At 37.9% G+C, this 72,089-nt stretch overlaps 2 protein-coding genes across 2 annotated transcripts; one reads left to right on the top strand and one right to left on the bottom strand.

The window, feature by feature from the left end:
• Positions 1-20,433: 20,433 nt before the first annotated feature.
• On the top strand, positions 20,434-56,021 carry vcana (versican a). The gene is made up of 15 exons (XM_059549270.1): positions 20,434-20,608; positions 21,952-22,023; positions 22,720-23,091; positions 23,877-24,051; positions 24,303-24,430; positions 27,272-27,565; positions 33,812-35,059; positions 38,389-48,096; positions 48,211-48,324; positions 48,791-48,904; positions 50,716-50,874; positions 51,258-51,340; positions 52,516-52,660; positions 52,918-53,100; positions 54,468-56,021. Exons 2-15 carry the CDS (start codon positions 21,960-21,962, stop codon positions 54,608-54,610), a joined length of 12,930 nt encoding a protein of 4,309 aa, XP_059405253.1. The 5' UTR covers positions 20,434-20,608; positions 21,952-21,959; the 3' UTR covers positions 54,611-56,021.
• A 2,648-nt stretch (positions 56,022-58,669) lies between these two features.
• On the bottom strand, positions 58,670-67,050 carry hapln1a (hyaluronan and proteoglycan link protein 1a). The gene is made up of 4 exons (XM_059550181.1): positions 66,786-67,050; positions 61,320-61,649; positions 60,288-60,590; positions 58,670-60,199 (listed from the first exon to the last, which is right to left on the bottom strand). The coding sequence occupies exons 1-4, from the start codon at positions 66,847-66,849 to the stop codon at positions 59,910-59,912; spliced, it is 987 nt and encodes a 328-aa protein (XP_059406164.1). The 5' UTR covers positions 66,850-67,050; the 3' UTR covers positions 58,670-59,909.
• Between the last annotated feature and the right edge of the window lie 5,039 nt (positions 67,051-72,089).

Genomic DNA, 72,089 nt, shown 5'->3' with positions numbered 1-72,089 from the left:
AAATGAGACAGGCTATTTCTTGAATAAGGTTTTAATGGTCATGTTATGAACTGTAGGATACTTGATATCTCAAGGATTAAGGAGTCCCATTTAAAACAAATTATGAACTGTATTAGCACTTCATGTCAACGATTGGTAAATTTTCTGGATGATGTTAACAACTAAGCTAGAAGCAATATTGTAGACTTTTAATCATCCAAATCTGCCACCAAGCCCAGGTCCAGCCCAAGTATTAAGATCAGAAAGTGGAAGATGTTTCCATTTGGGAAATCATTACTGACTCTGCATTGTGGGAAAATTTAAAGAGGGACTTTTTGAGGAATATTCACACAGACAGAGAGAGGAATAGTCACTTTCCATAATAACAAGAGTATTTATCATCCATCATGGAAAGCAATAAAGATGGTCAGGCTTGCTTAGTAACCAGTGATTTTCTTCAGCCTTTTATCAGTCTGTGCAGGTTAACATTAGGTTTGTAAGACAATTGACTAGCTCTCTGTGTTAAAACGGTGTTTCTTTTGAATAAAAAAAATTGCTAGTGGTCCAAACCCTTTATAGATGAGATGTTTCTTTGGTCATGATGCATTGATAAAGTGATATTTGAAGCTGTCATGAAACAGAGGTTGTGTCAATCTTTTCTTCCCTATTGTGACTTACAGCAAAGTGAAAAAGTATAAAAATGTAAGGCGATAAAAAAAGAAAGAAAAATTATAATAAATACTGCAACATCACATAAAAAATAAGGGTCACACTTTATATTGTCCCTAATACCTGTATACTTACATAGGGACTAGATGTGTATGAAGTATGTAACCACAGTGTAAGTACAGTCGTGGCCAAAAGTTTTGAGAATTACATAAATATTAGTTTTCAAAAGGTTTGTTGCTAAACTGCTTTTAGATCTTTGTTTCAGTTGTTTCTGTGATGTACTGAAATATAATTACAAGCACTTCATACGTTTCAAAGGCTTTTATCAACAATTACATGACATTTATGCAAAGAGTCAGTATTTGCAGTGTTGGCCCTTCTTTTTCAGGACCTCTGCAATTCGACTGGGCATGCTCTCAATCAACTTCTGGGCCAAATCCTGACTGATAGCAACCCATTCTTTCATAATCACTTCTTGGAGATTGTCAGAATTAGTGGGTTTTTGTTTGTCCACCCGCCTCAAAATTTCAACATTCTGGTCCCTGAGCCACTTAGTTCACTTGTATCACTTTTGCCTTATGGCACGGTGCTCCATCGTGCTGGAAAATGCATTGTTCTTCATCAAACTGTTGTTGGATTGTTGGAAGAAGTTGCTGTTGGAGGGTGTTTTGGTACCATTCTTTATTCATGGCTGTGTTTTTGGGCAGAATTGTGAGTGAGCCCACTCCCTTGGATGAGAAGCAACCCCACACATGAATGGTGTCAGGACACATTACTGTTGGCATGACACAGGACTGATGGTAGCGCTCACCTTTTCTTCTCCGGACAAGCCTTTTTCCAGATGCCCCAAACAATCAGAAAGGGGCTTCATCGGAGAATATGACTTTGCCCCAGTCCTCAGCAGTCCATTCACTATACTTTCTGCAGAAGATCAATCTGTCCCTGATGTTTTTTTGGAGAGAAGTGGCTTCTTTGCTGCCCTTCTTGACACCAGGCCATCTTCCAAAAGTCTTCGCCTCACTGTGCGTGCAGATGCGCTCACACCTGCCTGCTGCCATTCCTGAGCAAGCTCTGCACTGGTGGCACTCCGATCCCACAGCTGAATCCTCTTTAGGAGACGATCCTGGCACTTGCTGGATTTTCTTGGACGCCCTGAAGCCTTCTTTACAAGAATTAAACCTCTTTCCTTGAAGTTCTTGATGACCAGGTCACCATGGTTAACAATGGAAGAACAATGATTTCAAGCATCACCCTCCTTTTAACATGTCAAGTCTGCCATTCTAACCCAATCAGCCTGACATAATGATCTCCAGCCTTGTGCTCGTCAACATTCTCACCTGAGTTAACAAGACGATTACTGATATGTTCTCAGCAGGTCCTTTAATGACAGCAATGAAATGCAGTGGAAAGGTTTTTTTGGGATTAAGTTAATTTTCATGGCAAAGAAGGACTATGCATGTGTGTAGTTACAGATATATTACAGCTGTAGATACAATGTGTACGTACACTGTGGTTACATGCTACGTACACATTTAGTTACTATGTGAGTACACAGATATTAGGGACGTTTAAAATAAAGTGGGACCAAAATAAGAATTTTAAATATTGATATTATCGGGACTTTAGTAACTTTTTTTTGTGCATATCTAATTGGAATCAGATCATTTTTAGCAAATATGAGTGGTAAAAATCTATTCAAGTTACATTCACATGTTGTTTGAAACCATACTCAAATCACATTTCTGTAAGTTAATTTCAGTAAGACTGCTGTGATACATTTTTTTGTAGCTTTTCTCATGAAATGCCATTTTCTCACAACGCTTAGAATGTAAACATGTCAGGTGTTGTTGCAGGACACAAGATGAAAGTCATTGCAGAAACAAGTTTGTGATATTGTGAAGTTCAGGTCGAGCAGGAAATTGCAATAAACTGCTAACTGGGCTTGTCTACATGGCTCTTTGGATTTTGAGACTGGTCGAGATGACAGTATGAAATAAAGCCACATATGTCCATCACCTATGTTTCTGCCACTGCCAAACAAAATGTATTAGTCCAGAGCCATGGATATCTATTGCCATGTAAGATAACATCTGTACTGCAAACCTATCCATATTGCTGGCATAGGCTACTATTGCAATACTAATACAATGCAGCCCCCCCCCCCCAAAAAAACAACAAAAAAACAAAACAAAAACAAAAACAAAAAAACAACAACAACAAAAAAACAAAAAACAACAGGATGCACAAATTTGATAAATAGTTGTGATACACAGTGTGAACATTCAGTCATTTAGATCAGATTCCAAATGAACACACAAATATTCAGATTTGGATTGACAGCGTGAACATAGTTGGTAAGACCTCCTGATCTTAAGCACTATGGCTGCTAATTACTTCCATAAATCAGCAATGACAATGGCATTTAAGGCAACTCGTAAATGTCTTTTTTGGAAGATCTACTTTTAAATTAATACTCGTTATGCAATTTGTATTGTGGAGGCTGCTTTAAAAATGCATGGGCTTCCCCTAAAAATTCATCAAAATGCAGCAGTGTCATTTATCTTAGAGAGTACTGTGGTTTGTGTCAACATGTTGAGCAATGGTCATACAGGACTTTATTAACATGGTGATCAAGGCAAATTTCAAAGCAGTGCATCTGTTTTGAATAAGTCAGTTCAAAAGTTTCATGTGGTTTAGTATGGAAGAGCTTGAGATGGCTTATGGTCTAATTCAACACTGAAAACACAGGCTTGTCAGATATTACAATGCATACTGATTTGCAGAAGGAAGTGGGTTGTGCTATGAAATGTGTTTATTGGCTCACAGCTTTGAAACAGGGCTCGATGGAGACCCTTGAAACACGAGGGAAGGGTTTGGTGTCCAAGCAGGGAACTCAGATATTGCCAGCCCTACTTACAAACACATTGAACTTGATTGTGGTTTTCTTATGGCATGAATTCTTGCTGACGGTGTGACACTGGTTTTAACCATTCATTGTTAGCATAATCTTATAGCATTTCATCTTCATATGTTGACAGTTTTATTTATGTCACGATCTCAGGCATCCTTGTAACTCCATTAGTAAAGCATGACTCCTAGCAATACTAAAGTAATGGGTTTGAGCAAATGACCTGTTCAAATATTTACTGTTGTTGCATTTTAAAGGCACTCCAGACAAAGGCACAGACAGTTATGTTGCATCTTGACAACACATTACAATCATATATTTTGCATTAACATACTGTATATTTAAGAGAATTTGTGCATGTCAACATGCGTATGTGTTGGTGCTAGTTATTCTCTTGAGAAGCAATGTTAGGTCAGTGCATCCTCCCAGGACGGCCTTGTTTGAGGAGAGTAGGCAGGGAGTCATAAACACATCTCACTTTGTTTAAACACAGATGACTTAGAGTCTCCTATTACTCGGATGAGTGTTCTCTCTCTTTCTTTCACTCGCCTGTTATTTCTATTTTGCAGAAAAAAAAGTTCAGGAATAAAGAAAGTGCAGCTTTTGGAAAAATTTAAGCAAAGTATATAATTGATAACAATGTCTGTCATAGTCTATAGGGGGTGGGTGAGTTATCATAAAACTTGAAATGTAAGTGTCACACACCTGGACTCATTTTGTGTGTTTTTGCCCCTGTGACCCAGTTTCTGTCTTCCGTGTGTGGTTTGATTAGTTCCCAGGTGTGTCTAGTCATTTCCGCGTGTTCCATGTCCCTGTTAATTTAGTCATGCCATCCACCTGTGTTTCCCCATTATCCCTTGTATAAATGCCTTGTCCTTTCAGTTCTGTTTTGTCGGGTCTACTCGTTACTAGTCACTTGTCAACTTGTCTACTTGTCCACCCGTTTACCTGTTACTTGCCACTTGCCACTTGCCACCTGTTATTTACTACTTACCTTGCCTATGTTTAATTTAATAAATCCTTGTTTCGTTTATCCCTCGGCTCCGTGTTCCTTTCAGCAGCGTAAGCCGTGACAGAAGACCCGACCTAAAAAGTTTAAGAACTGCGTGTTTTCCCTCCGTTTTGTTTTCCGTTTTTTCACAGTCTTTTTGTTTCCGTAGTGTGTCATGGATCCCCTCTATCGCCCCGAATACCTCCTCCTCCTGCTGGAGCAGGAGGGACTGTCTCTCGAGGACCATACCAGACGGTTTCTCTGGATAGCTAATGCCACCAGCTACCCGGACCACGCGCTCTGCACCTTTTATCACGCCAGCCTGAACTCCAGGTGCAGAGCGTTGTCGCCCGAAGATGGTCCTCGGGAGGATTTAGCCGCTTTCATAGAGTGGAATCTGGTGAGAAATGGGTCACCTCTCACGGTCGGCCCAATGGAGGATCTCGCCAGGCCCACTCTGGACCCAGAGCCCAGCCTACAATCTCCCCACGGTACGAGGCATCAGCCCGAGCCCACCGATGACGGAGAGCCAGAGAGCTACCCGTCAGACCAGGTGCGAGAGCCGGCGACACTGCCCACCACGAGGGAGCAAAATGTGGAGCGCCAAATGGGTCAAAATGAGGGGGTTTCCAACACCCCTATGCCAGATCTTCCGTTAAGCCCAGGAAGGGCTCCTGATCTTCCGTTAAGCCCAGGAAGGGCTCCTGATCTTCCATTAAGCCCAGGACGGGCTCCTGATCCTCCTGTAAGCCCAGGACGGGCTCCTGATCCTCTGTTAAGCCCAGGACGGGCTCCTGTTCCCCCGTTAAGCCCAGGACGGGCTCCTGTTCCCCCGTTAAGCCCAGGACGGGCTCCTGTTCCCCCGTTAAGCCCAGGACGGGCTCCTGTTCCCCCGTTAAGCCCAGGACGGGCTCCTGTTCCCCCGTTAAGCCCAGGACGGGCTCCTGATCCTCTGTTAAGCCCAGGACGGGCTCCTGTTCCCCCGTTAAGCCCAGGACGGGCTCCTGATCCTCTGTTAAGCCCAGGACGGGCTCCTGTTCCCCCGTTAAGCCCAGGACGGGCTCCTGACCCTCTGTTAAGCCCAGGACGGGCTCCTGATCTTCCGTTAAGCCCAGGACGGGCTCCTGATCTTCCGTTAAGCCCAGGACGGGCTCCTGATCCTCCTTTAAGCCCAGGACGGGCTCCTGATCCTCCGTTAAGCCCAGGGCGGGCTCCTGTTCCCCCGTTAAGCCCAGGACGGGCTCCTGATCCTCCTGTAAGCCCAGGACGGGCTCCTGATCCTCTGTTAAGCCCAGGAAGGGCTCCTGATTCCCCGTTAAGCCCAGGACGGGCTCCTGTTCCCCCGTTAAGCCCAGGACGGGCTCCTGATCCTCCTTTAAGCCCAGGACGGGCTCCTGATCCTCCGTTAAGCCCAGGACGGGCTCCTGATCCTCCGTTAAGCCCAGGAAGGGCTCCAGCCCCAGAGCTTACTCCAATGCCTGCTCCTCCAAAATTCCCACCCTCCCACCCACTCCTGCCTCCTCCTCCGCTGTCGTCTGGCTGCCCCTCTGCTCGCCCTCAGCCTACCATCATTGTGGTGCGAGCTCAGCGGGACCGCCATCCTCCAGCGACGCCTTGGTCGGCGTCTCCCTCACCTCCGCCTCCAGCCTCTGAGGCCTGGACTCCGCCTCGGCCCGTTGACCCGTCGGCTCCACCATGGCTCCTAGCTCCTTCCTCTCCGCCGTGGCCCGGCAGTCCGCAGGCTCTGCCTGGCTCCCTCGTCCCTCCGGCTCCGCCTTGGTCTGGCGTCGTCCATCCTATGCCTCGGGACTCCACTCCTCCGGCTTCGCCTCATCCCTCCGTCCCTCCGGCTCCGTCAGGCTCCTTCATCCCCTCGGCTACACCTCAGTCCTCGGTCACTCTGGCCTCACCGCGGCCTTCCGGATCCACATCGCCGCGTCAGTCACCAGAGCCATCAGTTCCGCCTAGGACCTCCGGCTCCTCCCCGTCACCCTGGCTCTTCGGCTCTCCGTCTCCGCCTCGGGCTCCTCCTCCACTTGCTCCGTTGCCGTGGGTCGAGTCCCTGGAGTCGGTGACCATTCCTCCTCCATGGCTTCTTCCACCGTCGGCCCCACCTTGGGCCGTTATGGCTGTGGCCTGGGTCCTGCTGGGTACCTCCTGCTTCAGATCCTTCCTGTCTCCTCCCTGGCTCCTCCCTCCGTCATCTCCTCCCTGGCTCCTTCCTCTGTGGTCCCTGTCTGCTGGCCCCCTCCTGGGAGGCTGTCCTCCACCGGAACCTCCTCCCAAGTTCCCACCCACGCCTCCCTTTGTTGTTTCTACGGTGCGAGGACGCACCTACCGGGAGGGGGGAGTACTGTCACACACCTGGACTCATTTTGTGTGTTTTTGCCCCTGTGACCCAGTTTCTGTCTTCCGTGTGTGGTTTGATTAGTTCCCAGGTGTGTCTAGTCATTTCCGCGTGTTCCATGTCCCTGTTAATTTAGTCATGCCATCCACCTGTGTTTCCCCATTATCCCTTGTATAAATGCCTTGTCCTTTCAGTTCTGTTTTGTCGGGTCTACTCGTTACTAGTCACTTGTCAACTTGTCTACTTGTCCACCCGTTTACCTGTTACTTGCCACTTGCCACTTGCCACCTGTTATTTACTACTTACCTTGCCTATGTTTAATTTAATAAATCCTTGTTTCGTTTATCCCTCGGCTCCGTGTTCCTTTCAGCAGCGTAAGCCGTGACAGTAAGAACTTTAGTTCCTCTGATGTTCTGTAGTGGATAACTTGGTGATATCTTAATACATCCTCTTTTATGTGGGCCTGCATGTGTTATTGAGGGAACAGCTGAGAACAGGGTCCTGGACTGAACTGACAACTCACTGTATAGCTGGGAGATCACCCCTTCCTGGAGAAGATTGTTAACATAGTGGTTTATTGTACCTTGATGTATTTGTATTGAACACACTGTAGTGCTTGTGTTTTTCTTCTGTTGCTAACAAACTTCATTGTCTAATGGAGGCTCTTTTCATTTCTCTGATTGTGTTTATTGGGAGGATTTTAGCATGATTTCCCATTTCCAGTTGCTTACACCAGTGGTTCTCAATGATTTTGAAATTAACAGTTATTTAAAAATAACAGCCTTTATTTTTTTTTACTTTAAAATATTTTCCAAATATCACTGAGCTCTCACTCTTTTACTCGACTGTACCCTAGCTGCTAATGTACTGTAGTCAGTATATCAGGCTTATGTCATAGCACACGGTCATCACACAGCTGTGGATGAAAGGAGAGCAGAGGAGAAATCCGCTGTCAAGTCTGTTTGGCCATTGAGAATGTGGGCCAAAAATTAGAAGTATTTAATGATGATGTGAAGCATTGAAGTGTTTATAATAATTATAATGGACCTACATACTGTACATGTAGAAGATTTATAATTTCACTATCTCAGTCGTTAAAATTAAAAGTGTTCTAGAGGAATATTGGATTGGCATTCCAAAAAAAAAAAAAAAAAAAAAAAAAGTTATATTATGGGCCTTTTTCCCGTTTCTATTAGTTCTGGTGGCATTCCTTGAATATGCTAAAGTCAATTTTTTTTTCTTCCTTTTTTCTTGTCTTTTTAATTTTTATAACTATATAACTTGAATAAATCAGTATTCTCAGTATGTCTTGAGTTAACAAGTTCTTACTGGAGTGAAACTCTTATGTGCAGAAATGAGACAGTGAAGTGACTAAGAAACGTATCCAACCCTGTGGTTACAAACTGACTTAATTTCCCTATAAGCAGCTTTAGACTAGGAGGTATTTTTGAGAGGCCCTGGTTACCTTGCCTAAAGTCATTTGCCCATCACACATGACATGGCAGGTTGGTCTGTATGACAACCAACGCCAAAAAATGTCTATTTTATGTTTTTTGATCAACTGTACCAAACCTATTTAAAATCTGGCTTGAGTATGGTGTTTATGTATGTGTCTGAGGCAGCATGGGGTCTTCTGTTTACATGGCAAGGGAATGGAAATATGTTTTTAAGCTGTCAAAGTTTAAAGGACAGGATTACATGGATCAGCGAGAGAGACAAAGAGACTAAATTAAGCTTAATTTAATGGAGTCAGTCATGTCAGAACAAGCTTCATTTGTCACTTGTGGATGTGTGAGGGAGGGAGGAATAAAACATGATATTAGCTTATTTTCCCACCAATTCAATGAAAAGTTACTCAGAGCCCATCCCGAAAAGTCACTCTGATGATTAGATGAACACAAACCTTTCATGGAAGAGTTAAAAAAAGTCCCTCCTTGTGCTGTTCTTATGACTTCTTGGAAATAACGCAGTATATAGACCATTGAGTATTTTAATAAATCAGCACTGAGGGCAAATTACATCCACAAGGCAACTTACAAGCATTTCTTATTTTGGAAGGGGTTGCTGTTAAATGATCATTGTCTAATTATAATAATGATAGGTAAATATTGATAACCTGAATGCACTGTAAGTCGCTTTGGATAAAAGCATCTGCTAAATGCATAAATTTTAATTTGATTTGTATTTCTTAATTCCACAGTGGTGGTTGTTTTAAAACCGCATGGGCTTCCCCTACAATGTAAAAATATAACAAAAATATGTAATTTAATTTATGAATATATAATGTCACTGAAAACCTCTTGAGAGCTTTATGCAATGTTGACAGCACTTGTAATTTAAAAGCACCACTATACATGGAAGGCTTGGAGATAGATCACACAATTAATGGAAGTCTGTTGTGGATTATAAGGCATTTAAGTCAATTTGTAAAAGTATGCCTTATTGGTCAGTTTAAAAAGACACTTTTAGGTACAGTACTGCAGATACACACAGAAACATAAAATAGATCTTAATTCCAGTTTTACCACGATAAAATCTGTGCTTCCTACCTCTTGAAAATCACTTTTTTTTCTATATTCACATACTATTTAACTTTTTTTATTATTATATTATTTATATATATATATATATATATATATATATATATATATATATATATATATATATATATATATATACTGTATTTATACTGTGAAGTGTTCTGTTTGAAAAGCTAAATAAGACAACGTATTTGATATTTTAATCATTTTAGGAATCTGGGAGGAACTTTATGCTTCTCTGCTGTGTTTCAGTGTCTTGGAAATTAGCTCCATGAGCTCAGTGACACATCTTCATGTGAAATACTTGATGTAATGCTCAAAGTACATTCACATAGCCCTGACAAAATACAACAATTCAATCTTTGTGCAGGTTAGGAAAAGAAAATGCGTTTATCATATACTCACACCTACAAAATCATTCATGCATACAGATTTCAGAGTATTGACTGAAAGGAAAACAGAAAAAATGTTTTCCCCAAATTACTGGTCTCTTATGAACACATGACCTTCGAAAAGGTTCTCCTGACCTATAGTATCATCACTCGTCAGTTACACTGTATTTTGATCTTAATTAACTGAATGGTGTGGTTCCCATAGACACACTTGCATACATTGGATTCAAAACCAGTGAGCAATTGTTGTCCTTAGCCAGATTTAAATTAATGTTGGTGAATTGGTTGTTAACCCTGCATTTGTGGAATGTTAGATATACTGTGTCAAAGCCTGAACTGGAGGTCAAAGAAGCAGGAAGCATGGTGTCAGTGGAGTCACATAATGGTTATCTCTGGTCACCCTCCCCTAAATCTCAAAACGATATCCTTCACAGTAAAAAGCTGCTGTAATTTAGCTGAGGACACTAATTTGACTGACCTTTGCTTCACCCCTTAGTTCTTAAAAGGGATACTTCATATACACACACACACATATATATATATATATATATATATATATATATATATATATATATATATATATATATATATATATGAAAGTATATTCTTCTGCGGTCTTTTTTTTGTGTATACAGTTATTAGAAATAATAATAATAAAAAGATTACAACACATGACTAGAGTCATACATTATTTATTTAAATGACACATTTATTATATACAGAAAATGCAATGTTTATTTTGGGCTAGAATGCAGATTTATATCTTGCCAATGGGTTTGTTCTTTTCTATAGCTCTGGGCCTTATTCTCCTGAGTCCACCCTAAAAAAAAACCCTCTTAATTACCCTTAATTGCTTTACAGCCACACTGACAGAAGCAAGCAGGACATTCCTGCAAGTGTGAGTTGTAAGACCAGAGAGAGACAATGAACACAGCTTCACAAGTACTTGTCAACGTCAGGACAAAGTTACTGTAGAAACACTGTATGTACAGTACTGTTGATTTGTAAAGGTCACTGTGGACTATTAATACTTTTTATAATATTAAAACAGTGTTAATTTATCACAGTATAAATATAATAAAACTTCATCTACTGTATGAGATTTAAACTATTTTATTGTATTAGACAACAGCTCCAATTGCTAAAGGCTTGGTTGGTGTAACTCTGCATTTCTGGTTTTCAGTGTATGGCTTTCTTTTTCTTTAATTACGTAATATACTTTATGACCTTTTTTTCACTAGCAAAATTCAGAATGTGAGCTTTCTTTAGAGTGGGTCCAGCAAAAGCTTTCTCTGGTGTTAATCCAAAATAGCACTACTATATATAATTAAAGAATTATTGTAATTTTGAAATTTTGAAACACATACATGTATTAAACTATATATGTGAACCACATATGAAATGCTGTGGCACATTTACATTTTTAATCTAAAGCAGGCTCTATGAAACTCCAGCTCAGCTTGGTCTCTGCACAGGATCTCTGTTTATAATAACCCTGACCTAATGTGTAAGTATATTATAGTGAAATGCAAAGTTTGGTTTGGAGGCTTCTGGTAAATTGAGGCAAGAACATAATGATAACATTTTAAAAATCACTCTTACTCCAGCAAAATCCACCAACTATAACATAATACTGTTGGAATCAATTTCAAAATGAGTTATTGAGGAGATCAATGATTAAAAACATTGACAGCCAATCAAAATATATCAGACTTTACTGATGTTGATCCAGGGACATGTTGTACTTGATAAAATCACATTCACCATTTTGGTCCCTCTACTGAATGTCCAGGTAACCAAAACATGACAGATCCAAAAAGGTTAAAAATGCATTGTAAAACTAATCCAAATTTAAGATTTTCTTTACATATGAACACACATACTGTATATAGATCACATCACATCTGGAAACAACTAACACTGACTCTTTTACTTTACATTTGAACTGCTTCAGTGATTTACATCTGTTGCAGCTACATGTGCTTATTTTGATGTAGTTCCTGTTTTCCACAGACAGGATGGTACAAACTAACCCTAGTCCTCTCCAGCTCCCAGCTCTATTGCCTTTATTGTGCTTAGGAAATGGTGAACGGAGCTAACAGAGCATTACTGACAGACCTGTTCAGAATACAGAATCAAATCTTGACACGACTGCCACACTCTGTGAACCTAGAGAAGAATGTTTAATAATTAGACAGTATCAACATAGCTGTACAGTAGTTTGTAATTATAGGAGTTGCATTATTGTATTTGTATTTATGCCTTGTATAATTAATGCTTTTTCCAAAGACCATGTTTCCCCAACATAAGTCATGTGATTATGTAGCATGTCTGAACACAGACTGCTGAGGGTTGTCGGGGAAAGTGACAAAACACTTGTTGCTTGCTGTAACATGCATGTTGTGTCTTGTTATTCATATAACTGTTCTTCATAATCACAACAGTAGCTTGTAAGAGGGTCAGTGATGGTTGTGATGAAGGTTAATTTCTAGTTATAGCAGTTGATTTATCATCTGGTTTGAGCTAGTTTTCAGTGCCTTTATGGTGTACTGGTAGACTAAGTCTCTGACTAAGAATTAATGGTATGTCTGGGTGATTTGACATAAAGAACAGAAAGTTCTTAAAAAGTTCCTAAAAGTTACTTAGCTAATTATACCTTTTCGATTTTTTACACAATATTATCAACGACGTATTATTCTGATCCAATATAGCTTTTCTTGTAGACATGGTTCCCTGTTATAAGAAATGAGTCTGGAAAGTCTGGAATTACTTCGAAAGTCCATCATATTTTTAATGTAGGTAGTAGTCCTTTTGAGAAATGTGCTAGAGATGTTAAGCGATTGGGTAGGTCAGCTTTAGGTGATAAGAAAACTCCCAGTTTGATTTATCAAAGAGGACTATTGAGATTCTTTCTGAGTTGCAACTGGATGTCCATGCTTGTCCAATCATTTGGTGTAGAGTGAGTAATGGTTAAAGCACTGAGCCATGTGGTGAGGCTATGGGTGAGGTGTGTGAGCTTTTCCAGCTGAACTTAAGATCTGTTATCTTGGAAGGAAATAAACCAGAAGAGCAATGACCTGGAAATGCACATCTTGGCCAGTTTAGATATTAACTGTTTGTGGTAAGGTCTCATGAAATGTTATCTGTAAAAACTGTGATAATTATCCACACACACTCTCTCTCTCTCAAAAAAAAAAAAAAAAAAAAAATATATATATATATATTACTCCAAAAGGGTACATATTAGTACATAGTAGTACACATTAGTACATATTAGTACATAAAATGTTAAAACCCCCAAATAATAGGTAAATGAAGATGAAACTTATTATTATTGTTGTTATAGTGTTCCTGTAGCTCAAGTGGTATCAAGCGCAAGGTTGGGGGTTCGATTCCCCATGAACACATGATAAGTAAAAATTGTTAGCCTGAATGCAATGTAAGTCGCTTTGGATAAAAGTCTCTGCTAAATGAATAAATTTAATTTAAAATTTAATTTTAATTTTTTATTATGTTTCTAAGACAATTCTGAAAACAATCTTACCATCTTAAATCAGAATTCATTAACTAAACTTCCATTACTATTATTATTATTAATAATAATATTTGTAGTAGTAGTAGTTTTGCTATTGCATATCTGTTGGGTAAACAACTGAAGACAATAAAATCATATCAGGATATATCCTGACAAGTAATGAAGGTGGATTTTATTTATATAGAACTTCACTATTTAAACTGATAACACTGTATTTAATTAAATGAATTTAAATAATTACAAAACAACAAATGACATATTTATTTATATATATTTATAAATTGATTTATAGTGCAGCGTGAACCTGTCTCAAAGTTCACAGAGTCACTTTCTAACCTTTTGAACATCTGGCTGTTCTCTCTTATCATCTGTGCTGTAATTAGTGTGTTTTCCCCTCTGTGTGGAGATGAAACAGTCTAATGCATGTGATCCACCAAATAACTGTTGAGATTAAATTAATACGGGAATCATTTGTGGCTTGTAATAAAGTGTTATTGTGAAAATAGATGATGACTTAGAGAACTGACTTTGAAGTTTTTATATTGTTAAACTGGTGCTGAAGATCCCTCGCCACTGTGGTGAATTTGCAGTGCCATCGAGCAGAGCGAGGGAGTTTGCCGCCGTGGGACTTGAGGCCGATGAGTGGAGCAGGTGTCGCTCATTTCCAATCATTCCACCGGTCTCGCTCCGTTCCCACGGCTCTCGGCCCCGCCCCACTCATCAGGGGTGTGTCTAGAGCATTTTCAAACAAAAACACAGTGACAGAAATGTCAGAAATAGCGCATGGATCTGTCACGTGATTAAGTAATGATTTTAACCCGAAGACAAAAGGTGAGTTAATCACAGACTGACCCAGGTAAATAATTAATTTATCTTTTCTGTATCTTTATAGTATTTTAGTTTTGTATTGTTTGTAGTGTGATCAACGTTTGCGTAAGTACTAGATGTGCTGGGGAAGTAACGCGTAACATTTTAATTACATTTTGCTAAAATGAACGAAATGACTCGAAAAAAGATTCGTTCATTTTGCTGAACGCGATTCAAAAGTCCGAGTCGGTAAAATGATCCGAACTTCCCATCACTAGTGTCTCGACTTCCCACACTTGATAAAGTAAAAGTCCTAGTCTGCGACCAGCGTTGTTTCTCTGACGACGCTGCTTCTTTGAATCGCAAACTTCAGTAGAGTCTATAAACTGATTGGCCATAAAATTAACCAATCACAAGACATCTTATAGGGGGGGCATCTGGGGTGGCCAATCGAATTTGCCCCCCCTGACCACCACGTAGACCCGCCCCTGCCACACGTCACCAGTGGTGGGAAGGTTACTTTGGAAATGTAATAGGTTACAGATTACAAGTTACCTATTTCAAATGTAATAGTAGTGTAACTTTTTTATTACTTTAATAAAGTAATGTAACTAATTACTTTTGAGTACATTTTGATTACTTTTCTAAATTTCTAATTAATGTTTATTTGCAACTGTTAATCATTTTCAAACATTTACACCATGCAGGTTTAACCTTAAAGTAGTAATCAATACTGTCAGACTTTCACCATCCTTCATCACTTGAATTGAAATGATCACATTTGAACACATCCACCACACAATTGGACTTTTAGTATTGCCTTTTACTTTGAGATTGATCTGAAGTTCAATGCAGATTTAAAATAAAAAGAAATAGTTTATAGATAAGGTTTTTGAAACCAAATCTTTGCATAACTACAGGAAACACTGCATCTAACAATGGTTTGTGGAAAAAATAGTTAATAAAAAAAATAAAAGCATATACATCAACTCAAATACGGTTATCTAATAAGCATGTGTCCTATTTTGTGTACAGTCGTGGCCAAAAGTTTTGAGAATTACATAAATATTAGTTTTCAAAAAGTTTGCTGCTAAACTGCTTTTAGATCTTTGTTTCAGTTGTTTCTGTACTGCTCTGCACTGTTGGCACTCCGATCCCGCAGCTGAATCCTCTTTAGGAGACGATCCTGGCGCTTGCTGGACTTTCTTGGACGCCCTGAAGCCTTCGTTACAAGAATTGAACCTCTTTCCTTGAAGTTCTTGATGATCCTATAAATTGTTGATTTAGGTGCAATCTTAGTAGCCACAATATCCTTGCCTGTGAAGCCATTTTTATGCAACGCAATGATGGCTGCACACGTTTCTTTGCAGGTCACGATGGTTAACAATGGAAGAACAATGATTTCAAGCATCACCCTCCTTTTAACATGTCAAGTCTGCCATTCTAACCCAATCAGCCTGACATAATGATCTCCAGCCTTGTGCTCGTCAACATTCTCACCTGAGTTAACAAGACGATTACTGAAATGATCTCAGCAGGTCCTTTAATGACAGCAATGAAATGCAGTGGAACGGTTTTTTTGGGATTAAGTTAATTTTCATGGCAAAGAAGGACTATGCAATTCATCTGATCACTCTTCATAACATTCTGGAGTATATGCAAATTGCTATTATAAAAACTTAAGCAGCAACTTTTCCAATTTCCAATATTTATGTAATCCTCAAAACTTTTGGCCACGACTGTACTAAACTCCTGAAACATTGGTGTCTTTTTGAAACACTGCTGTCTCTTTGTTTATGATATGATGATAGTTTCTCAAAATAAGTAAAATGCTCATGAAGTGACTCACAGCAGTTCTAGAGATTATGTTTGTGTTCAGGTACTCATATATTGAGGCGGCAGAGGCTGAAAACACTGCAAGCTTCAGTAGGCCTATGTGTAGTAAATGAAGCCGCATGTCTGCGCCATTAATTTCCATGAGGGGCAGACTAGGAAAAAGAAATAAGGCTTGGAAATCTCACACTCATACACCCACAACACATTCTGAAACATGGACAACCCTATTTTGCGTATGGATCTGACATGAAAAAGATTTAAATCCTTAGGTTGGGGACATGCAACATAATTAAGAGTTCTCTCCTGAACTGCACCTTCACTTCCATTATCCATCCATCCTTTCATGACTTTAAAACTGACGATTTTTATTTGACTTTTGCCATGTTGTGTAAGTGCATTTTTGTTTTTTGGTTAAATTAATTACCACTTGTATTTATTTTTACTACTTATTCCATGGTTAAACCACGGTTAGTGCCATACCATAGGCTACATTAATTTTCCTAAGGATTGTGTTTTTGTATGCACTAGCTTCCCCTAAACCTATGATAAAATATGATTATCTGTCTGCTAAATTACTACTGTAACATTACAATAGATAATAATGATGTCGTTTATACGATATTTTTAGTGAGTGAGAGCAATGTGCTGCTGCTGCTTGATTAAGTAAACAAAGACAAAACTACAATAGCATATTTACAGATGAAACGGACCTGCCCTTGAAACCCTAAGCTGAAGCTGAAGAAATAGCCTAAGCTGTATGTGGATGTGTGTAAATATTCAAATGTAATCCTCTTTGTAATCCTTAAAATTTTCATAAGTAACTGTAATTTAATTACTAATTTTTTCTTAGTAAGTGTTTACATTTATTTTGCAACTGAGAGAATAAAAGGTATGCCTTCTTAATTTTGCGTTTTGCAGATCTTCCCACCTAGTGACTTGGACATGTGGGGGCGTGTTTGAATGAGCCTTTTTTTTTTTTTTTGCAGAGTCCTAACTGTGAAAAAGAATATCTCTTTGGTTTTGAGTTTAATCTTTGCAGCTTTACAGATCTTCTTTATGCACCAAGAGCTTGTTACACAAAGAGAAAGGAAAATTTGACATTGCATCATATGACCCCTTTAGAGGTTTGAAATATCCCAGCCGGCATTTCAACGTTGAAACAACATCAGGTACCATGGTTGAATCAACGTTGAATTACCTTTCGATTTTGCAAATTGGATCACCGTTGAAATCGCAGCGCTGTTTCACCGTCTTACCTTCGTTATGGGTGAATTATGGTCGTTCCGCAGACCTTGGATTAACGCGGAATGAGGTGTTGATTTTGAAAAGTTAATCAACGTTGATGACACGTTGTTTCACCGTCGTACCTTGCACCGTGTATAAATACGCAATTGTATGTTCAATTAGATCCTAGTTTGCATTTAGATCAACACTGTACAGGCAAGGTTAAAAAATCAAATGACTGCCAGCAATGGCTTTACAATCAACTTCAATAAACTACCACATGCTCAAAATAGTAAAACAGCAGTTTTATTTTGGAAACATACTGTATAAAACAGATGAGAATAATCCCAAACTTTATTATGCAGAGTATGCGTGGATGTATTGTTAAAAACATGTAGTAGAATAATCCAAATACAATAATATTTAAAGGTTTTTGTAAAATATTTTTGCAAATACTGTACATGCATATTTTTTTGCAGCACTTGCAAGACGAACCCTTGTACCCTTATGACTGAAACCAGTGGATCTTTTATTTTGGTGGAAAACTACAGTTTCTGTAAAAAACATGTTTTAGTAATGTGTCTCATTACAAGAGATGTGTACATTTGTGCAGTGAAAATGTGTTGCACATCTCGAGAAGGGAACCTTCAACCAGGGACACTGTAAGGGGAGGGAAGATTAGGACAATTCCAAGGGCCCAGCATTAGAGGGAGCACCCCCAGGGGGGGTGTCTTCTTTACCGTGGGGCATGCAGAATGAGATTTCTACCGAAGGGGACTCTAAAATGTTAGAACCAACAGCCTCGTGCATACAGTGTGGTTGTGCTTCGGGTGATCCTTGAAAGAGTCCCAGCGCTAGGTCCAGTCTTTAGATGTTTCTTGAAGATGAGTAAAGACTCAGCTGTACGAATTGAGATTGGGGGTCATTCCACCAGCTGGGCACAGTCCAGGAAAAGGTCCGTGAGAGTGATTTTGAACCTCTTTGAGCGCAAACTTCTGGAGGGCACATAAGATTTAACCAGTGAGTTTAGGTATGTTCACAATGTTTCACAATAACTTTGATATTGTGAAATATATTTAACTAAAAACTGAATACAAAATAAATCACACAATATTTTCACTTTACAGTTCAGCAACGAGGTTGGAAACAAAGTGGACAACACTATTCATTAAACACTTATTTAATGTATTCAGATGAAAATTTACAATATTACAATAATACCATTTTTCAACATAGAAAGTTGGTCATGTGCTGGAAGTTTTTCAACCGTTCATCTTTAAACGTTGAATCAACATGGTTTCAACGTTGAAACCACAACTGACCTTATTTCAACCTTATTTCAACCATATTTCAACGTTGAAAGTTGGTCATGTGCTGGAAGTTTTTCAACCATTTAGCTTTAAATGTTGAATCAACATTGTTTCAACGTTGAAACCACAACTGATCTTATTTCAACCATATTTCAACGTTGAAGGTCGGTCATGTGCCGGCTGGGATAGCATAAATTGCATTTGACTGAAATGCTTGTATTGACATATTTTGCATACTACCTATGATAAAACTTTCATGGACTTCTACATTAACTGTTGCCTCCTGGTGGAATGACCTGCCTAACTCAATCCAAGCAGCTGAATTCGTAATATTTTCAAGAAACGGCTGAAAACAAATCTCTTTCATCCTCATTTGACCCTCTAACTATAGTACTCTCTATTCTAATGCTAATTGTATCTCCTTTTTTTATCTAATTCTGTTCTATCTTCTTGTTTTATTTATAAAGAAAGAAGAGCCTCTAGCACTAGCGTTCCCTATTCTTTTTCTATTATTTCTACTTGTTTTCTTTTTATTTATTATAAAATATATATATATATAAGCAAGCAAGCAAAAAAAATGTGTTACGTATACTGTTGGGCGAAGCCCCGCCTCCTACTGTCATCCTTTTGAAAAACGAAAATATGGTCACACTATATAATATGTTATTTGCGTAGAGTGAGATTCATTGACAATGAGTGACATCCTTTTTAGTGGTTATTATGAGTTATCTTTGCATGGTTTAGGCAATCCATTTAAAAAGGTAGAACTTTGTTTTCCAGCCACACACACGTTGCAAAGTTTCGGGAATAACATCCGTATATTTATTTATTCGGGATTCTCTCTCGAAGTAGCAGTGTTTGACACGGTGATATCCAAATCAATAGACGGGACAAAATATGTGAAAATGTGCATTAAGACTAAAACACCCTCACTAATTTCAGAAGCACCCTCAGTGATTATTTCTGGAGCCTGGTTAATACCCTTTTATTGTATAACTGTATACAAAAACAAAAAAATACAAATGCACTACATAAAATAATTTACTTACAATTTAAGCTCTTAATTAAAATAATTCTTTATAAAATAAATAACAAGAAGGCTGACTATAATCAGATATCTTCCATTTAGTGAGAAAAGCTCTTCACCTGAATTAGAAAAAAAGCTAATCTGGTCTTCAGCAGTGATGCGAGGAGAACGTTTGAGCGTGTACACGTAGCTGAGAGAGAGCAGAGACAATTCATAAAAGAACATATTTAAAAGCACACGTCCAGTTTTATGTGAGTGAAGAAAACTACTTGCGAGTGGAGATTCGTACTCGCGCTTTACATGGATCGCGTAACATGCGCTCTCGATATTGTCATTATGGTCACTATAGAAACCGCCTAAAATTAAATCTAAAGAAGAGAAGAAAGCGGTCCTAGTTAGCTGCCTACACACGCCAGGATCCGCCACTGCCAGATGCAGTTAGATATTTACTTAAATCGCAAGACATCTGGTAGGGGGGCACCTGGGTGGCCAGCCAAATTTCTGTTGATGGTTGGGGATGGGGACTGTGGCGCCCCTGGCCACCACGTAGACCCGCCCCATGCATATTAGTTATTATTTATGTACTTTTTTAGGTGTTCAATGCTTATTTTTCAATATTTTTGAAAGTGCCACCAAAATAAATACATTAAAAAAAAAAAAAAAAAAAACCTGAACAATAGGAAATTAGGGTGGGGGCTTTGCCGAGGCAAGGGGCTTTAGCCCCGTCAAGCCCCGCCCTAGGGCCACCACTGCAAGTTGGTGTCCACTCACTTTTTCGGGTGGGCAGTGAGCCCCTCCTCTAAATGCCTGACGAAGTTATTTAGGGTGTAAAATGGATTTGAATTTGCTGTTAACGTTCACATTCTGTGTCCGGACAACAGCAAGCAACACACGGTCCAGGGAGACTGAACACAATTGAGGAGAAGGAGAACACCTTTTTTCCATTCTGATACAAGGACACGTATGAAGGTTTCATGTAGACTCACTGTGAACTGGGATTAAGAAACATTTATTTTCGTTTGGAGTTATAACTTTCAGGAAAGGTATAGTATTTCATTCATTATTTTGAACTGTGGTCTGTATGTTATGACATTATCGTTAGTTAAAGAGATTCTGTGATTAGTTGTACGAATTTATAACGTCATAATATGATTACATTTAAATAAACCAGAATATATATATATATATATATATATATATTTTTTTTTTTAATACTATATGTTTTAACAAGTGTTTTTCAGTCTTCTTCGTCTTATTATTATCATAATTTATTTTCTGTTGTCCTGAAATTTTATAGTAGGCTATTTTTACAATATGGAGTAGCCTAATTAATATTCAACGATATTTTAACCTGAGTCACATGGACGCATTAAAAGTTCCCACGACCTCACTCAATACAGAAGTAGAACTATCCAAAGAGAACCAGTGAACTGATAAAGTAGTGCCAAAGACTCGTTAACAATCCTCCACATCTCTGATGCTGAGTTTACATCATTGGGCGTGACTTGTAATAGGTTCCAGCTCCGTTTTAGGGCATCTAGGGCAAGACAGTTCTGAATATCCATTCACAGATAATACTTGACTATTATACATCAACTGTAGCCTGGGGGATCTAACTATTACAGAGTAATGATGAACTTCCAATAGAACTAAAGGAGAGAAGAGTGCGCACTTGGACATTGGACATTTGTGCCGCGTGAGTGAATGAAAAGTGATGATGTAAGATCTCAGACGACTTTTTGGATGATAATAAGAATTTTCATACATGAAAGTGATTATTTGAAAAAGTTTTTGAGTAGATAGCCTAGTAAGGATTATTTTGACAACATGTAGGCTACTTATATATATATATATATATATATATATATCTTTTTTTTTTTTTTTTTTGATACTGTATCATTTGCCTCCATCTATTTTTGTCACAATGATTTATGTAATTACTCTGTTTTATGAGTTTTCTGTAATGGTCAAATGTGTGATGACCTCATCACTGCACGTTTTTACCACTTTGAGTTTTCTTTTAACACTGTGGTGGGGAAAAAACACGTCAAGGAGCTGACTTTTTTCTTATACTGTATGAAGCACGGGATTAAAAATGGAAAACGTAATAACACGGTCAGTTAGTCTCATGAGTTTAGTAGTGTGGCGGTGGCAACAATTTAAACCTCACCCCCCACAGGGGATTATAGCAACTGAATACTTAATTCCGCCACCCACCCTCTGAGAGGAAACGCTTTCTATGACCAACACATAGCCTCAGTCAGATGAGTAAATCCGTTCAGCATACATGCCACTTAATAGCTAGCAAATGTGATTCAGCTCCGTATCCAGATAGATTTAAGTGACTTGTCAAATCAGTAAATCGATTCTTCTTTTCACCTCCTAGACAGGAAGATGTTGCTAAATATAAAACACATATTGTGGTTGATCTGCATATACCAAACAACGACTGAACCTGGTAAGCTTTTTACTTATTTTAACAGCATCTATATTATAGTGTTGTCTGGTAATACATCTTTACATGTTCAATAGTTTCTAAATGTAAGGGTGACAAGGTGTAAATTTGATTCGTTATTCTAAGACTGGTGTTTGCATGAGTATAAACTACACATCCATGTTCAGTGCTTTTCAGATTTCATTTCATACAACAAAAATCAACTTATTTGTTAAATTAACTTCAATGCTTCTTCTAAACCATTCAAACTGTAACGAAGAAGACCTTAATATCTCATTCCCACAAACTATTGTCCCCCAGCTGCCTCTAATGGTTTACTTCCAGTCACCTATACCTTTTAATTAGGATCTTCTTGTAGTCTGGTGCAAACAGATGGCTTGACTTCATCACTCCGAGAGTCCATGCTCTCACACGGTGGTGTGCTACCCTGAGGGGTAATCCCACCTGTCCAAAGAATTTCTCACATTGTTGGTCTGAGTATATGGTGATTTTCTCAGTTATGATCCTTTCAACGTCCCCCCTTCAAGGTTGTATGCCCTTCTACAGGAAAGTAGTTTCTGGTTTGCTCACCCGTAGGCTTCACAGAGGCAGTAAAATAATTCTCAGCTCAATTATCATAAACACAGTAAGGCATGATTTCCTGTGCTTTGCGGTGGATGCAGCTGTGTGTATAACGTCTCATGCCTTTCATTCTCTCAGTCTCTAGCACGATATTGGTGATGCGTCCTGTCAGCGGCTTGTTGTCTGGGAAAGTGACCCTTCCATGTTACTTCTCCATCATCCCCACTGTTGGACCTAGAAACAGAAATGCCTCAGGAACAGATTACCTACGCATCAAATGGACCAAAATTGAGGGTGGTGTTGAGTCGACTGTTCTTGTAACTCAAAATGGCGTCATTAGGATTGGTTCGGGATACAGAAGCCGTGTATCTGTGCAGAGTCACCCGGAAGACATTGGGGATGCTTCTCTGACTTTGGTGAAGCTCCGGGCCAGTGATGCTGGAACATACCACTGTGAAGTGATGTTTGGGATTGAAGACACACAAGACACAGTCAGTTTGAATGTTGAGGGTGAGATTTTATTTAAACACATTATCTGTCTCCTATTCTCTCAAATTTGTCTTGTCTTTTTAGAGACACCATTGTTATATATGAAGCACATATGCTGCCAATATGATAAAATCCTTAAAGCTGATTGATCAATGACAGTCATAACCCAAGTAAATTATAGATAAATGAAAGTTCAGTCTGTTAAGTGAAGCTGTTTGTCGGAGAAAACCCGCAAGCACAGATTATCTAAATTGTTGAGGGATTTTAAGGTTGTTTTGGACTCTCTCATATTACACTTACAGTGTTAAAAGTCAAATGCACTCCAATAAATTTTGCCTCTCTTAATGTATTCCCTCTGCTTGGATATACTCTGATGCCGGGACACATTTTGTATGGGCTGATTTATGCTCAGACCACGTGAAAGCATGGGAAGGGTCAACCCTGAACTGCTTTGGCTCTAGAATTGGAGCACCACCCTGCTCTCAGCAAAGACACACTGCCATTTTAATTAGATCCATTACTCATTTAATTTGAATTTGTTTCAAAGCGACAATTATGGGGCTGGATGGAATGTCCCCTCATTCAAACGAATGTCTCAACACTGCTTTCTTTATTAATTTGTTTATAAGCAACTTGCAGACATCATCAAGAACGAAGCAGTTTCTATTAGGCTTCATATTTATTGTGGTCACTGACAACAATGATAGTAATACAATATTCCCCCATTTAATGAATATGTTAATGGATGGAATGGACTTTGTTACGACATGTTCATTTTTGTTTGTTTTATTTGTTCTTTTGAACAGGCGTGGTGTTTCACTACAGGTCAAAGGTCAGCAGATACATTCTGAACTATGCACAAGCTGTGCAGACCTGCAGCAACATTGGAGCCACCATTGCTACAGCAGAACAGCTGAGAGCTGCACATGAGGACGGGTTTGATCAGTGTGATGCTGGTTGGATAGCAGATCAAACAGTGAGGTTAGAAGCAACACACACACACACACACACACACACACACACACACACACACACACACACACACACACACACACACACACACACACAGACAGTCTGTATTTCAATATCCTCTTCTGGCAAACTCCATAATAAATTTAAAACAACATGTCAACATGTTGATATAAAAAGGAAACTGCAATGGCTGTACTACTTGCACTGCTTTTTTAGTTATGAGAAACTTTTCTGTCTGTGTGGATTGTTTCTATCTGTAGATATCCAATCACTAGACCAAGGCCCGGCTGCTTTGGAAATCTGCCTGGAAAACCTGGTGTCAGGTCGTATGGCAAACGAAAGCCCACCGAGACCTTCGACGTGTACTGCTATGTGGATAAGATTGAGGGTACAGATTTTACTATTCTTGTTATTTCTTACAACTCCACTCATTAAAAAAAAAAACACGTTGACATGGCCAGCAGTTCTGTGGTAATGTGAAAGAGCAGTAGTTTATCTATTATATTTGCTCTATGCAGACATACTTCATGTGGTTTTAAACTGCGGTTATGACCAAAAATGAGTATCAACAACTTGGCAGTGAACATATGATGTATTAAACATTGAAGTGGAAGCTTTCAATATTTTATCTGCCACAAAAGACAAGTTCAAGTCAAGTTTTTTTTTTTTAAGTAAATCTGTAAATCTGTACTGTTTAAGTAAATCCAATTTTAGTTTGAACTAGGGCTGCACGATATTGAGAAAAAATGACATTGCGATATTTTATTTTTCTGCAATATATATTGCGATATGAAATCTAATCTAATTTTTTCTTACAAACAAAAATGGAGTGAGCACACTTACACTCATTTTAAATTATTTAAACATCAGAGTATTATTTAAATTAGAGTAAATTATTTGTTTGTAACTTTAGGATATGGTTTGAATTGTTAACATATTAACTAACATGAACTTACCACGAGCAATACTTTTGTTACTATATTTATTAATCTTTGTTTATCTTAGTTTATAAAAACACAGCTGTTCATTGTTTGGTAATGCTACTTCACAGTGCATTAACTTTGTTAACAAATACTGTACAACTTTTGATTTCGACAATGAAGGCTATAGCCTAAATGTTGAAATGAACAATGTTATAGAAGTGCAGTTTAGTAAATGTTAAATACTGTAGTTAAATAGTTTGATAAATAGAACATTATTGTAAAGTGTTACAGATTTTTTTTATACACCAATTCAGATGTCTCCTGAGTTCAGTGTTGGACAGGTCAGTTGTTAAAACCATTCATTAAATTGAATCGGTTCAAATGAATCATTAGGTAAGACTCGTGTCTTACCTTAGACCTGCCCTGAGTGAGCTGTCATCAGTCTGCCACTGTTTCACAGCCGGAGCATATGTAGACAAGAATGACTCCTAAGGGATTGAAGTGTTTTGTTGTTAGATGTAATAATGAACATAGCAGTCATCATTTACTCCGGACATCTGATCCACTGAAGACGCAGTGGATTATGTTTGTTTCTGAAGGGAATGCCCTCTCCAATCTACCTAAATGTTTGTGCAAATAATTTGTGTTCCAGCTTCACCTTCAGAAGAAGTGAGTATAAGGCTACGTTCACACTGCAGGCTGAAACGACCCAATTGTGATTTTTTTGCCCCTATGCGACCTGTATCTGATCTTTTCATGACAGTCTGAATGACACAGATCCGATCTTTTCAAATGTGACCCAGGCCACTTGGGTATGTGGTCCTGAATCCGATACGAATCCGATCTTTTGAAATGCGACCTCCGTCTGAACGGCCAGGCCACATGTATCCGACCCGTACGTCATTGATACGCTACAAACGTCATAATTCTGCGTTGAAGTAGGCAGGAACGAGAAGATAAACTGATTAATTCTGTATTAGTGAAGCCACTCACATCAGTATCCCACCACTCCTGGCTGCGACTCCGCACCCACACGTTTCTCTGTACCGACGTTGCTAACACTGCTCCACAAAACGCCATGGCCAAAAACCTTGCTCTCCTCCTTCTTGTTAATTTTCTTCTTAAAACGAGAAGATTGTAATTGTGCTGGCTCCGTTGGGAAAAATAACTTTAATATTGCAAAAAGAGCTCCGCTGTTAACTACACTGTTGTTGACATCCATGTTTAACGTTAGCTACTTCCTCAAACAACGAGTTACGTCATTGACCGTTGAGTACTCTTCTGCGCATGCGGGTCACTTCTGGGTCATTTCACGTTCACACAGGAGATCACAAAAGGTCGCATTTAATTGGAAATGTGAACGGCCTTGCAAAAAAATTGTATTTTTTCAAAAAATTGGAATTCAGCATTAAGCTCTCAGAGAGTGGCTCGGCTTGCAGCTTGCTCTGAAAAAAAAAAACTTTTGACAGGGTAAATAGCGTGTTGTTTTACACTACCACTGAGAAATTTTATCCAAAGTATGTTATAGACTTTTCATTAAGACCCTTAAGAATCATATCAACTTGTGGAAAATGGGCATCCCATGACCCCTTTAAGGTCTTTGCACACTGCCTTCGAAACTTTCGTCTGTCATAAACAAAAAATCTGCGTTTCTGCATTCAAAACAAGCATTTCAATAGGAAAAGATGATGAATACAAAGGAGAAGAATAACAAGAATTATATAAAAAAAGTTTTATCATATCTTGTCAGGATACTTGGTATTCTTAATATGTGCTAAGTCCAGCTCAATGATGTGACAAAAGCATGAAATACAACTAACATCAGAAACAAATGGAAAATGGATTTGTGAAATTAACACCCTGCTGTATGTTGTGTCACATTCCCTCATGAAAGGGTTAGGTTAGGATTAGAGTTAGTTTACTGTTCTGCAGTAAATTACTTTGACGTCATAAAACACTTAATTCTAGCTTTTGACAGCTACACCCAAGGATGGGTGAAAATAACTCATTTTTATTTTCATTTGATTCACCACAGCGTTTGCTAATGGGAAAACAATTCTTTCTTTTCTAAAAACTGTTTAATGAATTTGCATTTGTCATATTTATTAGGGTATCCCTCCTCCACTCAGAGCCAATATGAGGGTTTTGATTCATTGACCACCACTTTGAAAATACTTGCTAGAAAGACTTAAATGATTATGATTATACTATTAACATGCATGCTTTTTTTATGACAAACTCAAAATGCAGCTATTTTCATATATAATAATACAAAATTTTTCGTGTGTGTGCTTTTTTTACTTCAGGTAATGTTTTCTTTGCGCCCACTCCACGTAAGATGATCTTTGATGAGGCCAAGGCTGAGTGTAAAAGCATGAATGCAGAGCTGGCCTCACCTGGTCAACTCCACGCTGCCTGGAGACAGGGTCTGGACCGCTGTGATTATGGATGGCTGTCTGATGGCAGCGCTCGCCATCCTGTCTCCGTACCCAGAAGTCAGTGCGGTGGTGGTCTGCTGGGTGTCCGCAACATGTACCGCTACCAAAACCAAACAGGCTTCCCAGATCCCAATATGAGGCTAGGAGCGTACTGTTTCAAAGGTAAAAACTTTACACTAAGCTCATTATTGTTTATGGCATAATAAACAAACACTTGAGTTGTTGCGAGACTAGCCACTTTACTAGCTGCTTTGACATAATTTCTCTCAGTATGCATATTATGGAGCCCTCACCCCACTAAACACATAAACATGAGCTCCAGAGTTACTGTGAAGCCCTCTTAAGGGCAGTAAATCAAAGCAGAATATAAGTTAAAGTGAACCATTTTTTGTTCTTTTAAGTTGAGACGTCTGGTATGGAAAAGTTTACATGAGAGTTGCTCATTCTTCAGTGATTCACTGACCTCACTCTGCATTCTGGGTTGCAGCCCATTTCAGGGCTTGGTTAACAGGAGGGTTTAAACATCCATTGGTCCATTTTGCCACTGTAGTATTTTGTGGATAAAGTGACAGATGCTTGTCAGACTTTGCCTTGTGGTGTTGTAGGTACTCAGACTTCAGAAAGACTTGATGTTCCCATCAGCTTGGATGACCTCATAAGAACAATATTATGCAACTAGTGGGTTATACTGCTTATTGATATCATAATGGTGAATGCTGATATTGAGGATTTTTTTGTTGTGTTTTAATTTAGCAGCCAGTATTGTATATTTAATTGTGATGATTTCACATTTAACATTCAAATTAGTCTTGCTGTTACTAAAGCTCACCTAGAATTAATACATTTAAATTAAATTAAACTTATGGATTTAGCAGACGCTTTTATCCAAAGCGACTTACATTGCATTCAGGCTAACAGTTTTTCCTAACATGTGTTCCCTGGAATACGAACCCCCAACCTTACGCTTGCTAACGCAATGCTCTACCACTTGAGCTACAGGAACACATTAATTAACACAATTAATCCTTGAAAACACAAATTATTTAGTAATATTGTTAAACTGTAAAAGTACAAATTTTTATTATTGTTCATTACAATGTTGTTACTCCTAATTATACTTTTAGCATTTAAATGCCTGATTTTAGTTAGTAGTGTTTTAATTTTCATTATAATATCAGCTATCAATATTTTTCAGAGAGGTCTACTTAATGCATACCTCTATGATGCATATATGATTGAAGTCTTTTAACTGAAAGGTGAGAATTCCTTCCCTAGATTTGCCATATTGAGATTTATGTTTTCTCCCAATCATTTTATCTGAATAATTATGAATGAACCCTTTTTTTGCCTTCTTTCCTTAATGTTTCTTTATAAGTTTTTTGTTGCGTAACATACCTTTTTCATAACTTAGGAGCACAGCACAGGCTTAAAGACATCAATAAAGACTAAAAACGACTTAGCTATTACCTGCTACTCTTTCTTTTTCTGTCTCTTTCCACTGTCAGACTCTCCATCTTTCCTGTCATTTGCACCAGCGCTTATCTGAACAGACATGAGGATAAAGGAGAACACTACTACCAGAGAGCTAAAATCAGTGGGCCTTGCTAATCCCTGACCTGGGGGGTTATCTTTTCAACTGAGGCTAATTTAGACAACCTACCCCATGCTAGGCAGGGCACTCACCCAGAATGACAGCCACTGACTGCTGTGATAAGTAATGGACCTGGGGTTAACCCTAAACCTCAACACTATGACCTTGTTGTTTGTTTGGTCGGTTTCAACTCTGTCAAGCCTCTCTGATCAATGTGGCATTGAGTGTGTTCAAGTGTCTTGTCTTCCATGGTGGGTTTGGTTCTCATGTTCGTCTGACCTGTGATATAGTGACAGAGCTGGATAAAAAGGGAGGTACATTATAACATCCTACAAACCGTCAGACCAATCCAATCCAATCCGCTTTGTTTATATAGCACAATTTTATGGGATTTAAATCCTGCCATGATTCAAAACGGAAAATAAAGGTCTAAAAGGTTGAAACTAAGTGTTCGAAAACTCAAAATCTTACAAAAAAAAGTTTTGCAAGATCGAAAAATAAGATTTGCGAGCTTGCAAAATGTAAAAAAATAAAAATATCTCTGCAAACATGAAGTTGTTTTTGAGATTTCCTTCTTCAGAACTGCGACATTTTTTTTACGATGTTGCGCAAATAATTTTTCAGAGTTTCAAATTTGTCAGTGTTCTCCCACTGTATTAGATTGTTTTCCAGGTTTGAAACCTTGTAAATGGTGATCTGAAAACTGGTGTGCGAATGTGTCAAAAAAAGTTTTGAAACTCTGAAAACAGAGCTTTGCAGGCTTGCAAAGTGGTAAAAAAAATTTATCACTTCAAACATCATTTTGTTTTTGAGTTTTCCTTCTTCAGAAGTGCAACACTCTTTTTAATGGTGTTGTGCAATCATTTTTTCAGAGTTTCCAATTTGTCACTGTTCTCCCAGTGTATAGTTTGTTTTCAAGATTTGAAACCTTGTAAATAGTGATCTGAAAACTGGTGTGCGAATAGATGAAAAAAAGTTTTGAAACTCTGAAAACTGAGGTTCAAAAGGGCAAAACTTATTACATTACATTACATTTGCAGACAATTTTTTTAGAGCTGAGTTTACAACACCCACTTTGTGGAGATACGCCCACACAGTTGCGAGCTTGCGACTGTGATTTGTGGCAGCGTTGTCACGCAGCTCTGCTCTGAAACTCTGAAACTCAGACTGAGCGAAAATGAAGCTTCGCAACCTCGCAAGTAAAAAAAAGCCTGGAGGGAGGGCCTTCTGCTCTTGGCCAATGCTTTGCTGTCTGCTGACTTACAGTCCAATCACAACACATTTTATTTTTTTACATTTTGCAAGCTTGCAAATCTTATTTTTCGATCTTGCAAAAAAAATTTTTGTAAGATTTTGAGTTTTAGAACACTTAGTTTCAACCTTTCAGACCTTTATTTTCAGTTTTGAATCATGGCAGGATTTAAATCCCATACAATTTAAATAAACACAAGGTTTCCAAAGTGCTGTACACCACAACAATAAAAGACACAATAGGATAAAAAGATAAACACAATAAGATAAAAGTAATAGAATAAGATAAAACAACATAAATTTATATAAGTAAAATTAAATCAAATAAATAAATAAAATGCACTTCCCACACAACACATTTAAATCACATTAATCACGATTACCTGGTCTTAAAAGCCAGAGTAAAAAGATGGGTTTTAAGCAGAGATTTAAAATGAAACAGTGAGGAGACTTGTCTGATGTGTAGTGGCAATTCATTCCATAGTTTTGGAGCTGCAACAGCAAAAGATCTTTCTCTTAGAACGCTTAGTTCTAGGCATTGTCAGGAGCAGCTGGTCAGCTGACCTGAGAGAGCGGTTGGGAATGTAGGGGTGCAGCAACTCGGTGAGATACGGTGGAGCAAGGCCATTCAAAGCTTTAAAAGCAAATAAGAGTAGTTTAAATTGAATTCTAAAATGAACAGGCAGCCAGTGGAGTGAAGCTAAAATAGGTGAAATGGGCTCATACTTTCTTGTGCCAGTTAAAAGACAAGCATCAGCATTTTGAACCAGTTGAAGACGGGCAATGGAGGACCCATTAACCCCCAAATAAAGTGCATTGCAGTAGTCCAGCCGAGTGGTCACAAAGGCGTGAATTACTGTCTCAAAGTGCTGTCTCTGAAGGACTGGTTTAATTTTTGCCAGCTGCCTTAGCTGGAAAAAGCTGGACTTCACTACGGCTTTAATCTGGTTGTCAAATTTAAGGTCAGTGTCCACCTTTACCCCTAGATTAGTAATAATTTGCTTGTGATACTGTGCTAAGGAACCCAGATCAACCAACGGGGTCACAGAAGTGCCACTACCACTAAAGACCATGACTTCTGTCTTTTTTTCATTAAAATTTGAAAAATTAAGAGACATCCAGGCCATAATGTCATGTAAACATGCTAGCAATGGCTTAACACAGTAGGAGTCTGACTTTCTAAGAGGGACATAGATCTGACTGTCATCTGCATAGCAATGAAAGTAAATACCATGCTTCCTGAGAATTGAACCAAGTGGGAGTAGATAGAGGGAAAATAAGAGAGGGCCAAGCACAGAGCCCTGTGGCACCCCATGTGACAGGGGAGCAGTCGGGGAAACAGAGTCAGCAAGGCCAACACAGAAAGTTCGCTGGGACAAGTAGGACCTAAACCATTCTAACGCTGTACCACTGATGTCCACCCACTGCTCCAAATGAGTAATCAGTATTTCATGATCTACTGTATCAAAAGCAGCAGTCAAATCTAAAAGTACAAGGACAACACAGTGACCCGAGTCAGTAGCTAAAAAGATGTCATTAAAGACTCTTAAAAGTGCTGATTCGGTGCTATGTAATGTTTTAAAACCGGATTGGAAAATCTCAATAATATTATGTTCATTTATAAAGTCCATGAGCTGGGAATAGACAATCTTTTCCAAAATTTTAGAAAGGAAAGGCAATTTGGAAATAGGCCTAAAAATAGCCAAAACAGTAGGATCCAGCCCAGGTTTTTTCAACAAGGGCTGCACAACGGCATGTTTAAAATTAACAGGAACCACTCCCGAGGACAGACTGCTATTAATAACTGTAGTAAATGATGGTCCATTAGTCGGGAAAACCTCTTTAAGAAGTCGAGGAGGGACAGTATCACCCGGAGAACCTGAGGGCTTCAAATGACCAACAATCTCCTGCACAAAGGGCAGAGTCACAGGCTCAAAAGTGTCTAGAACAGCAGAGCAGGGGACAAACACTGAAGGATCGAAACCAGGGGGTGCAATAAGTGCTCTGGCAGAAAATACTTTATCAATGAAGAAATGGAGAAAGTTTTCACGCACAGCCAGGGAAGCATCTATTGCAGCAGTTGGAGGTGCATTCAGAGCAGAATTAATAACCTTAAACAAAACACGAGGCTTGCAGGAGTTCAACAGGACAATATCAGAAAAATATTTTCTTTTAGCCTCTCTCACAGTGAATTGGTAATGGCGCCAGCGATCCCTCAATATTTGAAAAGAGACTTGTAATTTGTCCTTTTTCTACTTTCTCTCAGCTCTTCGACACTGCTGTCTGGAAGCACGGATGGATTCATTCAGCCAGGGCTCTGACTTAGTTTTTGTCCGTCTGATTTTTAATGGCGCTGCTATGTCAATGGCAGTTTGACAGGTGTCTAGAAACCAAGAGTTCAAAGCCTCAGTATCATTATACACACTTTCAGGCATGATGCAGTTTTGACTGAAAGCAGTCAAGAAGTAAGCAGCAGTGGAGGGGTCAATAACTCGGCAAGTGCGAGCGGCAGCACGAGATTTAACTGTTTGACAGCAAACAGTAGCTTCAAACAGTACCGGCATGTGATCAGAGAAAAAAGCATCACAGATCTCCAGATTAAAAACAGGCAAACCATAGGATAAAACAAGATCAAGTGTGTGACCACGTTCGTGTGTCGGCCCAGTTACAGATTGGACAAGATTAAAAGAGTCAATGATATTTAGAAAGTCTCTCGCTAATGGATTCTCAGGGCAGCATACATGAATATTACAATCACCAACAATAAGGACCCGGTCATATTTAGGCATAATATCCACCAAAAACACAGAGAAGTCCGTTAAAAAGATCACATGGATGACGGACATTTTTCTTTATGGAAAAAGTACCTCATGGCTGACATCAGACTAAATAGAGAGAGCCTGTAGATAATGGAGAACAGCTGGAGCCTTGGCAGTTGGCCTGTTATATTTGAAGATGACTGTTTTTTTTTTTTTTGGGTGAAGAAAGGGTAACTAAAAGCTATTAGGTCATGTAAGCTGCATGTATGAATGAAATTAAATTTGCAAAACAATTGTTAGGTTGTTGAACCAATATAATTATAATAATCATACAATCAAGCATGTCCCAAGAGATGGACTGACAGTTGGAAGCTTGTGTGAAAATTGAAAGATCCCATAACAGAGATTTATTTAGAGATCACAGTATTTTTTATTTCTTTTTTTAGATACAGTGGCCTCAAAAAGTATTTGTTCAGATTTGTAAATTTAATTCTGGATCTCAAACCAAGACAACCATGAGACAAACAGAAAATGTCATAATATTTAAATACTCCTATTATTCTTAAATAAAGATATAAATATATATATAATTTTATTTAGCTTTTTTTTAACTAAAGTAATAGTGACTTTTATAATTTTGCTTATAGTAATAGTGCTTTTTATGTTTCTGTAAACAAGAAGTGGCAATCTGATTACTTATTAATTTTGTGCTATATTTCAGTATGGATTAAATGCACTCTGTTTTCTATAATACAAAATACTCAGTAATACTGTGATTTCTATTAATTAATAATTTTTTTACTCTAGGTTCTAAGCTTTTATTCAACCAGTCCTCTTGGGTGGATGTCACAATTCAGAGTGGTACCACAATGGAGCCCACCACTGCATTCTTCAGCACAGAGACCACCACAGGCCAGACTCTCTCTCCTGAGGCAAGTCCCTCTCATGGGTCACAGGCCACCTCTGATGAAGTCCTTTCTCCAACAGATGCCCCTTCTATGTTTTCTACAAGCATGGCACCACCAAAGACAAGCCAAGTCCCTGACAGACTAGAATCTGTCATCACACCTTTTGCGGAATCTGACGAAAGCGTTCCAACAACAAAACTTACAGATTTTGATATTAGTGATTTTGGCACTGAGAAGGCTGGTGATGAAGCAAACATTCGTGGAGATGTGATCCGTGGAGAACTTAGTACTGCAGTTCCCACAGCCTCAGTGGAAGCAATGGAGGAGACAGAGGACATGAGCATCATTGAAGTGAAGACTGTTCTACCTGACATTTTACTCTCAGATTCTCTGAGCACAAAACCGATGTTTGCAGTCGAGAAAACAGAGGAATCTATTGTGGTTGGGGTTACAACAGACAACATTTTAGAATCAGAGGCCACTGTACTGACATTAGTTAACACAGATGTATCTGGAAACAAAACTGAATCGTTCTCACTTAGCGAGTCAATACCAAAATTTCCAGCACAGATTCTGACTCACACAGCTAGTGAGACCAGTGCTGGTAAAGGCGAGGATGAATTACACACTTCCACAAAGTCATCTTTTACATTGGCAACAGAGGCTACTTTTCTTGAGAGTGCTAAGTCTACTGTATTCTCTGAGTATGAAGATGAGGCTAGTGTTGGTGTTGTTATGGCGGACCCCCCACCTCTGTCTACACAGAGATCCACCAGCCCAGAACCTGAACATTCAGAGACCTCTAGTGGAGTTACCATCGCTGATTCTGCAGTTACAAACAGTTTTTTTATGCAAAGCTTAATAACTGAAGAATCTTCAGGAACCTCCAAATCAACACAAAATGCATCTCAGACATTCGTCAGCTATTCAGAAAGCAAAACTGCTCAACTGACTGACCGTGTTACGAAGTCACCAGGCTTGACTTCACCTAGTTCAGCCACAGTTGCAGCAGGAGCATTGATGATGACACCGTCACTTACTGACCATGAAACATTACATGAAGAAGCTACTTCAGGCCCTTCAGAGGTCCCCAGGGAGACATTAACAGAGGCCACGCACACCACCACTGATTCTGATCACTCATCAGGTATGATTTCTCTGGTTTTCTTCCTCTGAGGTTTTCACATGCTTTCTAAACAAGGTGGTTTGAAATTGCTTTTCTGTCTCTTGGATCACTGATACTGGAAAGATGTGCACAGCAGGGCTACATCATATCTTATGTAAATATGAACATGTGACATGAAAGGAATAGTGTATGTTCTCACCCTCAGTGGTTTTCATTTGTTATCAGTAACAGATTCAATATATAATGGTTATTTGAATTGTTTATGTTTATACAGTATATATATATATATATATATATATATATATATATATATATATATATATATATATATATTATTGAAAGATTAACATAAAACTTGCTTTATGCTTGGCTAACCTTTTATTCATAGATTTCATGATAAACGATAAATCATGATTCATTGTTCATAAATTATTATGGTGTATTTTTATATATTTATTTTTTCTTGACACAGAAAAAATAATGGTCATTCTACCACTATACAGTAATTGTTATTAAATGCCACAAAACTGCTAAAGGTCTGTTCATACCAAGAATAACATCTTTAAAGATGACAATAACTTTATTAGTGTACGCGTCACTGGACAATAGCATCCTGTTTATTATACTGCAGTTATGTTGGCTGCCACTTTACATGCTCAAGCTCTTTGAAGTCAGGTAGATTGGTTGTCCATCTTTTAGTCATCCATCAGTAGGAAAAAAAATTACGAAAGTATATTCGAAAGATGTTGTTACTTTGTGTTGTGTGGACTTCCCACATAATTAGAATGCTTATTAAAACTTAGTTGTTGTAGGTATTGTTATAATTATCATTCTAGGTGTGAACAGCCCAACAGTGCTGTCCAGGGTCCTGAAAATAATGTTTATATACATTTAACATGTACTTAGAAATGCATTTAGTAGTACCCAAGATCCAAATTTCTGTCAATCTCTGAGAATGTCACTTTCTTGTCACTTTCAAAAACCTTTGTCTTCTAACTGTTTCTGAAAATGCTTTCATGTCCTGAAACCAAAACTGCCTGCCCTATTTGCTGATTTTACAGGAGGTATTGAAAGCCTTGTCAAATTTTGTATGAATAATTACTACAGTACCATACAGCAGAGATTTAGCCTTGTGTTCTTTGTATTGCCTTTAGCAGTACTTTTTAACTCTGATTTTCTAACACTGTAATTCTGTTAGAAAGAAAGATGCTTTCTTGATGATTCAAACAGGTCCACATTGTGTTCACTACTGAGTAATTTTGAAGCTCCAGGCAGTAATCATTACCTACACTACACCAAACTGGCAGGTCTGATTTTTTTTTTTTTGTCTGCATCTAGCAGAGATGGTTTCAATACAGATGTGTATCCATATAATTTAGATAGCTGTTCATTAGGGTATGCCCTAACAAATCTGTTCTCCCAGTGATTTTTGTCAGTGACGGCAGGCTTGTCAAAATAAATCTTTGGAAACATTAACAGTGCAAACACAGTGGTCTGTTAATGCTCTGATGTCTGGACACTACAGCATGGCTGATGTCATCTCTACAGCAGTCTCCTCTGTATATAAAGACCGAGAAAGTGGTAGTGTAGAGAATGCGAGTGTTGCATTTTTATATTGACCTACTTGGTTGGTTGTAAGAAGTAAGTGTAAGACCAAAGGAAAGATGTAAAAATGAAATAATACGTATTTCATGTCAAAACATTGTGATTAAATGATTAAACTAATGAGTTCAAGACATTATCCAGGTGGCTAAGGCCGGTGAGGTAATGATTTAGGGACAAAAGCACATTTGTGCCTGCCGTCAGCCCTCTGCACTGCTTTCCAATTTGAGCACGCTCCAACTTGTTTTTACCAGATGCATAAAATGATGCTGGGAACTTTGGGTTTGGCCATTCCCCTGTGTCTTAAATTTGGACTATATGCAAATGAATGAGAACGAGAAGAGGATTTTTTTTTTTTCTTCTGTTGGCTTAACCAGGTGTCTATAGACATTAACCTTTGTCCCTGCAGGTGTTCCCAACATCAGCTACTAATCTGCACAAGTTCAGAAATATTGGTCTTTATCTGACCTTGAAACACATATTAGTAGCTGTGTGGGATGTTTACTCAATATGACAAAGGTTGCTTTAATATGCAATGGTAGATCTGATAGATATGTAGTGCTTTAAATATGTGGCAGCCAATTATGAAGAAACCAGATGTCTTTCTTTTCTCCAGTCTCTGATGACACAGTCACAACAAGGACATTTAGTGGAGAGGATCAGTTGTTGTGAAGTCTGTATTTATGTATGCTGTGAAAGGCCCAGTTTTGTTGTTGGTTTTAATAATTCAGTATAAAACTGAGGTAGTTTACTTTTGAGGTAGTAACATTTGCCAATTCTTTTTGTCTCCACTGACAAGACTTTTAATATAGACAAAATATACAGTCTCGGCTTTTTAATTAAATGAGCCCAGTAATGTGCATATGCATTAAAAAAAAAATAGCATGTTTGAACTTTTGTCATTTTGTCACTTTTTTTGTGAAATATTAAAGTGTCTGATTTAGTCACTGTTCCACTGTAATTCAGGGTTGTGCACCGTTGAGAAATGTGACCCTGGACCACAAAACCAGTCATAAGGATCAGTTTCTTGAAATTGAGAATTATTTGGGATACAACCATTTGAAAATCTGGAATCTGAGGGTGCAAAAAAATCGAAATATTGAGAAAATCATGTTTAAAGTCGTCCAAATTAAGTTCTTTGCAATGCATATTACTAATAAAAAATATTTTGATATATTTATGGTAGGAAACTTACAAAATGTGTTCATGGAACATGATCTTTACTTAATATTCTAATGATTTTTGGCATAAAAACGATAATTTTGACCCATGCAATGTTTTTTTTTTTTGGCTATTGCTAAAAATATACCCCAGTGACTTAAGACTGGTTTTGTGGTCCAGGGTCACAAATGAACTGAGAATGTCTTTGAAATTCTTATTCAGTTCCTTAATTTAACTGAATTTGAAGCTAAGTTCTAAATAGGATACTGAGTTACAATTAATGTTTAAATGTTATGAAGTATAATTGAAATTAATTGAAATTCTAAGAAAATTCATATGTCTGTATAACTAGAACTGAATGTTGGTTCAGCCATGGCTGAAAGAAAATGTCAATGTTTGAAAAAAAGTTAACGATTAAAGATAATAAATTACCTATGTTGAATTTCAGTTCATTGTAAACTTCAATTGAAGTAAATTTGAAAAAAAATTCAGCTGATATTAATGAACTGATAGAAACATGATTCTTCATTTCTGAATTTTGGACAATAGGGGCAATGAATTTTTCATTTTTTTTTTTTTTTCAACAGTTAACCAAAATCTGATGCCTTTTGGAGAGTCACATTTTGACACTCCCCAGTTGGTAGTCATCCCTGAGATACTTGATTATCTTCTTCCTGTTGATGGGGAGAATGTTGTAGCAAGTGGAGATACCATGACCCCAACAGTCAGCTTCATAAATGGCAAGTTTGAGATGACACTTCAGCCTAAAGATGTGGCAGAAGAAGTTAGAGGAGATAGGTTTGGAAGTGATTCTCTTGGAGTACGCAACTTCAGTGAACAAGAAGAAGTAACATTTAATTTTGATAGTTCATTAGTGGAGGCTGGCAGAACACCACATGAATCACTGGTTTCAGGATCCTCAGTAGTGTCCCCCTTTCATTCCACAACCCTTCATCCAGACATTAATTTTGGCCCAGGAGGAATAGTTGTAGAGTCCACTCCGCCATCATCTCCCATAGCAATTAGCGAAGATGAAACACTTGTATCTGAAGGAACTGTATCTTTTTCAGTGCATAGTACTGGCTCATTAACAGAGGACAAAGTCAAAGATACAGCTGTTACAACACAGGTCATGGGAATGACAACTCAGAAAGATGACTCAATCAAAAGGACAACACACACAGTTGATTCTGGCCTAGTCCCTACTGCTGCACATATGGACCGTTTGGATAGAGATGAATCAGGCTTAAGTAATCAGACAACTAAAGAATCTAATTTGACATTACCAACTCAAGTACATAGTACAACAGCAACAAGAAAAAAGGACATAACATTTACATTTACACCATCATCAAGTGTGACTGTTAAAATGCAGAAAGAGGCAACTTCAGAATCAATGAGGCCTTCAAAAAATAATTTAGAAATGACAACAGCAAAACATAAGCTTTCACCATCACATTTTTCTTCTGTTTTACCACCTTCAGAGGCTTCAGGAGATGAGACTTTGTTTAGAACCACAACAATAAGTTCTGCATTGTATACAATAACTAAATCAGACCGAGAACTGAGCAAAACCACAAAAAAAATCTTAGTGTCCGGCTCAACAGATGCTGAGATCACAAGAGATCAGACAACTGAAAGACATAGTAATCAACCTGTTTCCACTCTTGACTCTATTGAAACTAGCACAGGACATACATTTATATCATTGAGCACTGGGTCTCTAGTTGCGACTAAAAGCACGGAAATAATCTCAGGGTCCAGCTCAGCAGATGCCGAGGCTACAGGAGAACAGACAAATGAGGCATATAGTAGAGAACATGTTTCCTCTCTTGATTCCACTGTAACTAGTACTGTCAGTACATTTACATCATTAAACACTGTGGACTCAACAGGACAAACTGACACAAGTCAAGATAGATCACATACAGAAACAACCACAGCTACTCTGATGGAGGTCAAAGATCTGTCAGCAAAACAATCTGAGTCCACCATAATTAATGTTACAGATACTCTTTTCTCCTCTGCTCAGACCGGACATTTAGATGAAACATTATCTGAAAGCATTGTAACGAGCACAATGAATACAAAAAAGACAGCTGCTGAAGATGTGCTGTCACCGACACATTTTACATTAGTTTTGGCATCTTCTGAACCTGAAGCTTCAGGAGATGAGACCTCTGACATATATAGCAAGAAGTTCACAACAAGTCCTTCACTGTACAGTGCAACCAAATCAGATCTAGATGACACCAAAACCACAGAGACAATTTCAGTGTCCAGCTTAACAGATGCTGAGGCTACAGCAGAAAAAACTGAACACTCAACATTAAGAACAGTCACAAGCCAAGATATTGCATTTCACATAGGAACAACCCCAGCCATGACCATTGATGCTACAAAGACTCTGTACTTCTCCACTCAGACTGACCATTTAGATGATAAATTATCTGAAAGCAGTGCCACATTGACCTCAGAGATGAAAACAGTAAAAGATAGACTTTCACTTTCAAGTTTTGCATCAGTTATGCCACCAACAGAGTCTGAAGCTTCAGGAGACGAGACATCTGACATGTTTAGCAAAGAATTTACAAGAACAAGTTATTCATTGTACAGCACAACCAAATCAGAAATAGAACTCCGCAAAACCACAGAAACTATCTCAGGGTCCAGTTCAACAGATGCTGATGTCAAAAGTGATCAGACGACTGAGGGAGATAGTAGAAAACCCATTTCTTCTACTGGCTCTACTTCAGCTAGCATAGTACATACATTTGAGTCATTGATCACTGGGGAATCAACAGCACGGACTGACACAACTCAAGATGTTACTTTATATACAGCAGCAACCACAACTACTACACTGGAGGACAAACATCTGTCAGCAAGACCATCTGAATCCACCACCATTAATGTTTCAGAGACTGTGTTCTCCTATGGTCAGACTGGAAATTTAGATGACAAATTATCTGAAAGCAGTGTTACAATGATATTAGAAGATGTACCATTACCATCCGGGTTTTCTTCAAGTTTGCCATCTACAGAGTCTGAAGCTTCAGGAGATGAGACATCTGATCCATTTACAACAACAAATTCTTCACTTCATAGTCCAACCACATCAGACCATGAACTTACCAAAACATCTGACATGACAGAAACAATCTCAGTGTCCAGCTCAACAGATGCTGAAGCTACAAGCGATCAGACAACTCAGACACATAGTAGAGAAACTGTTTCCTCTCTTGCCTCTTCTGTAACTAGTGCTGAGCATACATTTTCATCAGTGATTACTGGAGATTCTACAGGAGAAACATTTACAAGTAAAGATGTTACATCACATGCAGCAACAACCACAGCTACTTTAATGGAAGAGAAAGATCTGTCAGCAAAACCATCTGAATCCACAATCATTAATGTTTCAGAGACACTGTTCTCTTCTGCTCAGACTAAACATTTAGATGAGAAATTATCTGAAAGCACTGTTACTATAATCTCAGAGAAGACAACTGCCAAAGATATACCGTTATTAAGTTATCAAGATATACCGTTATCAAGTATCTCAGTGTCCAGCTCAACTGCTGTTGAAGCTACAAGAGATCAGACAACTGATACACATAGTAGAGAAACTGTTTCCTCTCTTGCCTCTGCTGTAACTAGTGCTGTAAGTAGATTTTTATCCATGAGCACTGGGGACTCAAAGGGAGAAACAGTTAGAAGTGAAGATGTTACATCTCATTCAGCAACAACTACAGCTACTATGATGGAGGAGAAAGATCTGTCAGCAAAACCATTTGAATCCACAATCATTAATTTTTCAGAGACTCTGTTCTATTCTGCTCAGACTGGACATTTAGATGAGAAATTATCTGAAAACAATTTAACAGTGATCTCGGAGAAGACAACTGCCAAAGATGTACTGTCAACAAGTTTTTCATCAAGTTTGCCATCTACAGAGTCTGAAGCTTCAGGAGATGAGACATCTGATATGTTAAGCAAAGAGTTCACAACCACAAGTTCTTCACTTTATACTGAAACCAAATCAGACCATGAGCTTACAGAAACATCATCTGATATGACAGAAACAATCTCAGTGTCCAGCTCAACAGACCCCGAAGCTACAAGAGGTCAGTCACCTGATGTGCCTAGTAGAAAACCTGTTTCCTCTCTTTATTCTACTCTAACTAATACCATACATACATTTACATCATTAGGCACCAGGGAATCAACAGGACAAACAGTTACAAGTAATGATGTTATATCACCTATAGCAACAACCACAGCTACTATGATGGAGGACAAACATATGTCAGCAAAACCATCTGAATTCACAATCTTAGAGAAGACAACTGCAAAATATTTACCATCATCAAGTTTTTCTTCAAGTTTGCCATCTACAGTTTCTGAAGCTTCAGGAGATGAGACCTCTAATATGTTTAGCAAAGAGTTCACAATGACAACCTCTTCACTTTATACTCCATCCAAATCAGACCATGAACTTATCAAAACTTTATATGACATGACAGAAAAAATTTCAGTGTCGAGCTCAGCTGATGCTGAAGCTACAAGAAATCAGGCAACTGAGAAACATAGTAGAGAACCTGTTTCCTCTCTTGATCTTGCTGTAACTAGTACTGCACATACATTTTCATCACTGAGCACTGAGGACTCAAAGGGAGAAACAGTTACAAGTGAAGATGTTACACCACCTATAGCAACAACCACAGCTACTATGATGGAGGACAAAGATCTGTCAGCAAAACCATTTGAATCCACCATCATTAATGTTTCAGAGACTCTGTTCTCCTCTGCCCAGACTGGACATTTAGATGATAAATTATCTAAAAGCACTATTACAGTGATCTCTGAAAAGACAACTGCCAAGGATGTCGTTTCACCATCAAGTTTTTCTTCAAGTTTGCCATCTACAGATTCTGAAGCTTCAGGAGATGCGACCTCTGATATGTTTAGGAAAGAATTCACAATGTCAAGTTCTTTACTTTATACTCCAACCCAGTCAGACCATGAAGTTACCACATCATCTTACACAACAGAAACAATCTCAGTTTTCAACTCAACAGATGCTAAAGCTACAAGAGATCTGACAACTGAAACAGATACAAGAGAACATATTTTCTCTCTTGACTCTACTGTAACTAGTGCTACACATATATTTTCATCAGTGAGCACTGGGGACTCAACAGGAGATACAGATACAAGTAAAGAAGTTACATCACATATAGCAACAACCACAGATATTCTGGTAGAGGACAAACATCTGTCAGCAAAACCATCTGAATCCACAATCATTAATGTTTCAGAGACTCTGTTCTCCTCTGCTCAGACTGGACATGTAGACAAGATGTTATCTGAAATCACAGTCACAATGACCTCAGACCTCAAAGATATCATTTTACAATTCACAGAGTCTGAAGGTTCAGGAGATGAGACATCTGAAATATTAAGCAAAGAGATCACCACCCTTTACCCTTTTTATGTTTCAAACAAATCAATTGAACAACTCACCAAAACACCATATAACACAAAAGAAGCAGTCTCAAAGTCTAGTTCAACAGATGCTGCTCTTACAAGCACATTGCCAGCAAAGGGGACAACATCCAAAGATTTTGTTTCACTGCCAAGTTTTACTTCAGTTTTGCAATCTTCAGGATATGAAGGTTCAGCTAAGCCCTCTCATATGTTCACTAAAGAGTTCACAACAACAAGTTCGTCAAGTAATATTACAACCAAATCAAATGATGAAATCATCAGTACTACAGCACAAAAAATGAAAACATCTGAGAAAATGCAAACAGAACAGTCAGCTCTTGCTTCTGGAGTGCAGCCATCAGAAAACATTACATCAACAATAAATGTTACAACAACTGTAAGTGGAGAACCAATACCAAGTTCATTTTTTACACACACAGAGGTAGAAGGCTCTGGTCAGCAGACACCAGAGAGGTTCACAACGGCTCCCTCATCTATGATCAGAACAGTCACACGTCAGGAGGTCATGACACCTCAAAAAGAGTTTGCCTCTTCAATGACTGAATTTAAAGAAGAACCTAGCACCCACCGTACAACAGAAGAAGTTAGCTCAGGTTACACAACAACAGAGCCTGTTAGTACTAGACTTTCTCATACTATAACTGAACACACCACAGAATCAATTATTACTCATACTGCAATTGGATCAGGTAAACCTAGTCTCACTTTAGAGGCAAAAGAAGATGACCAGACCACACCTTCAGTTATCCAAACAACGACAGTCACTGCCAGTTACGAAGCAACTTCAGCTCTTCTCAGGACAAAAACAATGTTTACATCTTCTAGCAAAAGCCATAGCATTCACACAACAATTTCATCTGATGAAGAGGATGACACAACATATTATGAAGGATCAGGGGTGTCCCCTGTTATGCACATTTCATCAGCAGCCATCAAAACTCAAACTGGTTCTCCAACAGTTCTTATGACTAGCACTGGCTTCACAGAAATAGACAAAGACATCACTATAACACAAAAGTCGAGTCCTATCACATCTGCCTTTGTAAACAGAGAAGGCTCTGGTATTGTAGAAGATGACAAAGAAACTACTCAATTAGAAGGTTCTGGTGAAGAGGACAGAGTGAGTCCAACAGAGGAAATGTCTGACAATTATACTGATGAGGCAGAAATCAGTGAGCCTAACCGCACATCAGAGCCAGGGAGTTTTGTAAGTTCCTCCCATTCCACATCCTTCACAACTAAACCCACATTGCTGTCTAGCACTGTCCGGACAGCAGTAAGATTGTTATCTACCGAAGGTAGTGAAATAACAGCTGAAAGTGAAGTGGATGAAGATGATGGCTCTAGTGGTGAAATATCAACAGCAACTCTTGAGTCAATTCCTCCACAAGATATACCCTCTGAGGACAAAACAACTTCAACTACCATCACACAACCACAGATAACTGAAGCTGCAACATCTGCTGTAATAATGTCAAGAAAATATGAGGCTTTATCAGGTTCTGAGACACAAAAGAGTATGTTACAGCCAAACACTCCAGAAACCGACTTAAATGGGTTCAAATTATCAACCACAGAGGATGACAAGGAATTTACCTCACCTGGAGATCCTACTGCTGAGATATACAAAACACCAACAACTAAGGCATATGAGGACCTAACTGTAAGAACTGATGAGGCAGAAGTTGAAGAGACGGAAAAGAAAACAGGTTTCTCAAGTGCTGCATCTGTCACTAGCAGTACAGTTTTCATACATCAGTCAACTTTATCCCCATCTTCCTCATTCCTGACCTCTACCCAGTCAACTGTAATGCTTGCAACTTCACTTTCAGAGGATGGCAGTGGGGAAGACTCATCTGAGGGGGATGGAGCAGAAGATGATGGATCAGGTGATGAATCAACTCTTGGGACATCTTCACCTTTGCTATCAAGCTCAAAGATGACAGAAACAACAATTAGCATGACACCCTTTAGCTCAGTCAACAGTGGACAGTACAGTACAGTCAGAATTGTTTCACAGGAACACACATTCTCAAGCACAAATGCTGAAGGTTTCACTCTGGTCTCAGTGACAGGACAGACAGAGCAGGAACATTCTGGTGTTTTTGTCTCAGATATAGCAGCACCTAGCTCTACAACTCCTGGAACACCATCTGGTATGATAACAGGCCACACTAAATTGCCTTTTTTCATGACACCTCAAGATCCTGTGTCCACCACTACTCCATTGGTCTTGTCTAAGGACAGTGGTGATCAGCAAGTCACTCCAACAAGTCCAGTCTTACTATTCACAGAGGAGGAGGAAGATGAAGATAAGCTACTTTCAGCTGTTACAGGGAGTATAAGAGATGATAGCATCAAACGAGAAGATTTCACTAAGGATGACATAATTATTGATGCAGATACTTTGTCTGTTTTAGAGCAGTCTTCTCCCTTCGCCCCTACAATTGTTACAGAAGAAGCAGCTGGAGTAACCCCAATTGTCATGACGGCACAACCCTCAAGCTTTATGACAGAGGAGCCAGAAGGATCTGGAATGGATGGCACTGAGTTACCTCATTTACGTGTGTCATTTGGAACCACAACAGACAGGTTACTAGTTCTGCAAACCCTACAAACCCAATCAACTACAGACAACCTGCTGAGCAGTCCAAAATATTTAGAAGAGGGCATGCAAGCAACACAATCTCATGAGGCTACTGATGCTTATGTACCTGAACACACACAAGATGGTCAGACAGAATCCACAGAATTTACAATGAGACACTCAGGAGACACGTTGTCTACGGATGATTGTATTCTGGAAACATCCACTTTAACCCCCATGACATCTCAAGGGTCCACAGAAAGAGTCATAGAAATGTTTTCAGCTGAAGAGCACTCATCTGAATATGTATCAACACATACTGGAGATGATGTAACATCTGCCCCATCAAGTTCTGGAGAAAGTGTTTCTTTACAACATACAGGTGATATCACAATCTCTGAACAGACAGTTTCTCCAGTATTGGATGTAACGAGTGCTGCATCTTTCCATACTGCATCAAGTGCTAGCATGACTGAACCTGCCAAAACGACTACAAGTGCACACACAAAAACTGCAGCAACTGATGATAATGACTTAACAGCTGACACAGAGGAAACATTGTACATGACAAGTGCTGATAACATTAAACTCAGTAGTCCCTCTACTGATAAGGTAATTCAGGGAAGTGATTTAACAAGCACAGATGTATCAACTAGATCTGGTATTTCAGAGGAAACCACAAGTGCATTATTTTCTTCAACAGATTATGGCTCAGGTGATCAAACACTTGAAATGGGTACAGGACTGTCTCATTTAACAGACCCTCCTTTAGTATCTAAATATGATTTGTCATCATCATCTACAAAGAGTGATATTGTGATTCACTTTGCAACAACCTCTTTGCCTGAATCAATTACAGTAAATGATGGGGAACCATATCACAAAGCTTTGTCTGAGATGACAGTGACACATAAGCCCGACACAGACAACACAGAAGATGTGACATCTCCATCAACAACCATTCCCACAAATCTTATATCTGCATTAAAGTTTAATATGACTACAGACACAGTAACATTAGTGGGATCTCCTTCATCTACATCCATACCAGGAATGGGTGACAAAACAGGAGCTCCACTTTCTTCTGCGAAAGAGACAGATGAAATAATCGATTATGATACAAAAACCGAACCTTACATAACAGTATATTCCATACCAGATTTAATAAACACAACAAACTTTGACAGTGTGACTGACTTAGACGTTAGCTCAGAAGAAGTGACTAGCATTGATGACATCACCCAACCTGAAGGTGCAGAGAGTTTCCCCACTTCACAGCCTGATGTTAAGACTACTTTTGAGACCACCTCACAGCCTGATGTTGAGACTAGTTTTGAGACTACATCACAGCCTGATGTTGAGACTAGCTTTGAAACCCCCTCAGAATCAAAAATGGAAACTGGCATTGAGGACAGTGCAACACGTGTTGATGGAAAAATGCAAGAAGAAGTTTTGAATACTGAGACCACCTCTCAGCTTGATACTGAAATAAGCTTTGAGACTACCATGCAACCAGACATTGAGAGTGAAACTACTTTTGAGCGTGTCTCAAGAACTGAGAGTGATGCTTCAGTCACCAGCTCACCAAACAGTGGAACAAGTAGTTCAGAGAGAAGCACATCTGGGGAGGTAAACACCATATCATCCAATATGTATCACACCACAACAAGACTTTCTGATGTCACAGATAATCCAAGTTCCGCTGCTATAAGTGAAGAGAGATTCTTGGAAAAAAGAGTTGACACAGGATTCAGCACCACCATAGAACCTCAATTTGATGGATCCGTAACTTCCAGTAGCTGGAAGGGCAGCTCAGATGAGGATTCAGTTATTATTCCATCATCTGATGAGGTTCAGGCAGTAATTCTGTCTACTGCAACAACCTCAGCTTTACTTATGACACCTGATTCTGATATAAAGATTGTTAGCAAGGAAACTACCTCAAGGAAACAAGAGGCAACTGGTCAGATTGAGGAAGCTGTAACTCTTAATACTGAGATTCCAATTCAAAATGAAGATCAGATGACATCGTTAGTACCTACCACCCAGAGGGAGATTACTACACCATTTTCCTCCATTGAAGATGTTTCTGAGGCCGCTTTGGTTAGAAGCCCACCTCCAAGTGCACAGATTGAAAGCATAACACATAGTACAGCAGACCTTCCATACACAATGATCGGGCAGACAATTGATATTCCAGGTAGGATGTAAACACTGTTTTAAAAACCAAATTAACAGAATGCATATACTGTACTTTCTATACATATACCTTTATTTTTTATGACATGGCTATACCCTCCTTCTCTTACTGCAGATGTTCACTCCTGTTCTGCTGATGCTTGCTTAAATGGCGGTTCTTGTATAAAAATAGGCGGTGCTCAGATCTGCAGCTGTCCACCTGGATACAGTGGTGACCAGTGTGAAATAGGTATGCTGTATCAGTGTTTCATTCATTTATTAAAGGTGCACTACAGAAATTTGGGCCCAGTATTGCCATCTGTGGCAAAACGTAAATTACAAGTTACATATTTTGCATCAGATGTGTTTCGCACTGCTGTTCTGTTTGAATGAATTGGATAGTTTTAGCCATGAAGTAGCATGTCTGTCACTATAGTACTGGACCTTCTTTACTCTATTTATGGAAATTATGTAATAAATAAATTATTATTGTATACTTTTTGTTTGTCTTACCCTTTCTTACACTAATTTTCATTTCTAGATCAATAATTTGGATTTTGTTCAATTTTAAACACAACAAAGTCTTCTATTGTGCTCATATAAATTATAATTAACTCCAACTAATTCTAATGCACATACGTACATGTGCATTAAGTAATTATTACTTATAATAACAATTATAATAATAAATATCTTATTTTAATTTATTTTTATAGACACTGATGAATGTCACACAAACCCTTGTCGTAATGGAGGAACATGTATTGATGGCCTTAACTCATTCACCTGTGTATGTCTTCCAAGTTATGCAGGAGCACTGTGTGAACAAGGTAAGATAATATTTAACATAATCACTTTATTTTTAGTAACTTGTGAAGCTACTGTAGCCACAGAGACTGCTGTGGAGATAAACCTTTCAAATGATTTCATCATTAATAAAAATACTCAGACATTCCTGGCAGATATGAGTTTGGTAAATGTGACTCATGATTTGGTAGATTCTGATAGATAATAGATTTTTACTTTATGTAATAAACTGGGTTTGTTCCAGAACTGTTCTATGCTAGCAGACTTACATAATTAGGCTGTACTTTCCACTACTTAAGAGGATACATTTTTTAACATTTCTAATTTGAGCACAGCTGTTAAGATCATCACTCTTTATCTTATTACTCTGTAGATATTAATTTAAACTTTACATGAGTGAGGTAACTTTCTTGAGAGTTTTATCCCCTTCAAAGTATTTGTATACAATAACATTTTAAGAGTGAAGTATCTTCAGTTTAACTTGCATCTGGCTTTTGCCAGAATTAAAACAAATGAAAGCCAATGTCAAGAGTGCCTCACTGTCTTGGGTACTCTGAACATGATTTTCATCTTAAACTTGAGATAGCATCAACATTACAGACACAAAGAAGTCTCCTGCACAGAAACTGCCTCATGTTACTACTCAGTGATTCAGCAGTGATTCAGACATAGCTGTTTACAGAGAAAGCATAAATGCAGAAAATGCTGCTAAATGCAATCTATGCTAAATGATAAGCCAAAATCATAAGCCAACATTGCTTCATGCATTTCCACTTGCATTTGAACTGATATTACTGATGATTTAATGTATAATTATAAATGAATGAGAGTTTTCTTTGGTATAGTTTATTATTTTATGGCATAGTAACACATTAGTACCTGACATTTTCCCCTCCTTCATGTTAATTACAGAAAGTTTAGAGAGACCCTCACCACCACCAATTGGTTCTGTCAGGGCAAGTCTGCTATAATCACAGTGATTTCAAACAAGGAATCAAAGCTCTCAGCTTGATGTAGAACAGTCCAGGGTTGATCCACAAACATTCAGTAAGTGCGTTTACAAGCACTTTAAAAGTTTGCTTTCAGCTGAACTAAAACAACAATTTGTCTTTCTAAAATATCATGTGAGTCTGACTGAAGTTTTACCAACAGAAACTGTAGCTCAAAAACCAGCTTCAGCTTGATTATAACAGTGCACATAAATGTTCTTACTGCGACTGATGACACACTTTATTTGCAAATGTAATATTATCATAGTATCAAATGCTCATCTGTGAACTTTAAAATCATTTGTCAACAAGACTAATAAATTGCTGGGTTCATATGCTTACTTTAAAACGATGAGTTATTCCAAATGGTTAGTGGCTGTTTTACAGGTCTGCATGGCTCCAATGTCTCTTTCTTAAACAATGCCTCAGAGCAAAGCACCCAATCTTTCACCATAGCACTATAGACATTCTTATGCAAAAATGAATAGGCTTCCTGATATGATAGACACAAGGGTGTAGCTCTTGCTCTAATTGATCTTGTTTAACTGACATGTAATTTAAAAAGAGGATGAAAGGGAGTTATATTACGTCAGGTACGGTCTGAGTGAGAAATGATTTTCATTTGAAAAGAGTGCCACTGAAAAAAAAAAAAAAGGTTTGATTTATTTTACTGATAACAGCCTCACACTGTAAGCCCAAAGGCAAAGGACTAATAAAAAGAAATTGACAGTAGACAATATCAAGCACCTTTTTTACACTTCCAGCAACAGGATTATCTCAGTTTCAGTGTCTACACATCAAGTTTATGTGTAGTGCACCAACAAAAACACATGATTTTTTTACAGACACTGAAACATGCAGCTATGGCTGGCACAAGTTCCAGGGTCATTGTTACAAATTCTTTCCTCATCGGCGTAACTGGGACACAGCAGAGCGTGAATGTCGTCTCCAGGGGGCACACCTTGCTAGTGTCCTGTCCCATGAGGAGCAGCAGTACATCAACCGTGAGTATACATAAACCAAGTTATGGTCATTCTGTCTAATATCATCAGCTCTAATTAATTGCATCTAATCAAATGCAAACTAACAGTTATTTATGAGGAAGGATGCTGTTTTTTTTTCATTTTGTTTTTTGTTTTACTTCTAACTACAAAAGTGATCAGAGTTATGGAATAGTCCACTGGCTCAGGAATCTTTAGCCAAAGAGGACTTTAGAGTTTAAAGAAAGCTTAGTTTATCACAAATAAAAAAGGGGCCAAATGCTGCTCCAGCCCTAAATGCAGGAAGTGTGATGTATAAGAACAAAAATGCCTTTTATTTTTAACCACTGACAAAGAGTTCCTAATATGGCTGGTGAATTGAGTTTTGTTTCTCTCTCCTCTTGTAGGCCTTGGCCATGACTACCAGTGGATCGGCCTGAATGATAAGATGTTTGAGAATGATTTCCGGTGGACGGATGGTAGTGTTGTGGTAATAACAGTCTTCAAAATGTTCTTATTCTGTTTTAGAAAGATGGTATTGATAACACAGTTATTAGTGGACAATGTAGATGAAATCTTTATAATGTTTATTTATAAAGTTTCCTTGAATCTTCCATGATGCTTGCAGATTTTTTGTTCTTTTAAAAGCTATCAATTTAAATAATAAGTGGTAGTTTTTAGCAAGATTTTGTTAATGTGGAGAAAAAAGTAAAACAGGAGATATATGCAACCATCTCCCTGGATCTAGAGGTGTTCTTCCATTGAACAGGAAAGTGGCTAATTACAGTTGTTTAGTCCTGACTGGGCTCTCACTTCAAAGATAACGGCAGCATTTTGTGGGGAAGGGCCAAAAATCCCTGGAGGGCATGAGATAGGAGTTTTCATCTGTGGAAGTCCTCTCAGGACTGGAGGATCAAAATAAAAAGGGGGAAGGAAGCTTCCAGGTGTGGACAGGTATTGGAGGTGTGAAGAATGAGCAGCACCTGGAACAGGCTGCACTAGATACAGTCCAGACCTCACATGTGAGTGTGTGACAGTTCAGTCCAACTGGCATTAGTGAGGGGCTATAAACGTCCTCTGGAGTTTACAAGCACTCTTATTGTATTCTGTATACAGAAAAGTTACTATATCAAGAGATGATGTTTGGTAATGTATTTAAGTATGCGCCATTGGAATTGGGATAAAATTGCATTACATCAGTTTTCAAGCAGGAAGAGCACATTCCTTTAGTAAGAGGATAATAACAGCACTTGTTAGGTGATTGGTGTAGTATTCAAAGAGTTGCTGAAAGACCAGAGCTCCAACCTGTCTCGGTTGGGTATAATTACGTAATGTTTAATATATGTGCAAACTGTATATATAAATATTCAAGAACCACAGGTGTATGCATAGATCCTGCCGTATAATGAAAAAATAAGAATTTGTACATATAGATGTAAAAAATATATACAGCACGAGCAGTGTATTCCTGTTTTGAGCCAAGTTGTATTTTAAGTTGTGCAGGTGTGTTGAATGCAATTTCTTTTAAACACTCCAAAAAGACATTGTCATAACTCAAAGTGTATCATAATATAATTTTTATAATATATCGGAAATGTATTTCTATTGTATAATTATCTCCCTCACATTCACTTTTTCATCTCTATCTATATTCCTCTTCTGCAGCAATATGAAAATTGGAGACCGAACCAGCCAGACAGTTTCTTTTCCTCAGGGGAGGATTGTGTGGTTATTATCTGGCATGAGGATGGCCAGTGGAATGATGTTCCCTGCAACTACCACCTCACCTTCACTTGCAAGAAAGGCACAGGTGAGCTTTTAGCATCTGGATGAGGGGCATTTTCTAAAATACTAGGGCATGCATAGGCAGACATTTATTTTCAGTCTAAATTCTATCAGTGGTTTTTAAATAAATGTATAATAGGGAATCTGTGAAAATTTGGATGACTGCTGTACCCTTTTTTGGATTTGTCTGCAATGGTTTAAAACAGCTAAAATTTTAAAATAACATTACAGATTCAGTGCTCCATTACTGGTGGCTACTCTATTATGTGTTGTTTTCACCAGTGTCCTGCAGTCAGCCTCCTATTGTCCTTAACGCCCGCACATTTGGCCAGCTGCGCCCACGCTATGAGATCAACTCCCTGATCAGGTACCAGTGCATGGACGGCTTCATCCAGAGACATGTTCCCACCATTCACTGCAGAGGAGACGGCTCATGGGATCTGCCCAGGATTTCCTGCATGAGTCGTACGTATTTTGTGAAAATCTATCACAACAACACTTTTTTTACAACAACCATCCCTATAGAGCTTGAATGATAACTTTTTATACTCTGGTTTAAGTTTATACATACAGTACTATTCAAAAGTTTGGGTTGGAAAGATTTTGAAAAATGTCTCTCATGTTCATCAAGGTAGCAGTTGTTTGATTAAAAATAGATGAAAAAAGACTATTGCGACTTAAAAAGATAGTTTACCCAAAAATGAAAATTTGATGTTCATCTGCTTACCCCCAGGCCATCCAAGATGTAGGTAACTTTGTTTCTTCAGTAGAACACAAATTATGATTTTTAGCTTCGGTCGTTGCAGTCTCTCAGTCGTACAATGCAAGGCAAATGGTAACAGAATCTATGAGGGTAAAAAAAAACATGCATAGACAAATCCAGATTAAACCCTGCGGCTCCTGACAATACATTGATGTGTAAAGACACAAAACGATCAGTCTGTGCAAGAAACTGAACAGTATTTATATATACATACATTCCATATATAATTCCACATGTGTTAATTCATAGTTTTGATGCCTTCAGTGTGACTCTACAATTTTCATACTCTTGAAAATAAAGAAAACTCTTTGAATGAGAAGGTGTGTCCAAACTTTTGGTCTGTACTGTATATATATATATATATATATATATATATATATATAAATATATATATATATATATATATATATATATATATATATATATATATATATTTACCTCTGATTCACGCAATGTCCGAACTGTTAGAGCTCTCGTGAACACGCTTCACAGCAGTAGGTGCGTGAGGCTTCTTCTTCTGCTTTATGGCAGATCGCAGACTTATGAGTGCATTAACTCCACCCATCTCTAAAATGGACCATTGACACTATCTACAATCTCAATTGGGAGGGTCAATGGTACACTTGAGAGATAGGTGGTGGTAATGCACTTATAAGTCTGCGATCCGCCATTAGAGTCAGAGAGGCTTTATTTTAATTATTTATTTATTTTCCTTTGCCTCCATCTTTAAATCAAGATAAGCAGGTAAGCAGATAAACATCTAATTTTCATGTTTGGGTGAACTACACCTTTAAAATAAATGTTTTCTGTTTAATATATTTTTAAATGTTGTGTTTTCCTGTGATGGCAAAGCTGAGTAACTCAAGTCTTCTAATATGTTGATTTGGTGCTCAAGATGCGTATTATCATCCATGTTAAAAACTGTTGAGCTGCTTAATGGTTTTTTGTTGGAAAAAAAACTTACTGATCCTAAACTTTAAAACAGTAGTGTGCATATATGATATATGTTATACATTAAAGTTATACAAATATATTAATTTAATTTAATATACTTGTATTTCCTTTTCAGCCTCCAACTTCCAAAGGTCCTATGCAAGGTATGAGACATACAGAGTTTTTCGCAGTCATCAGAAGAGATTGGCAGAAAATTCTGTTGATGTACCCCGACGACACCATCACCATGGTGTAAAACCCAATCGGATACAACAATAGTTGCTGTTTTAACACGAGCCTTTTAATGTATTTTGATAGCATATGACGGATCTGCCTGCTGGCTGAAAGAAAAGATTTAAAAAAAAAATTATTAAAAGGACCAGAAAAGAGTGGAATATCACTGGAATGAAAGAGTGGCTTTTTATCTTTTTAAGAAAGATGGTTTTTAAGAACTACATAAAGGACACATTCAGCTGGCCTCTGAAAACACAAAAGAGTTATCTGACCTGCCCTCCATCTGTTCTGCTTCTTTTTGGGAATACACAGTGCTTTCATAAATTTTAACTCACAATCCAGATGTAAGTGAGCTATTTTAATGCAACCTATTTTAGCTTCTAAACATAATGGTACATTTTGATACACACTTTGCCATATGATTCTTTCAATCTTTCTTCAAATTTACAAGAACCACAGGTGTATGCAGACATCTTGCTGTTTACTGAATAAATGAGAAATCGTACAAAAGAATGTGAAGAAAATATATATTTATATAGAAAGTGTGAGCAATGGCTCACATGGAGTCAGTGTTTGTTGTGGTACAAAAAGGCCAATAATATCATTAAAAAACTCCATCCAATGCAGTGGATGGTTTTGATATCTTAAAGTCAACACAATGTGTTTTAATACTTTTAATGCATTGACTTTAAGCTATTTACTATTGAAAAGCCATTTAGATTTGAGATTATTTATATTACTCTCTTTGATGTTTCCTTCAAGTGTTTACAATGCAAATCTGTTTCACATACATTTAATTCCGCCGTCAGTTATCTATAAACCAAAATTAACTTACTTCACATCATTTTCATCAACATTTTCATTATCTTTTTCTCAGACAGTTTAAAACTACTTTAAAGAGAATGTACTTTGTGAGATGCCTAAAAGACTTGAGTGAGTGCCTTTTAAACAAGATGCCTATAATTTATTTCTTGCGCAGCTCCTTGTTTTTTTATTGTTGTAGTGAGATAGAACACACTGAGGACTTCACTTGGCCAAACTGTACATTGATGGAGTTCAGTATATTAGTTTAAGAGCACAGTGTATCAATAGCTGGCAGTGATGTGACTAATAGATGACATTAGGAACTCAGAATTTAGATGGATTTCATTAAGACATTTGGGGTGTATCAATGGACCAAAAGAAGAGGATTCATATAGTAATAGGAAAGTTTGTTGAACTGGTCATCCTTTTGTTTATTCCCAAGAATTCTTTCTTTAAGATCTTTTCTTTTGTGTGTTTACTTCTTGTGTCTGTTTTTATTTTTTTCCCTCTCAAAAGTGCACACACCTTTTTATATTTATAGTATAACTTGTTTATTGTCAAATGTGATTGTTTGTAATGTTTGTGAAATGGAAAACAAATTTGTAAGGAATGTTTTTATGCCTTCTGTGTAAACAAAGTTTATTATATTCTACCTGCATTCCTGGTCTTTTTGTGTTCTGATATGAAGTGAATTTTGGTCTATTGGAAGGCCTCATGGTAGAGAGAAAGTAGTTAATAATATGGGTTTAATTTGAAATATTGTTATATGGACAAATCTAATATTTAATATAACATTAATTTATATAAGAATATAATAAAATACACAGTGACACGAGTAAGCGAACTGTATGTTTAGTGTTACTATAGTATCATCAGCAGTGTCTAATGTTGACCACCAGATGGTATTGGTTCACTGATTTAAGGACACTTGAACGCCTGAATAACTCTACCAGATATAATCACTGTAAATTATGGTTTGTAAATCTGAAATTCACTTAAACATTAATACCATTAAAAATTAAATAAATAGAATACTTGTAAAAATGAGAGTTTAAAATGGAAACTTAGACTGGCAGCAAGAAACTATAATGAGTTACACTTGTGCCAGGATTCTGCTACCTGTTTAGTTGATCCACAACTATACATCCACTATGACCTTGAGATATAAGCGTAATTGGTTGAAATATAGTTTGATATTTGGTTTACTATTGTTACGACATTTAGATTGCACTTTGTGTACAACATGTGATCTCTTGTCAAGGTGCATACCTTTGTTGATTATAGTTTTGTAAGCAGGGGCGGACTGGCCGTCGGGAGCACCGGGACATTTCCCAGTGGCCTGACGGTCATTCTGGCCTGCCAGCTGCCGCTGTGCAGTCGATCAGGCTGACGTGCAATAGGCTGTTATGCAACTGCGAATTAAAGGTGCTCTAAGTGATGTCACACATTTTTTTAGGCCAAAACATTTTTTGTCACATCCAGCAAACATCTCCTCACTATCCGCTAGCTGCTTGTCCCCTGAACACACTGGAAAAAAACGGGGTCTCTCTAGACACCACAGGCTCCACAAACAACAAGAAAAACAAACTGGGCTCACCCACACCACAAAACACAACAAATATAACATAACAAAACAAAACAAACAACTTTTTTTGACAACAATTTGAACGTCAACAAGAAGTTACGACTCCCGGCATCGCTTAGAGCACCTTTAATTGACGTTCTTATGAGTCTACGAATCAGGCGATCGCGGAGTGAAAATGACACCATCACATGACCAAACATCAGGAAGCACTGCCTAATTGGCTATATCCAGAGGCAGGCTTTATCTTAGAAAATCGTGCAAAAAATGGAGCGTAAACGCAAAGGAGGAGCAGAGACGGAACGTATAAAAAGGAGAAAAGCCCTGGCCACAACCGTGACTCTAAAACCGTAAAACAAACCGAACTGTGAAAAAGTTGAACTGTTCCACCCTAATATCGGACGCTTTCATTCAAAGCGACTTACAATAGATAAAATCTATTTAAAAAAAAAAAACAATAATAATAATGACAAACTAGCACACTGTTTTACATGTGGTGATACAATATTGTTTTTAGTGCCAAAATTGACCAGAACTTGATTTTCCATTTCTAGCCTACAATATGTATGCTTATTTATTTTGAAGGTGACAAAGGAAGCAACAGTAGCACTAGTGCTGCTAGTGCTCCTGCTTTGAACAAGAGGGGGTGGGCAGTTCAGCTTTTGAGTCAGAGCAGGAACCTTCAAGTAAAGTTTAAGCTATAAGCAAAACTAAACATGCTGGCTATACTCTTAGAAAAATATGTGCTTTTATGATATATAAGGTCATCAGTAGTAGGACTGTGATCATTGGGACGTACAATTAATGGCTGCATAATTAATATAAATTATTGAAAGTGCTTATTTCATATTGCAGAGAAACTCAATGTGCAGAGTGAGAGAGGGGGGGGGGTTAAGGGAAAGATGATAGAGACAGTGAATGTCTTGATACTTCTTGATACTTCATTTGATTATTTTGCCCGTCCACAGTCTAAGGATTTTGATTTATTTTTTAAGTATAACCCAATTCTAACAACTGAAAGAGCCAAAGAGTTTAGCAGTCTGGTGGACACATGAATTGGGTGGTGGTGACTGCAGCAGCAGAGGTGGCCTGGGGTGGAGTCAAATTCCCGGCCTGATTTACTGTCCCAGTCCACCACTTATTGTAAGTACATTACGCAGTTATGTTGAAGGACAAACAGAGACAGACTTTTGACATGCCTTGTGTTTTTGTAGTCCCATTGCCATATTTAATTTGATATGAATGTATTTCCCCGCTGGTACCGCTGTGTCATTGTTCGTTAATACTGACGGTTTTCTCATTTTAAGTATTCGAAAACACGTTGCTATTTTCCATTGCAGAAATTATTTATTTTTAAACAACTTGAATTAATTTAAGTTGAAAAGGTCTGCATTAGTCACAGAACATTGTATAATTGTAGCAAGTTTTTCCTGCAAATGTTTCCAAGGTTTCTCATAGATCTAAAGTTGAGATAGATAGTGCTATTCTAAATAATTTAATAAAAAGTCTCACAAGCACGCACGCAACACACACACACACACACACACACACACACACACACACACACACACACACACACACACACACACACACACACACCAAGCCAAGCCAAGCTGGCATTCATACTGCAACAAACATCAGCATCTGGACCTTAAAAATCCATGGTTATAGGCATTGTAGAAATAACACAGTTTAAAGTAGAATGAAACAAAAGCCAATTCATTTTTATGGGTTTTATTTTTCATTTAAAATCTGATTCATACAATGCGTTTCAGATTTTTGAAAAAAAAAAAAAGAAAAAAAAAAAGACAAATTCAAGCAACATGTCATGTGCACTGTGGCTTCTTCAGTTCAAAGCAAAGTTATAAGTGGAGAATATTTTCCACAAAATAATAGATGTTATGTTCATCAGTAAACAGATATCGTTATCTGAAGTCGTCTAAACAATGCCTGTTACAACATTCCAATGTCACTGTTCAAACTTGGGCACAATTTTTTAAATGGCTTTTAGTGCTGTTGCTCTTTTGGAAACAGTGGAATTACAATATCATTCATTTGAAACTTATTCGTATCTTAAGCAGTTAGGCTTAAGATAGTCTTGAAACGTTGAATATACAACTGGTCCTCAAAGAATCTCTGAGTGTAAATTCTGTTTGCCGTTCTCTGCCATTTAACAAAGTTCAATGCATCATCAGCAGTTTGTCAAATTCTGTCTCTGTCTGTGATGAAATACTTGTGTAAATATGTGCAGGGAGAAACACATTTTAAACAGGAAAAAGACAAAATACACATTTAAGGGAACGAATGTTACAATGAAACAATGGATGAACATAAAGTGTATTCATATAGTTGTTATAAAGCATTGTAAAACTGAGGGCCAAACCATTCATTTGATATTCCACATGAGATAATATGAGATCACAGTTCAGAGCATCGGATGATAAACCAACACATGAAATACAGAAAATTAAAGAAAATTAGCATTTGGGTAAGATCACACAAGTTTATAGGAAAAGAAAGGGTGTCAGGTCCATTTTGTATTTCAGTTTGGGCAAGTTTCAAAAACTTTCTGTCAAATTTTTACTATTCAATAATATTTTTATATTTAATTGCAATATCACAATGGAGATCCTTGACAAACTTACATTTAAAATGGGTTTTGATCAAAATGATGTGACTTTAACTTTCCTTCCAGCTAAATTTCCTTCATGAATGCAATTTGTGTTATTCTCGTCGCTTCTTTGTTCATACATATTGTGTACTAATCTATATAAATTGTAAATGATAGGTAGAATAACTGTTTACATTAATATTCAGAATGCTGCAGTATGAAATTGGTTTTTACAGTATAATTTTATAATTGTCACAGTTATGGCTAGTTCATGCAAAAAGTCATTCATAATTTTGATTGTGGAAATCTGTGTATTGGTGCTCTTTGGTGATGTGTCATGAAGCGTTTCATGGCTCAGGTTTGTAGCAGTAGACTCCGTACAATTTCTGCTTTTTGTCTGGGAAGCCAACAAAGCGAACCGCAGCCTCCGTGGGACTGCAGTTCTTCCTGGGCCTGGAGATAGGGTAACGAACGCTACCGTCGGCCAGCCAACCAGCATCACAATGGTCGTATCCCTGCAGCTTCCAGGCAGCATATATATGGCCCACCTTTGCGATCTCAGCTCCGTCTCTCTTACACGCGTCAACAGCATCATCAAAGTTCAGCCTCTTGGGCTGGATCAAGTAGTAAAAGTGTCCTGTCATTGGAATCAAAGAGTTTCAGGATTGTGGACACAGACAAACATTATGCTCCATTTTATACTAGAATTGAATGGTTTAACTCACCTCTAAGGCTGGCTGTGAAGCAGAACACATCATAGCGGCTGTTGGACTTGTTCTGTCGGCCGTAGGTTCTCAGTCCAGCTGAGGTCCTTGCGCCTCCACAGGGCTCTCTGGGTTTGGTGATGGGATACTGCACGGTTCCGTCACTGAGCCAGCCAGCATTGCACCAATCCATCCCATTTCTCCATTCCCAATAGAGCTGCTCGAAGGAGGCGACCACAGCGTCCTGCTCCAAACACGCGGCTTCTGCATCTTGGAAGTTGAGGTTGTACCGACCCAGACGAGGGGAGTATGGGAAAACAACCCCTGTAAAAGAAAGTTAATCTTTCCCTAAAGAAAAGTTCAACTCAGTTTAACATCAGACTGATCTGATGAAGATATTTTAGGACCACCCCACTGAACAAATAAGAAAGATATTAGTAAAACCCTAGGTTTTAGTTTTCTAAGAGCCTCCCTGCTTTGCTGAAAAGATTTTTGTGGTACGGTGTTAGAAGAGAGAGAGACAATTACTTGCAGGTCTTAGGCTTTTCAATCTTAGACTCCATTGTTCCAAGGTTAACAATGGCTAGTTCTGCCAGCCTGTTTCATTATGCTCATGCACCTCACTTTTCTGTGTAAAGAACCCCTTTGTTTCTCTGAAGTTATGGTCTTGGCCAAGAGCACAAATTACAGGATATTACTGGAGAATGAGCAAATGATGAGTGGCAAAAACAAGTGTTGAAAAAAAGTGTCTTCATATTTAAAGTGCTAATGGTGAAGACTATTTATTGGAATGAACAGTTTAAATGTGGCTTATGAACTGTAAAGAGTGAATTAAATATGTTCATACAGCAATGTCAATTTGTTGCATATTACAGCCAGTGCATACATACTGTATATGTCAAAACGTAGACAGGTATGGAAAATATCTACTGTTGGCTTTGGTAAGTGACTTTGGATGAAAAGAGCATGCTAAATATAAATGTTACAGGTAAAATGACAACTTGCTTGACATCATGAAATAATACATGAGACCAGGTAGCATAATAAAGTTACCTTGCAATTCAAGGTCCACTTCAACAGTCTTGTCGTTCATGCCATTGATGATCTCACACTTGTATGTTCCATAGTCGTTCAGATCTAGGTTTGTAATAACTAAAGTTGCATCATTGTCATCCATCTCCAACAGGTAAACGCGGTCCTGGAAATTTCCGTAGGTTCTCTTGTGGAACCCCATGGAGATGAGCACATCAGTTTCTGTAGAGTCATCCTCAAGTTTGGTCCACTTAATTCTGTTTCCAAACATATTGGACTGACCTTCCAGTCTGCAGGGCAGGGTGATATTGTCACCTCTGTTGGCGTAGACCTTAATCCTTGATCCCCTACCTGAAATTAAACCAAATGGGATGTCTATAACAATGGTTTTTGATAAATCCATATATTTTGTCTTTTGATTGTGAAAAAGACTACAGTAGCCACAAAAGAAAGAAACGCAGTTCTTAGCAGAAACAAATAATCTAATTATGATTTACTGGAATCAGATGATGTGCTTGCAGAAGAACCACAGACACCATTTTCCCATTTTAAATGAAGACAAATGTTCCCTCCTTAAAGCTAAACTTTTTGCTCACAGTTGCTGTTACTATATCTCTTGTACGAGCTGCTATGTCTGTTTGTGCTTAAGGGAAAATTTGTCTCATTAAGCTCCTTAAGAAGTTTCCTGATCTATGTCTGAGTCTTGGAGACCCCAGTCCATCACAGCTCTTGATGGAATAATTGATGGATACCAAGGAAACTAAACCCGACCCAAGAGTTCTCCTGGCAAGCTATACTTCTCCATCAAAGTATCAATTGCACAGCAGGCATTATTAGATTTAGCTTAATGCAGTATGGAGTCTCATTTTCCCAGTGGTTTAAACTGTCTACAGATGCATTTTGCCAAATTATTCAACCATTTTATTTTAAAGAAATTAATAATTTTGTACAGCAAGGACACAATAAATGAATCAAAGGTGACAGTAAAAACATATATGATGTTAAAAAAAGAGTTCTACCTTAAAGGTGTCATATGATGTGATTTCAAGTTTTCCTTTCTCTTTGGAGTGTTACAAGCTGCTCGTAAATAGATAAGATCCCTAAAGTTGCAAAGACTAAAGTCTCAAACCCAAAGTTGAGACTCGTCCATTCCCCACTAAAATGCCTAGTTTAAACATGCCCCCACATCTATGTCACTGTGTGGAAAGATTTGTATAACATCAACCAATATCTACATGCAAAGAAAGGCATAAATTTTATTCTCAATGTAGTATTGTTGCTGCTGCCACCGCCGCTATGTCATGGAGGTACCATGTGTTTCGTTGTGAAAGCAAAACTACTTTGTTTGGTTTTCCAAAAGAAGACACAACTAGAAATCAATGGTTAAGTTGTTTTACAACACTGTTCCAGAACAGTTAAAACCAAATATTTGGATGTGTGCAACACATTTTACGGAGGATGAGGACTGTTTCCTGGGAGAGTAGCCTAAAAAAGCCAGTGTTCTGCCAAATAATGCTGACTCACAGTCTGTAAGTACGTTTTCATATTTAAAAGATTTGCCACTGATGATTCAAACATGAGTTCTGAGCTGTGTAGAGTAGCACGTGTTGTTTGTCATTTCTCTGATCACAAATGCAGACATGGTTTTATGTTTACGCAGCATGATGCAAGGCAAAGTGTAAAAAGACAGTATAAGTCATTATAATCAATTATGTGCCCACTGGATGCTACAGATGCGTCATTTATAATGGGTTGTATTGGTTTTTTCTCGTCACCCCAGAACATGGCATCACAGTATGGTAAGGGGCTTAACAGTTCTGTCACATACTTAAGGTATTTGGCCAATCACAACGCACTGGATAGCTGGCCAAGCAAAAAGAAGAAGAAGATGCGTCAGGCGCCTGTTGTCGAAAAGAGAATGCAGTTCGGACATTGCAGTGAAAATCAGAGGTAAAAAACTACTCCGTTCAGTTTCTTGCACAGACCAATGGTTTGTCTCTTTACACATAAATGTATCATCACAAGCCGCAGTTTTTAATTTGTGTATGTTTTTGGACTCCCAAAGCTGTGATTTCCACCCACTTACATCATAAGACTGATAGACTGCAACGGTTTGAGTTCAGAATCTTCATTTGTGTTCTACTGAAGAAACTAAGTAACCTACATCTCTGATGCCCTGGGGGTAAGCAGATAAACATATTTTATTTAATTAAATTATTTTTAATTAAATTAATTATTTTATTTATTAAATCCTGCTCTTTTTAACTTTCTGTTAATCAAAAACTATATCATTGTTTCCGGAGCACAGATGTTTTGAACTGTGATAATAATAATACATGTTTCTTCATCACAAATCAATACAGTGATTGGAACAATCATGTGACACTGAAGACCAGAGTAATTACTGCTGATGACTTTTCCATCCCGTGAATGAATTACATTTAAAATTTAATTAAAATAGACAACACTTATTTTAAACTGTAATCTTCTTCTTATTATTATTATTTTTACTTTATTTTGTACAGTTTTTACTGTATTTTTTTTGATTAAAAATGCAGCCTTGGTGAGCATAAGAAACTTCTTTGAAAACATTCAAGACATGTAACTACTCTAAATATATAAAGTAAAATGTTCATGGTGTCTTAGCTCATGATATCTAATGCATTAATGTTAATGTATTGAAACTTATTGTAAAGTGTTACCAAACAACAACTTTCAATGAATCCTATAATACCATGCATAATAATCTAATTATTTTCAAGTATTCTCTGATATGAGTTCTTGATCTGAAAAGTACATTTGAAAAGTACAGTTTCTTCAGCCACATTGTCTTCCAGCCTGTGACTTCTGCAGAGCAGTTTTTAGCCTTAGGGTTTTGTGCTTCTGACCAACATGTTTTACAACTAACCTTAACATTCAGATGCAATGTATCTGCAGAAAAACCTTTCCCACATGTCTGAAACAAACATGGGACTCATTAGCAGGTACTCAAGACTTTCTCCCTTATGCTTCAAACCACTTACCTTCACTTAGTCCACTATTACTCTTTACTCAGCTGAGCTGGAGCCTTTCCACATATAGTAACATGCCCAAGATGTGCTCAGAATGAATACACATGGTACAAACATCTGAATGTTTCATGGATCAGAAGCCACGTTAAACTGTACTGTTTCCACCTTTAACTATACAACACATCATTCACATTATGACCAAATAATTAGAGATTATCCTCTTTTGTTGTTGTTGTTGATGTAATTAAAACTGAGCCCTACAGTCCTTTCAATTATTAACACCACACATCTGTTCCTGTTTTACACTTCATTGTGAGTCATGCACTCTCTCTCACACATTCTTCCTATTAAACTCTCACTTTGGAGACAGTGTGCCAAAGATACAAGATTGAACCAGAAAGAACAGATGTAAAATCTCTCAGAAAAAAAAAAACCAATTGATTAAGTACAACTTTCTTTTTTATAATAGGCTTTTCAGATTTGGTCTCCACACATCTCTTTGTTGGTAGAATACATGGAAATTATTGTACCAATTTTCCACAACTCTCAAATATCATCCCAAACCCACTAACTGATAATGTTATCCATATACCCAACTCCCACCAGTCAAGTAAATCTCCATGCAAGTAAACACAAGGAAAGTGTATACTCTTGAACATCAAAATATAAGTGCTTGGGTAGTTGAAATATTTATAAGTGCCTCTTTCCTACCCTTTAAGAACTCAGTAATTTGGTTTATCGTAATAAAGTAGTAATAATATATACATTTTTATAATAATATATATTTTTAAATAATAACAATAATAAATTTATTTTTTGAATAATAATTTAGAGAAAATTGTAAATTTTTGTAAGAAATTAAACACACACACACACACACACACGAACGCACGCACGCACGCACACACACACACACACACACACACACACACACACACACACACACACACACACACACACACACACACACACACACACACACACACACACACGAAATAAGGTTATATAACCAAGTAATTAGAGACATTTGTAAACTGAAAGCTAAAAGGGTGTTATACATTTACATTATAATCATTCAATTAACATGGCCATTTAATAAATGTATTTGGGATCCACTGGCATCTTGAACACATCTGCTGCATAAACAATGGGGTTGGAGTCCTTTACAATTCAAATTATGTTGTGTGAGGTACACAACACTACATGCATGAAAATACCCTGATTAGGGCTTTGCATCTGTGCATACAAGTATCATATGGAATCATTCCCTCACACGTGGACAGTTTTGATGGCTAAACTTCCTACACTTTTCTGAACAAGCAGAGGTCAGTATGAGCTATGAGCATGAATTATTGCACACAACTGGATGGGGCTCCTATAATCATCTTACTTGTGTATTGACATTTAGGGTCTCTCTCTCTCTTTATATGTATTATAGTCCATTTTTTGAATGTCTCTTTCACTATTTTCCCCTTTCTCTCAACCATCACACACAAAGCCATGCTCTTTCTTTTCAACCCCCCCCCCCCCCACACACACACAATCACTATGTCTGACTAATGGCTGCATTAGGTCTTGAACAGAGCCTCTGTGAATCAGGCCCATCTTGAGCAGTCTCTAAGAGCCCAAAACCATACAAATCCTTCACTCCTTCCTCCATTCCCACCTCTTCTCTGTTAGCCCCAGCCCAGCCCAATACATGCAAACCTATCACTTTACAGGCCACTACATTAGAAGCAAAATTACTGCTTTCAGCAAGGGATTCTTTACATTTTCAGAAGCTGTTAATCTTGCTGTAGCTCCTGTCAAATACATACATTCAGTAGCATCAGTGTAAATTCTGAGGATTTGGCAACACATATACAGCTGCGTACTGACAATATAAAGGTCCACCTTGTCTCCTTAGCTACCAATATGCTCATGACATTACTGGCCATTAGAAGCTAATCTTGCATTTATCCTCAAAGAAAGGTATTAGATCTGCACTGTATGTGATCAGCAAAGCCACTTTTCACAGTCAGTTTGGTAATGACTCACATTCCCCACTATCTGTCAACAACTGTTAAACAACTGCTAAAGTACCTGCAGCACATGGTTTAGAGCTTATGAAAGTCTGTGGTGAGCTGAATCTTTGTGGCTGTGTGTGTGCATTTGTATAGTGGGAGGAGTCTTTTAGAGATGAATAGTGAAATATTGTCTTAAAATCCGGTTATAGTAATAGCATAGAAGAAATTATGTTCATCCATTGGGGATCTTATTCCACATTCTTATTAGCATCTGATTGTTTAATAAAAAATAAATAATAAATTTTTTTTACAATTTATGCTGTGAAGTTTTTCAGTATAACATTTATCTAGCACGCGTTCATGTGCACAGATGCAGACGTGCATGCTGAACCATAATTTCATTCATTCATTCATTCATTCATTCATTCATTTATTCATTCATGCACGAGGGGATCAGAAGCAGTTCTTACCTTGTGCTTCGACTTGTAGACTGCTTGCAAACACCACCAGTGTCAAGGAAAACAGAGCGATCATCTTGTCTTTTTTGTTCTTTGCCTTAAGGCCCTTTGACTAGAAAAAGCAAAAGAACAAAAAACGAGGGGAAAGAAAAAAAAGAAGTCAGGTAATGAATATGAAAGGGGTATGGAAAAATACTTTTTTTCCTCTTGTTGTCGATGAAGAGGTGGAGGTGTTGGTAGTTGTGCCACAAGAAAGATTGGGCTCCTCAGAGGTCCATACAAAAGGCTTATATTGAAGCCTTGGCCAATTTTGGCCACTCCCCCTCCCCTTTGAGAGAGATGAAGCCCATCACCCTACATTTGTGTGTGTGTGTGTGGACACCCTCATTTAAGAACAGCTTCCCTTTCTGCCATGTGTGGTTCTTCATTTAGAATAAAGGGGAGACGTGCAGACTAAAATGTGCCGTTTGTGCTAGCTGCATTATGGTTAGCAGTAATTATTTAAAAATGCCTTTAAATTCAGAAAAGGAAGCTTTAAATATTGGAAATATATATATATATATATATATATATATATATATATATATATATATATATATATATATATATATATATATATATATATATATTGCCTAACAAAGGACTGTGTGACACAATATGTTTAGACACTCCAAACTTTTTATAGTTATTTATATACCTTTATCTAATAGTGAGGTTGTGTTAGAAAACCTCTTTAAATATTTCTTTCTCAACATGTAGTCTTGGCACTTCAAAGCAAATCTGTCAAATAGTGATAATGTCTCACTGGAAACAATGGACTCTCCACTAAGAATATATTAATCAAAAACACTGATCACCATTTATATGCTCTCCAAATGAATAATTACACCTCTTCACCTTCTTGTAATACATGTCTAGTGCAATGTGACTTTGCTGATTGATTTTGCATTTGCTTATGCCTGCTGCGTTGATGTTTTAAACCAAAGCCTGCTAGGCAGATTAATGATCAACCAAGAAATCCAACAAACACCCACCTTCCCATGTGCCCCTCTTTTCGGTTCCTCTTGAAAATTCTTCTTTACCTAGCATAACCCTCATTGCAGATTAATTAATGGATGCTTGTATTGATAAGGTAGGTACGTGGTAAAGATATAACCTAAAAAAAAAGTGTCTCTAAAAAGACCTCATTGTCATTGGAGAGATATGAGGATGTGGAAGGAGAATGGTCTGTCAGGATGTTTTCTTAGTGGTCCCAAATGGAGTGATGGTGAAAGGGAGTTACAGTACCTGTTCAATGCAGATGATGTTTTTAGCCCTGTCACGGTTATTACAACTGTGATTTATAGACTGTAGGTGAGAAAGGTATATGTTCCATCCCCACAGGGCCTCGTGGTACTGACTAAAGGTCCATCATATGTTCCACACCCTGAAAAAAAGCACACAGAAGACATGGGCCATTTTGCCAATACCATCACAGTGACTGATTTACACAAAAACTGCGGAAAATGAGGAAGCGCCTCTGGATTGGAGCATGACGTACTGGAAATCTCACCTTAGCGTGGATGACTCATTTTCATTTGTTTCATAAATATTTTAATTTTCACTTATGTTCTGAATGGTAATAATGTGGGCCTTAAACACTTGCCAATGTTTGATTACACCAGATGATGTGACGAGTTGCTTATTATTTTGTTCCAAATGTTTGAAAACAAAAGAACCAATCTGCTAATATAATAATTATTGTGGTTATAAAAACTAGTGTGGGCAGTTTGTTTGCTTGCTCTTTACTGGTTAAGGTGATTTGGTTAAAAATGCTGTTTTGAGTTATTAAGTTAAAGGAAAACTGTATGACTGACTAATGTACAATGGCAAATGAGAAAAAAAAGCTTTAAAATATACTGCATAGATCTTTAAAAGTCATGTTAAAGTCAATGAACGAAGGCAATCATGATATATGACCAATTTGTTATCTCTATTGAAGATAAATAATATAGCTTAATCCTGGCCTAAATCCTTCTGCTTTAGTCATTATGAAAGTTAGGCTAGGGAGTTAAAACTATGGCTGGTTGTACTGCACAGTATGTGGCTATAAGCCATAGTGCACATCTGGAGCATTTATGTTACATACAACTATACAGGTCATCCTGGTTTATTCAGATTCACAGTTTTCAAGTTTTTGTTTTTTTACTTTTGAAATTCTCCTAATTCTGCCTAGTGATGGCAAAATAATAAAAACACAAGCTTTTACAGCAACACCTACCAAACAAGCCTGTCAGTGTTTAATAGATGATGCATGCTACTCACCTCATGCTGAAGGAAACATAAAATGAAAAATCATCAGCAGAATGTATACAAATATATTTTCCACACAATGGAAGTTATAGGCCAGGGCTATCATTTTTACTCTCTCTTTTTTTATTCTTAATATAAAATAAAAATCAATCTGTTCCTCACACAGAGCTATCATAGGATTCAGAAGATTTTAATTTTAATTGTTTTATTTACTTATTTATAAAGCACAAATAAACACAACATGAGTTGAACACAGTGCTGTACACAAGAGGAGAGGTAAATAAACAAACAAACAAACAAATAAAATAAAATAAAATAAAATAAAATACACTAATACATAAGTATAAATGAGACCAAGAATTATAATGTATTAAATGCAAGAATAAAAAGATGGGACTTTAATTTAGATTTAAAATCATACATAGAAGATGCGGATCTCACTGATAAGGGAAGCCTGTTCCATAACCTAGGACCTCCAACCGCAAATGCACGGTCACCTTTCAACTTCAATCTTGATCTTGGATATGACAGAGTAATACTGTCTGAGGATCGCAAACATCTGGCAGACCCATTACCATTAACAAGATCTGACAAATAGGAAGGCGACAGACCATTTAAAGACTTAAAAACAAACAGCAACATTTTTAATTCAACTCTGAAATGCACTGGCAACCAGTTTAGAGTAATTAAAATTGGAGTAATGTGTTGTGGCTGTGGCATTTGAAGTTGTGACATGGAGGATTTGGTAGTCCAATATACAAGGAGTTACGATAGTCCAAACGTGATAAAAGAAAAGCATGTATAACTCTTTCATGATCTTTAAAAGATAGAAAAGATCTAACTTTTGACAGAAGTCTAAGATGGAAAAAACATGATTTAACTACTAAGTTAATATGTTGATCAATTTAAAGGGAGGAATCAAAAATAACTCCCAAATTGTTCACCGTTGGTTTGATATAAGAGTTTAAATGACCACAGTTACTATTCGGGTTTCCTTTACCCACAAAGGGTCTAAAGACAATTGCTTCCGTCTTTCATTTATTTCAATGCAAAAAAAATTTTGGACATCCAAGATCTTACATCAGCTAAGCATGCAAGCAATGTTTCTGAATTATTCTTTCATTTGCTTTAAAGGTAAATAGATTTGGGTGTCATCAGCATAAAAATAAATGGACACACCCTGCTTCCTAAAATTTAACCTAATGGAAGCATGTACATTGAAAACAAGATGGGAGCCAAAATAGAGCCTTGAGGAACACCAGAGGTAAGATGAGCTACAGATGAAACAATACGACCAATACCTACTGAAAAGGTTCTGTTACTAAGATGAGATCTGAACCATCTGAGGGCTCTTCCTTGGATGCCCATACACTTTTCAAGGTGCGATAAAAGAATGCCTTGAAACTTGGATTAATCTGATCCATTCAAATGAATTTTCTTCTTTTAAAACTTTTTTATGAGCCAAAGTTTTTGTGGAACAGACTTTCATTGGAGGGACAGTAATCTTTCAGGTTTCTTAAACATATCTTCCTCATGTCTTATGGGTTTGGAATGACATGAGAGTGATCTATTACTTCGACAAACCCCCCCCCCCACCCCAACCCCACATGCCCCCCATCAATTAATCCCTTTTTCCTTTAGAGGCATGGGTATCCTTATAGATATTGCCCCTGTGCACAGATTAATCTTGATAACCAATAACAAAAGATCCTAATTTGATATGCTGCACAGTGCTTTGCAGTGGGAAAGCTCCTAAAACAAACCAGGCACTCAAGTGTGTTTGTGTGTGTATGTGTGCGTGGTGGCAGGACCAACAGTGGAGGAAAATCATGTAGCTTTCCCACATAACATATAGGGTTCCTACTGCACAAGTACAGTTATTAAATGACTCATACGTTAATATGTCTCTGACTCAGTGAGTGAGTAAGCATGTAAGGAAGCGTAACTAAACGTATGTGTAGATACAGTTGTACTGTGTATTAAAAAGCAATGAGATAAATCTCATCTGCCCCACCTAGGACCCTTCCCCAAACTTGCACCATTTTAGAGCCAAGTGTCTGAGTTTCTGAGCACAAAAACAGCTGGCCAGCAGTTTCCATATCATACAAATGCTCTGTGCTTGCTGCATTTGGCAGGATGGTATAGTTCCCATCACTGTCATGCTGTTTTCTGGTCACCTGCCATAATGGCTTTAGGAGCACAGCCAATACAACTAAAACATGGGCAAACAAGAGACTGCTTATGTAAAACGCTGAAATACCAGGTTTGATAACATTCAAATCTTGTGGAATGAAAAAAAAAAGCTTTTAAGTAGAGTGTTCATATGTGACTTCAATTGGCTTATGAATGAAATAAGATGCTGGAGTTGATGTTTTCCTGCAGCACTAAATGTCCTTTCAACAGCTACGTGGAGTTGTGACCGGTGACCCTTGAAACGTGAGCTCATGTGTTACCCATACGTCATGGTTGAAACAATAATTAGAAACACAGGCGCTACTCTCATGGGTAAGTTGTGTGACGTGCACACACACCTCAAAGGGCTTCACTGGCGCATGGGAGACAAAGGCCCTAGTATGATTTTCATTGCTCCAGATTTTCCTGTGACTTCAAAACACAAATAATGAGATACAAAGACTGATTACTGTTAAAATGGCTCATAAAGTGGATTGTATCAGCAGTAAAAGCCCTCTAGAGAAGCAGGAGAACAGCGCAGAAGGTGCTGACTAATTGTGGGAGTGTGGGATGATGCACTGCTAATGTCAGCATATAAAGATCATCAGATCAGATGAGATGAAGGGAGTATCTCATGTGATGTCAATACGGATTAATTGAGTCCCCGTATGCATTTCAATTGTTGTGCTTTGACATGTTTGGCACAATTGTGTGGTAATGCCATCTGTGATCAATGCTTAGCATATAAGGTGATGATGGCATTGTGGGCCTTCATTGCTTCCAGATACTTGTCACTGTTTGAGTCCAAAACCATCAAAAGGGTGGCCTAGATACAGTTTGGTTAAATAATGG

The sequence above is a fragment of the Carassius carassius genome, chromosome 5, assembly GCF_963082965.1.
Source record: "Carassius carassius chromosome 5, fCarCar2.1, whole genome shotgun sequence".
NCBI classification, from domain to species: Eukaryota; Metazoa; Chordata; class Actinopteri; order Cypriniformes; family Cyprinidae; genus Carassius; species Carassius carassius.
The sequence above is the reverse complement of the archived record's forward strand: the minus strand, read 5'-3'. Positions and strand labels throughout refer to the sequence as shown.

What these genes read in the sequence shown, in the direction of transcription:
- hapln1a (XM_059550181.1), bottom strand. Translation starts at nt 66,849, where the DNA reads ATGATCGCTCTGTTTTCCTTGACACTGGTGGTGTTTGCAAGCAGTCTA. An exon ending in TCTACAAGTCGAAGCACAAG is followed by an intron (nt 61,650 to 66,785) that starts GTAAGAACTGCT and finishes GTTTAATTTCAG; the next exon opens with GTAGGGGATCAAGGATTAAG. An exon ending in CTTCACAGCCAGCCTTAGAG is followed by an intron (nt 60,200 to 60,287) that starts GTGAGTTAAACC and finishes TTCCAATGACAG; the next exon opens with GACACTTTTACTACTTGATC.
- vcana (XM_059549270.1), top strand. Translation starts at nt 21,960, where the DNA reads ATGTTGCTAAATATAAAACACATATTGTGGTTGATCTGCATATACCAA. An exon ending in GGACGGATGGTAGTGTTGTG is followed by an intron (nt 51,341 to 52,515) that starts GTAATAACAGTC and finishes CCTCTTCTGCAG; the next exon opens with CAATATGAAAATTGGAGACC. An exon ending in CACTTGCAAGAAAGGCACAG is followed by an intron (nt 52,661 to 52,917) that starts GTGAGCTTTTAG and finishes TGTTTTCACCAG; the next exon opens with TGTCCTGCAGTCAGCCTCCT.